Source organism: Cornus florida, unplaced genomic scaffold (assembly GCF_030987335.1).
Source record: "Cornus florida cultivar Cherokee Brave unplaced genomic scaffold, ASM3098733v1 CherokeeBrave_3.0.0_Hap2_Chr11, whole genome shotgun sequence".
NCBI lineage: Eukaryota > Viridiplantae > Streptophyta > Magnoliopsida > Cornales > Cornaceae > Cornus > Cornus florida.
In genome coordinates this window covers 83408732-83480820 of record NW_026775581.1, presented here as the reverse complement: position 1 = coordinate 83480820, position 72089 = coordinate 83408732, and the positions used below count along the sequence as shown (strand labels likewise).

Below are 72089 nucleotides of genomic sequence, written 5' to 3'. Positions count from 1 at the left end.
TTTCTTGTTTTCCGTTTTGTCCACTGATATGGGAATGGTATAGGAGGAATACTCGAGCTGAAGCATCAACAAACAATTTGGCCCTTTTAAAGCAGCCTATTCAACAACCTTGAGTGGTACTTCATTTTTTAACTATTAGTATACAGGTAATGCAGTTAGAGCTATGCACTCTGTTAATTTGGATAATTGAACAAATTTGTATACATGTGGTTATTATGAGTCCCTGCACTTCATGATGAGCTGCTGGGCTGAGAGGAAAGACCATTTAACAAACAGGTTGAAAGAGAATGATTCATTCTGTAGTCTTTAGTATTCTGTCCTTTTAACTTGTAAGGATTTTCAAAATAGAAGTGAAGAACTGAAGATAGGTAAATGATGATGGAGCTACACCGAAAATCTTGCACCATGACATTTAATTTAGTAGCTGAATTTAAGTGTTAATTGTTAGTTGATTATATATATATATATATATATATATTTATTTATTTGATTTTTAAGCATTCAGTGGTAAGGTCGGTCTTTTCTACTTATCACATTTTAGGCGCAGCTAGTTAAAGTTACTTAGGTTTTGAAATTAATCAAAGTTAATTAGATTGTAAAAGATTTTATTAAAACTTTGCAGTTGTAAATTTTCCAAACTGTATTGATTGCATTAGTACATGTAATATTTCTAATAAAGGTTTGCAATTGAAAATTTTCAAAACTGTATTGGTTGCATCAGTACCTGTGATGTTAGTTAGTATCAGTACATGAACCTCAGAGAGTCCATGCAGTACATGATTTTAACTTGCATTGATCGAACTGATTTAGACATGTTTATTGATTAAAAAAAATTTATTTACATGAAACTAAAAATTACATACAAAATTGAAAATATGCATAACTAGTCAAACTTATCACAAATAAACTCAATTTATGTTATGGTTTTCTATTAATTCTGGATTATTTTGCTATTTGACAGAATCTGCTGCTGCAACCTTAATCAAGTGAATCTGCTCAAACAAAGTTTGATTGGTGACATCATGGATGCACAGAAGCCTGCAGAAATGTCTAATGTGAATAACTATTGGTCAGAGGTTGATTTGTTTACTGATGCAGATTTTGTATCAGTAGCACCCCATGTCGAAGCCGGGGGAAGTTCTGAGACTCAGGTCAGATTTTTTTCTTTTTCTTTGTCTTTTGTTCTTAATTTGAATTCTTGAACTGCAGTTTTTTATGCATCCACAGCGTTGGTCTGCACATCGAGGTAGCCATCGCCCTACCCAGACCCTCCAAAAAAAGACATTTGGATCATTGATTAATGGCTGATTAGTTAATTAGAGGCGTAAAGATAAATAAAAGCTAAGTTGCTTGCTATATTATTATGTCATGCAATGATTACTAAATATATTATCAGAGATCTTTTATTTTATATCACAAGTAACTATTTCCACATGAATTGTCTTTTAGGGTGTGTGTGAGGGGGAAAGTGAAATTTTGGCTAATTATTAGTGTTCCCCTGATTCCATTTGGGCAAATTTCTATGTATCTGTCTTACTTTCCTAGAAAATGTACCCTTTATATATGAGTTGTGCTTTGCGGGGGTGGGGTGGGATAAATATTTTTGGTATTCTATTCGAAAGATATTAAAGGTTTTTAATCTGTCAAATGCTTCCTACTTGAACTCCATGCTTGGCTATTTCAAAATATAAATTTTGGAAGAATGCATTCTTGAAATACTTGAATGAATATTTTGATTGGTGACGTGAAATTTAAGGGCAGATTTTCAATCTGGCGCTAAAATTATCTGTTCCTGTTAACTTATTATACGTGACCATCTGTGCAGGCCAAGATTGATCTATTTGCCTCTCAACCTGCTTCTGCAGTGTCAGTAGACTTTTTTGCTGCTCTCGATAATTGCACAGCCAGAGAATGCCATCAAAATCTGACACTATGAACACCACCAATATTGTTTATCTGTTTACTGTTGTTTTGCTGAACAATTTTGATGGGTCTGATGTTTATGGCGCTTCTTCTCAAAGTGATTCATCATCTACATAACCCAGTCCTGATGGCAGCCATAACAACTTGAATGCAAATTCTTCAACTGAACCTAAGCCTCCACCCAAGAAGGATAATTTCACAGTGAAGTCCTGCAATGGGCAGATACTCTAAGTTGAGGCTGGTCAATCTTAATATATCTACTCGTAAGTAGTTATTCCTTAGTTAATAGCTACTATAATATACTTTCTGTAGACTTACTTGCACTACATATACCTTCTCGTCAATCAAATTGTTATGCTTGTCACATAATTACTTTATCAGCCTGTGATCCTTGATGCCTTTGCCAGCAAGACTGTCCTCAATTATTGAATTGTTGCTTATCGTATATAAATGTTCTACCATCAGCATGTATGATATTTTACATCTTTGAGGAGGTATCATTGCTTGAACCTCCAGAAGGACCCCAGCCTGACAAGAGTGTTATCTACTGATATAGAGACACTTGGAGCTATAGATTGTAAACCTTTTTAGGCTAATTTCACGTATCACATGCATTTATTATTCATTATGGATGACTGAAATTTGGTTTATCCACCAGTTGAAACCAAGGACTTGTGTCCACCCAATTGCTGGTATCATGATCTGAATTGTTTACAGCGTCTCTTTGTTTCTTAAAAAACCGAGTTTGATTAAGATGATCTGTATGATATTGCTGACTTATATTTAACTTATTTTGATTGCCTTATTTGAATCCTCTTGCAGCAAACTGATTGAAACCGAGGACTTTTGTCAACCCAATTGCTGGTAACCATCTGAATTGTTTATAGCATCTCTTTGATTCTTAAAAAACCGAGTTTGATTAAGATGATCTGTATGATATTGCTGACTCTCTTCTTTTCTTTTCATTTTTTTTTTTTTTTTTTTTTTTTTTTTCTCGCCTTATTTGAATACTCTTGCAGACTAGTCTTTAGCAGACGTTGGAGTTGTGGTTGAGTGATGGATCAGATGAAATGGAGAAGGGACCCCAGCTTCATTTTACATGGGGAGATCCATGGGTTCAGGTTCTGGTCTTGGCAGATCGGAGCTTGCATCATCAATAGCAATGGGTGTAGATGATGATATTCACAAATAAATTGGTGACCTCCAAAAATAATTTTGTTAATTTTCTCAATTCATAAACCAATTGTCTTCTATATTCTTATATGTCTTCTGTTAAAACTTGGTATATTGTAGATGTACTTCAGCCATGTCCATTTAATGAATGTTCAAATTTGTTAGAATCCACAGAACTTTGATCCAAGTATTTGTATGCTCCAAATTTCTGTTTTTTTTTTTTTCCCAATGTTTCTACTCGAAGGGGTAGATAGAAAGAGTTTTTGAGTTAATCCTCAAAGCCACCACGAGAGCTAAAGCTCAAAGCAGACAAAGGTAGAGCAGTTAGGAGACACAACTTTGTAGATGTTACTTTGTTCTTCTATGCTTTCATATTTCTGTTTTCCTTATACACTGTTTTTTGGTGTTGCCAAATTGTTCTATTATAACAACTACCATATAATCTGTGTCTGAAGAGTGAAGGATGAGAAACATAATAACTTAACTTCAAAATAAACGCACGCATTGGTTTGAAAATATATGAAAAAATTTACACGAGACTTTTAAGAACCTGTATGCAACTGAATATTTCAAAAGTAACTACTATTGTAGAGTACAATATAATATCATGATATATGATGAATTCTTAGAATCAGATAAATGACTACTTTGCACATTTAAATCAATACAAGTTCAACCCAAAACTAGAATGTCCTATTGGCATGCACCCAATCACTCTCACTCAGAAAATTATGTAAGGTAGGATGGACTTTGACAAGATAAAGAATGTTGTGGGGGGCAATTTTAAAAATTTATAGGTATTTAATATGTAAAAAAAAAAAAAAAAAAAAAAAAAACATATAATACCAAAAAGTAATAGATAAAAAATTTTGTTGGAGCGGCTGATCAAGTAGGTCCGTGTTTTCTCTCTCTTTTTGTGGACGTAATTTTAGAGGGTAGTTGAACCACGTAAGAATGAGGTTCAAACCCTCACATATCTATTTACATATTAGCAAAAGAATTAAAATGGCCTCAGGCCCTCAACAAGTTTCAAACCCTCACATATCTATTTACATATTAGCAACAGAATTTAAAATGAGCATAAGTAGTCACTATAACTATGTTAATAGAATCAATATATGTTATTCACATTTTATTATATTTTATCATTAATTTCATGAATCTATTTTGTAATTAATTTTATTTGGCATAAATTCCAATTTTTTTTATTATGAGACAGGACAGTAATTACACAAAAATTTCAATATTTGTTTCTTATTTCAGTGATGCAACACAAGAATTTCAAGTTAGTTCATTGAAAAGCGTACCTTAATATTTCTTTTTAGATTTTTTTTTTTTTTGGGAAGGTTATCTTTTTAGAACTTTTTGCTGCATGTCATAAAAACAAGTTTGCTTATTAAAGATGTGGAAATCACAAAGCATATGGTAACAATTATCATAGCTTTATTCTAACATATGGTGACAAATTCAAATATGCATGGGATTTTTTTGAACTTTACCTCAAATAATACTTAATATTATATTATATATAATTGATTAAATTGGATTATAAACTCTATCAGGCGGGGGCATTCTAGTAAAAGTAATGCGATAGTGCGTGCTGCGCAGTATGCATGGACGAATGTGGGGTTTTATGCTATTCAGAGTCGCATTAATGATTTATGCACCGAAATTACAATCATAAAGAAATGCATTGGTGTGACGGTCATTTGAAGTCGTACATACGCTCATATATTGAGATTCTGTCTAGTTCATCTAAATTACAGTGAGATAGAGAGGACACATACAATTCATACGAGGAGAGACAGAGAGGGTTATAAGGTAAGAAGAAGACTGGGAATGGAGAAACAGATGAGATTTGTCAATGGCATCGATAGTAATGAGTTGTGTGAAGAATTGATCGAAGAAATAGTTCTTTGGTTACAACCACTGTCTGTGGCCAAGTTCAAGTGCGTCTCAACTCTTTGGAATCGACGCCTTTCCAATCCCTCAATCATCGACCAATACAACTCCCGAAACCTTTCCCTACTAGGGTTTTTCTACAACAAATCTGACCGAATTTTCAAATTCGCACCAATCCCATTCAATTTCCCCTCCAAAACATTGGCCGACCCATCAAGCCGACCCGCATCTCCACCTATCGCCCCGCCGACCCAGGTGATGCCTACTGCGTTCTTAACTCATCCAATGGCCTACAATTCATCTACTACTCCAATTTCTTAGAAAGAAATGTACCCGCAGACCGTATCTACATCGCACACAATCCCATCACTGCGGATAGGCATTTGATCCTCGATTATGCACTTGGCTCCTCTGCCATTTTCAACGTCCCCAAACGTTTTCTGGTTTTTGGGTACTTTTCAATTTATATTCTTCACTGGTATCTATATGGGATATAAAGGAATTTGATGTCCCCGACGTTCTCAGTGACGATTATATGTTGTCTGGTCCATCTACATTCTTCAATGGTGCTCTGCAATGGTTGCTGGAGCCATCCAGTGTGGTGGGTTATCACATCCGTCGAGAATGCGCCGTGTTTTCACTGATGAATGAGCCCGGGGACAGGGTCTATGTCGGTGAGAATGGGATTTGTGGTTGTGTTGAGAAGATGAGGGATAGTGGGAATGATTTATGCACCGAAATTACAATCATAAAGAAATGCATCGGTGTAACGGTCATTCGAAGTCGTACATACGCTCATGTATTGAGGTTCTGTCCAGTTCATCTAAATTACAGCGAGATAGAGAGGACACATACAATTCATACGAGGAGAGACAGAGAGGGTTATAGGGTAAGAAGAAGATTGGGAATGGAGAAGCAGATGAGATTTGCCAATGGCATCGATAGTAATGAGTTGTGTGAAGAATTGATCAAAGAGATAGTTCTTTGGTTACAAACACCGTCCGTGGCCAAGTTCAAGTGCGTCTTAACTCACTGGAATCGACGCCTTTCCAATCCCTCATTCATCTACCAATACAACTCCCGAAACCTTTCCCTGTTAGGGTTTTTCTACAACAAATCTGACCGAATCTTCAAATTTGCACCAATCCCATTCAATTTCCCCTCCAAAAACCCTATTGGCCGACTCATCAAGCTAACTCGTATCTCCACTGGTCGCCCCGCCGACCCAGGCGATGCCTACTGCGTTCTTAACTCGTCCAATGGCCTATAGCTCATCTACTACTCTAATTTCTTAGAAAGAAATGTACCCGCAGACCGTACCTACATCGTACGCAATCCCATCACTACGGATAGGCATTTGATCCTCGATTATGCACCTGGCTCCTTCGCTACTTTCAACATCCCCAAACGTTTTCTGGTTTTTGGGTACTTTTCAATTTATATTCTTCGCTAGTATCTATATGGGACATAAATGAATTTGATGTCCCCGACGTTCTCGGGGATGATTATATGTCGTCTGGTCCATCTACATTCTTCAATAGTGTTTTGCATTGGTTGATAGAGCCATCCAGTGTGGTGGGTTATCACATCCGTTGAGAATGTGTAGTGTTTTCATTGATGAATTTGCCCGGGGACAAGGTCTATGCCAGTGAGAATGGGATTTGTGGTTGTGTTGAGAAGATGAAGGATGCTGGGAATGATTTATGCACTGAAATTGCAATCATAAAGAAATGCATCGGTGTGATGGTCATTTGAAGTCGTACATACGCTCATGTATTGAGGTTCCGTCCAGTTCATCTAAATTACAGCGAGATAGAGAGGACACGTACAATTCATACGAGGAGAGACAGAGAGGGTTATAGGGTAAAAAGAAGATTGGGAATGGAGAAGCAGATAAGATTTGCCAATGGCGTCGATAGTAATGAATTGTGTGAAGAACTGATCGAAGATATAATTCTTTGGTTACAACCACCATCCGTGGCCAAGTTCAAGTGCATCTCAACTCTCTGGAATCGACGCTTTTCTAATCCCTCATTCATCGACCAATACAACTCCCGAAACCTTTCCCTGCTAGGGTTTTTCTTCAACAAATCCGACCGAATCTTCAAATTCGCACCAATCCCATTCAATATCCCCTCCAAAAACCCCATCGGCTGACTCATCAAGCCGACCCACACCTCCACCAGTCGCCCCACCGACCCAGGCAACTCCTACTGCATTCTTAACTTGTCCAATGGCCTACAACTCATCTACTACTCCAATTTTTTAGAAAGAAACGTACCCGCAGACCGTACCTACATCGCATGCAATCCCATCACTGCAGATAGGCATTTGATCCTCGATTATTAGGGGTGGCAAAATTAGACACGACACGATAACACAATACGAACACGACACGATTTAGGCGGGTTTGGGTTTAGTATAAATGGGTTCAGGTCGGATAAGGGTCGACACGATTAGAACACAAAAAAGTTGGGTTGGGTTCGGATTCAACCCGCGTAACCCATTTTATTAAACGGGTCGTGTCAACACGGATACGACCCAACCCATTTATAACTCGTTTAAAATATAAAATAGTTGATTGTGAAATAAGAGAGGCTAAATTAGTAAATTTGTCCATATAAGTGTAAAATTAAAAATATAAGAATAAAACCACTAACCTTATCGCATACGGCATATTCACTATTTACATTTTCTTGTTTCTGCCGACAGAGAGCAAAAGGCAATTACGAAGTACAAACCCTAGCTTTAAGCCTTTGATCGTCTTCGATTCCTCATGTGATTTCTTCCTTCTATCGAGTTCTGACACAAAGTCACAACTAACAAAGGTACAGATCATTCGATTTCAGTTCCTATTTCATTTCTTATCTCTTATATTCATTATTCACTATTTCTATTTTCTTGTTTCTGCCGACAGAGAGCAAAAGGCGATTACGAACCTTAGCTTTGATGGTCTTCGATTCCTCATGTGGCAGTTTTATAAGCAGCATACTGAAATATAGTTTTTATCACTACGAGCTTGATATTCTGAGGTTCTTTTTAGCAAATATGGTTAGTGTTAGTGCTTTCTTTATTTGTGTGTTGTGTTGATTGGTTCATTGGTGTTTCTTCTGAGATTTGACAGAAGATAGTCAAAAGGAGAGTATCAAATCCTTGCTTAGGCTCAAAATCTAATGAATGTTTCAGATACTATCTCTATATTTTCAATTGATACCGGTTCTGATTTTAGTATATGAGATCTGGGATATTTAATTTGATTTCTTCCTTCTGTCGAGTTCTAACAAAGGTACAGATAAATTTCTTTGATCATCTTTAGCTTTCTTCCCAGAAAGACGAAGCTGGACCATACCATCTATAAGTCATATATATATGTCTGTGTGTATTTCTAATTTTCTATGTAAGCACACACATGTATGTATGTCAGTGTATTTCTTGTTCTTTCTTAATTTATTTTATGCTTGGATTAAATCATTTAGAAATATTGTATATTCTTTACTGAAGTATAAAGTTTCCTCATTCCACAAACATTTTTGAGTTAAATAATTTCTTAGACATTTACACACACTTATATTTTATTTTATGGGAAATTTTTTTTTGAAATACTTTTTGTTGAAACAAAATAAAATTTCTATGTTATAATTATTTTGTATTAAAGTCTAGAGATAATTACAGAAAAAAGAATTTGGGTGTATTAGAAATTAGAACAATAACTAATCTTTTCTTAAAATAAGAAATATATATTAAATTAACTTAGTATTTTATTTTTGTATTCTATTATCTTATCTTTTTACTTTTCTTTTATTTCGGTGCAAACTTGTAGATGGACGCTGCTACTGATATTCAAATAAACCTTGAAGACGTTGAAGAAAGTGGCGATGAAGTTGAAGAGCTACAAGGAGATGAGGAAGCTTTCAAACCAAAAAAAGCTGTAAAACGAAAAAGAAAATTCATCTCTGCTGTTTGGAAATATTTTAAGATGCTTCCTCTTGCTAAAGACAAGAAGCCAAGATGCAAGTGCAACAAATGCGGGACTGTTTATTTGTGTAGTTCCAAGTATGGAACTGGGAATATGAAGCGGCATATTGATTATTGTATCAGAAAGGACACATGTGATGTAGGTCAGCTTCTTTTATCTCAAGTGCATTTATCAAAATTTGATCCTGAAAAGTTTCGTGAAATATTGACTGCTGCTATTATAATGCATGAGCTACCTTTTCAATTTGTTGAGTATGAGGGCATTAGAGCAGTATGTCTATATTTATGTGAGGATTTTCAACCTATTAGTAGGAATACTGCCAAGGCTGATATCTTGAAAATGTATAAAACTGAAAAGGGTAGGCTTAGACACTTGTTAGGATCAGTGCAGGGTAGGATTTATTTGACATATGATTTATGGACTTCTTTAACAATTGATGGGTACTTATGCCTCACTGCACATTTTATTGATGATGATTGGCAATTACAGAAAAGAATCTTGAACTTTTGTTACATGCCATCACTATATAATAAGGTTACCATAAATGAAAAAAATTACACATTGTTAACCGAATGGGGGATTGAGAAAAAACTGTTTTCAATCACTTTGGACAATGCTTCTTCAAATACTTCATTTGTTGACATGTTGAAGTGTCAATTAAATTTAAATGATGCATTGTTGAGTGATGGTAATTATTTTCATATTTGGTGTTGTGCTCATATTTTGAATTTGATTGTGCAAAATGGTTCAAAAGAAATTGATGAATCTGTCATTAAGATTCGTGAAAGTGTTAAGTATGTTAAAGGTTCTCTGGAGAGAAAACAAAAATTTTTGGAATGCATTTCTCATGTGTCTTTGGATTCTAAAAAAGGTTTGAGGCAAGATGTTTCTACAAGATGGAACTCAACATTTATTATGCTTGAGTGTGCCATTTATTATCGTCATGCATTTTGTCACATGGCATTAAGTGACTCAAACTATAAGCATTGTCCATCTAAAGATGAGTGGAGCAAAGTGGAGAAGATTTGCAATTTCTTCGGAGTAATTTATAATGTCACCAAAGTCTTTTCTGGAACAAAATATGCTACAGCAAATTTGTACTTTCCTGCTGTGTTTCTAGTTCAACGAAAATTGCTAACTGAAAAGGAGAGTTTGGATGAGTTTTTGTCTAGCATGGCCACTAAAATGTATTCGAAATTCTCTAAATATTGGTCAGAATTTAGTATGATCCTTGCTATTGCTGTGATTTTAGACCCTCGTTTCAAGCTTTATTTTGTGGCTTTTAGTTACACTAAGATTTATGGTTATGATTCTAGAGAGATCAAAAGGGTCTGTGATAACTTGTTTAGTCTCTTTAATGAGTATTTGCGTGATTCTCCTTCTCCTATGAGCACAAAAGCCACTTCACAAACAGTTGAAAGTTGTTCATATGAAAGAGAAGAAGCACTTGGACAAAAGAGAGTAGAGATATCATGCAGGTAATTTGATATTTTATTTTTTCATTTACGTATTTTAACTAGTTTTACTTTATTCTTGTAAAATATTTATTTGAGTACTTGCTTTTACTTATTTATTTTTTATATAGGAATTTGATAGTTTTGAAAGTGATGAATTTGCTAGTGCTCAAAAGTCAGAATTAAATTGTATTTGGATGAGCCCAAGGTTGACAGGAAAGTAGACCTTGATGTGTTTGTATATTGGAAGGCCAACCAGTTCAGGTATCCAGTACTTTCTCATATGGCTCGAGATGTATTAAGCATTCCAGTGTCTACGGTTGCTTCCGAGGCTGCTTTTAGTGTTGGTGGTCGAATTCTTGATCAATTCCGTAGTTGTCTTAAACCCGAGAATGTGGAGGCTTTGGTTTGCACAAGAGATTGGTTATTTAATATAAAAGATAATCAATTCAAATTTCTATTAACTAAATTAAATTTACTTTCATTGGTATTTATATTAATTTTTCTTTTGGTGTTTTTAAATGAAGAGAGTATGTAACTTCAATTGGATGACCTTGTTGTGGAGTTTGATGATTGGACCATGAGTAATAAAGAGGGCGTTCCTTCAGCACAATGTTTAAACACTTGTACTGATATGGTTCAATAAGGTATTAATGATGTTATAACTTAATTTATTATATATATTTTAGCAAATAAATTATAATACTGATATAACTTGTGTTTTTTTTTTTTTTTTCAGCTCTCTATGTGGTGAAACTTTTTTGTTGGTGCTACTATTATTTTGGAAGTTATCTTTTGATCATGCCTTCTTCATTGAAGCCAGTGAATATCCTTTTTGATGGTTTTGCTTAACAAGGAACATATGCTTGGAGGTGACCCTTTTGTTAATAATCTGCATATGACAAAGAGCAATATGATTATACTGAATTACTCTCTTTTTTGGAGGTTGACATGACTGTATTTTACTGTTGCTGCTAGTATGACAGGTAAAACATTAAAAGCCCTATAAAAACACTTCTTTGTTGTTGTTACTCTGACGAATCTGCATAAAACCTTCTATCATGTCTGCTAAATGCTCTTTATTTATTGCCAATTATTGTCTCATGTTCTTGTTGCTCCTCACAGTCAGACTTTGCTATGTCTATACTGTAGAGATTAGCATAATTAAAATTTTTTCATTCTTATTTTTGCAGTATTCTGATCTGATAGAGCCCATTGAGAGAAGAATGCAAAATGTTGCAGATTATATAAAGGTAGTGAAACAAAGAAACAATGTTTTTTGTTCGGTTCAATTTGTGTCAAGTGTAATGCATTATTGAAAACTTTAAAGGAAACTGGTTTCTACACCAGATCTGCAGTGACTACAGTTGCATAGACTATCAATTGTAGTTGAGATGGTGGGTTTGAAGCGGTTCGTGTGTCCCCTAATATCCTTTTGACGTGTCTCAATTTTCAGCTCTTTTGTGATCTGCCATATGCCCAAACTTGAGGTGTCCATTTTTAGAAAGGAATATGGATAGAAATATATCCATATTTTATCATGCCAACTGCAAAATGAGCTGAAATCTGCTACAAGTTGAACCTATTATAGACCCTTACAGTCCTTCAATCATTGATGAGAATTTGGAAGTTATTGTTGTCAGGTCCTTTACTTTATTAAGAATTTTATTTTGTCTCCTTTCTTGTCTTTGTTTTTGTCTGCATGTATTAGAGCCTGGGGGTATCCATATGCGTGTTTGTAGAAATTGCAGACTCTCGAGTTTGATTATATGGTTAAGAACTTAGATTCATCATGGCAATTTGTTACTATTGAAGATTTTTCCTTCATGGTCCTGAATATCTGTGTGTTATCAGTGAAAATTAGCTAATTGAATTTGTTTGTCCATCAGCAAAGAGACATTACCCGGTGGACTATTTGTCAATAAGAAGAGAGCTGAGAAAAGCCTCTCACAACTAAAGGTTCGAGTTCTGGTTTTGTATATATTTGCCCAACTGCATGAAATTCTCAATGCGATTTGTGGAACTAAATTGCTTGTAATTTCTTGAGAATGTTGTAAAAAATAAAGTTGCAATATCGAGGATCCTATGCAGGTTAAAGTTGTAGATCTAGTCCCTGAAGAATCTACTGGAAATAAAATGAGCTCCATGATATTAAGAAGGCTTGAGGCTGAGAAGGTCAGGAAACTTTAGCTAGAATAAGAGGTATTCCTGCTTTGAGTCTATTGAACAATCAAAAGGGTTTTCTTTGTTGAAGTTTGTTTATCCATTTTGTTTAATTTTCATGAAAATGTAAATAATATATGGAAACAGAAAATTAGCGTTTCCACGTAATAAACTACTTTGGTTTCAATTTTACAACTTGTTAACTCTTTGTAAAAGGAATTTAATATAACACCATTATATTTATTGGGTCTGGTCAGCACCACATGACTACTCTTCTTGGAATATATTAGTCAATTGTGGGAATATATCTATATATAAGCCAATTTATCTTGGAAAATACTCTTTTAAGTCTTAGCTATGTCATCCAACATATATATGGTTTTTTTTTTTAATTGAAGTTTTTTTAGTTTTATCATTTTATATAGATTAGCGGTAAAAAGACTGGGAACTACATACTACAGTGGGGGTGAAAGCTTTTAACAAGCTTGGAGATGGAATGTCATGATCTTTGTTTGGTGACAGGCTTGGAGAATGAAATAGCCTTCTTCATTGAAGCCAGTGAATGGTATGTTTAATACTTTGCTCATGTGCTCATATGGTTTTTTTTTTTTTTTTTACTTGATTTTTATTAGTTTTATCTTTTTATATAGATTAGAAGTAAAAAGACTGGGAACTACATACTACAGTGGAGGTGAAAGCTTTTGACAAGCTTGGAGATGGAATGTCATGATCTTTGTTTGGTGACAGGCTCGGAGAATGAAATAGCTAGTGACAAGCTTCCAGTTCCAGAACATGACCACTTTTCTTTTTTCTCGAATGAATGGGACTTTGTGGATTTTAGTTATATATATATATATGTTGGATGATTTGTTGAAACAATTTGGGTTGAAAAGATATGTATCTGATATTATATTATTTTTATTTATTTTAATGTCTTAGATAAACATAAATGGGTTGAAATGCTAAAAAAGAAAAGAAAAAACCCTTCAACCTGATTTATTTGATAAATGGGTTAAATGGGTCGTGTCGTGTTGAACTCAACATGACACGACCCAATTATTACATGGGTCGTGTCGTGTTGAACCCAATATAACACGACCCAATTATTAAACGGGTTACATAGGTCGTGTCGTGTTACCCGTTTAATAATTGGGTCGTGTTCGTGTTTATCCAACTTGATACGAAAATTAAATGGGTCGTGTTCGTGTCGACCTATTTGTTATAATACCCATGTCTCGACACGACACGAACACGACCCATGAACACGAATTGCCACCCCCGACGATTATGCACCTGGCTCCTCTACCATTTTCAACATCTCCAAACGTTTTATGGTTTTTGGGTAGTTTTTAATTTATATTTTTTGCTAGTATCTATATGGGACATAAAGGAATTTGATGTCCCCAACGTTCTCGGGGATGATTATATGTCGTCTGGTTCATCTACATTCTCAAATGGTGCTCTACATTGGTTACTGAAGCCATCCAGTGTGGTGGGTTATCACATCCGTTGAGAATGCGCAGTGTTTTCTCTGATGAATGTGCCTGGGGACAGGATCTATGCCGGTGAGAATGGGATTTGTGGTTGTGTTGAGAAGATGAGGGATGGTGGGAATGATTTATGCACCGAAATTGCAATCATAAAGAAATGCATCGGTGTAACGGTCATTTGAAGTCATACATACGCTCATGTATTGAGGTTCTGTCCAGTTCATCTAAATTACAGCGAGATAGAGAGGACATATACAATTCATACGAGGAGAGACAAAGACGGTTATAGGGTAAGAAGAAGATTGGGAATGGAGAAGCAGATGAGATTTGCCAATGGTGTCGATAGTAATGAGTTGTGTGAAGAATTGATCGAAGAGATGGTTCTTTGGTTACAAGCACCGTCCGTGGCCAAGTTCAAATGCGTCTCAACTCTCTGGAATCGACGCCTTTCCAATCTCTTATTCATCGACCAATACAACTCCTGAAACGTTTCCTTGCACGGGTTTTTCTTCAACAAATCCAACCGAACCTTCAAATTCGCACCAATCCCATTCAATTTCCCCTCCAAAAACCCCATCGGCCGACTCATCAAGCCGACCCGTGTCTTCACCAGTCGCCCTGCAGACCCAGGCGACGACTACTGCATTCTTAACACGTCCAATGGCCTATAGCTCATCTACTACTCCAATTTCTTAAAAAGAAACGTACAAGCAGATCGTACTTACGTCGCACACAATCCCATAACTGTGGATAGGCATTTGATACTCGATTATGCACCTAACTCCTCCGCCATTTTCAATATTCCCAAACGTTTTCTGGTTTTTAGGTATTTTTCAATTTATATTCTTCACTGGTGTTTATATGGGACATAAAGGAATTGATGTCCCCGACGTTCTCGGGGACGATTATATGTTGTCTGGTCCATCTACATTCTTCAATGGTGCTATGCATTGGTTGCTGAACCCATCTGGTGTGATGGGTTATCACATCCGTCGAGAATGCGCAGTGTTTTCACTGATGAATGTGCTCGGGGACTAAGTCTATGCCTGTGAGAATGGGATTTGTGGTCGTGTTAAGAAGATGAGGGATAATGGGAATGATTTATGCACCGAAAGTAAAATCATAAAGAAATGCATCGGTGTGACGATTAATTGAAGTCGTACATACGCTCATGTATTGAGGTTTTGTCCAGTTGTGATGCCTCTCGGATCTGAGACACGGGTTGATCAGGCCCAAGCCCAAACTCGAGGGAAATATCAAGCAATTAATACTTTAAAGCGAACACAGAATACAAAAATGAATTTAAGAATAAAATTTAAGAGCTGAAAGAAACTGAAATATAAAATCCTTAAATAATTAAATACTTAAATCTGGTAATCCAAAACTCCATAATTTAAACAACTCGGGAATCTATCTCTAGTGGACCCTTAATAAAACTCCAAACTGGAATGAAAATAAAACTGAATATAAAATCCAAATCTATTATCTGGAAAGAAATCCTACGTCGCCGGTAGAGTGGAAGATCGTCTCTGCTCAGCACGGACAACTCAAGCCTGGAACTGACGTACACCTGAAAAATAGGAGTGGGTCAGGCCCACGAACAAGTTCTACCCTACTACAATCCAAGCAGAAACTCGATACGCATGTACATACTAAATAGTTCAACAATAACTAATACTCCATACATAAATATATCCACACTACTGGACTCTCGCTAGACTATGAAGAGGGTCTCAACCTGGATAGAAGACATCACACAATACGCACTTGAGTGGGCATGAATACCTAAACCTAAACAGGGTATACCTTAACCTTCACAGTCAGCTACACATCCAATTGCATATATGCACCCTAACCGTCGACACTGAGACTCAAGCTCATGACACGGTATCATAAAAATATATCTAAACTCCGTTCATAACCATCCACAAGGAATCCAGTAAGTCATTCGGTGTATTTAACCGTACCGACTTATATATATAAGGAGGATTGTATTTAATAACCCGTGCCCTTATTCCAAAATAGGTAGGACTTAGCAATTTGAGCTAATCCAAACCTAGTATGACACCGTCCCATACCGGTGCATACAATCTCATCCATCCAATAGTTGACAAAGTATTTACAATAACAATATCAACAATTCCATATTAAACATAATAAAGTAATTTATCAAACATGTTTAATTAAACTAACAGTTGATAAAATACTGTCCATAAAAGTGTCAATGCCAAGATTTCCAAACTAAGCATGTTAGAGCAGATTAACAACCATGCTTAATTAAACTAATACAGAACGTCATAACTTGATCACACAGGACTGTATCCGAATTAAACTCCATGTTCAGTTTCCATATAATTAACAGAGCCTAATTAAATACTGTCTCAGTCAATTCCATAACATGCAACATAAACATAAGTAAATTATCATACTTATAATTTTTCTGCTCAACAGATTAATGCACTGCATTTTAGAAACTTAATCATTAATTAATTCTTAAGAAAATATAGATTCCTACAACTAATTCTATTCTTTGAACATGAAATTAGCAGTGAACAACTCTCACAGAAATTCTAAAATAATTAAGAAAACTATCCAAAACCAAACAGTCTACCAAGCATATACAACTCTCATACAGTTTCAACAATTAAAACTCAGTGTCTAAATCTATGTTCTCTGTTCCTTTAGACTTAAATCTTCCTCTGGATAGTCTCTAAACATCCATTACAACATCTATTCTTCTCAGAATAATTTGGAAAATCAACCATTAAAACCTTCCCTACTGAAAACTGAACAGAGAAGAAGTAGAAAGTGAAAACTGGAAGAGGCAAAGATAGAACAGGCTCCAAAAACACTTGGAGCCGCCTCTAAGTGACTTGGAGCCGCCTCCAATCCCAAAAGGAGCTGGCTCTCTCCCTCCTCTTCTCCGTGTTCTCTTTTCCGGCTTCGTCTACACCTCCGGCACTTCACTGTGTAAGTTCCTAGAAACTGTACCTAGATCCCAGTATGTTTCAATCCTTGTTTAGGTCCTTACAACACCTACTAACATGACTTTAAACCAAAAACAATGCATAGCAGTTCCAAGTTTCGACTATTAACCAGTAATAAAAATTACAACACAAAGTATTAAAGCATGCAAACAGATTACGTTTGTAACTATTTAAGTATGCAAAGAACACGAAGCCTAAGGGAGAAAGTTAGGACAGAACTTGCCTTTAAGACTTTTGTTAAGAATCTCTACGTCGTCTTCTACGATCTCCGGCGGTTCCTACTGCAAACTTCCTCTGTTCCTCCTCTCTATTTCCACAGACGCGTTTTGAAGTTTTTAAAACCCTAGGTAGAGCCTTAGGTGAATATTTATAGACCACCCTTAAAACTAAATTCCTCTAAACCCTAAACGGCAACTCAGCCCATAAAGAAAACTAAATTAAAACCAGATTGTGAAAACCTAATACAAAACCTATACAACACAGTCCCGTTTAAAAACTAAACTAATTTACTTTAATTACCAATTAACCAAATAAACTAAATAAAACATTTAACAAATAATTAAATACACAATTAAACAAATAAAATTAAATCAAGTAAAATAGTTAAATAATTAAATGCAATAACCAAGTTAAATCAAATAAAACAATTAAATAATTACATGCAATAAACAAGTCAACCAAACAACTAATTACAATTAAACCAATTAAAGCATTAAATAAAACAATTAATTAATATCGAGACTATCCTTTTGAAACTTAGGGGTATTACACCAGTTCATCTAAATTACAGCAATATAGAGAAGACACACATAATTCATACGAGGAGAGAAAGAGAGGGTTATAGGGTAAGAAGAAGATTGGGAATGGAGAAATAGATGAGATTTGCCAATGGCATCGATAGTAATGAGTTGTGTGAAAAATTGATCGAAGAGATAGTTCTTTGGTTACAACCACCGTCCGTGGCCAAGTTCAAGTGCATCTCAACTCTCTGGAATCGACACCTTTCCAATCCCTCATTCATCGACCAATACAACTCCCGAAACGTTTCCTTGCACGGGTTTTTCTTCAACAAATCCGACCAAACCTTCAAATTCGCACCAATCCCATTCAATTTCCTCTCCAAAACCCCATCGGCCGACTCATCAAGCTGACCCACATCTCCACCGGTCGCCCCGCCTACCCAAGCGATGCCTACTGCGTTCTTAACTCGTCCAATGGCCTACAGCTCATCTACTACTCCAATTTCTTAAAAAGAAACGTACCCGTAAATCGTACCTACATCGCACGCAATCCCATCACTGTGGATAGGCATTTGATCCTCGATTATGCACCTATCTCCTCCGCCATTTTCAACGTCCCCAAACATTTTCTGGTTTTTGGGTACTTTTCAATTTATGTTCTTCGCAGGTGTCCATATGGGACATAAAGGAATTTGATGTCCCCGACGTTCTCGGGGACGATTTTATATTGTCTGGTTCATCTACATTCTTCAATTGTGCTCTACATTGGTTGCTGGAGCCATTCGGTGTGGTAAGCTATCACATCCGTCGAGATTGCGCAATGTTTTCACTGATGAATGTGCCCAGAGACAGGGTCTATGCTGGTTAGAATGGGATTTGTGGTTGTGTCGAAAAGATGAAAGATGGTAGGAATAATTTATGCACCGAAATTAAAGAAATACATCGATGTGACAATCATTTGAAGTCGTATATACGCTTATGTATTGAGGTTCTGTCCAGTTCATCTAAATTACAACGAGATAGAGAGGACACATACAATTCATACGAGGAGAGACAAAGAGGGTTATAGGGTAAGAAGAAGATTGGGAATATGTAACGACCCACTCCACCACATGGTATGATATTGTCCGTTTTGGGCCTGAGCCTGCATGGTTTTGCTCTTGGGTTTCACCCCAAAAGGTCTCATACCAATTGGAGATGACACACTTACATATAAACACTTCACCTTTCCTCTACCCAGGCGATGTGGAACTGTGCACCCGTAACTCGCCAGTGTGGTAGCCTGACAGTGTCTCTCGCACCCGCCCACGGCACACCCGCCCACAAGGTCATCACAATCCACCCCCCTTGGAGGCCCGACGTCCCCGTCGGCACACTTCCGGCTGGGTCAGACTCTAATACCATTTGTAACGACCCACTCCACCACATGGTATGATATTATCCGCTTTGGGCCTGAGCCCGCACAGTTTTGCTCTTGGGTTTCACCCCAAAAGGCCTCATACCAATTGGAGATGACACACTTACATATAAGCACTTCACTTTTCCTCTACCCAGGCGATGTGGGACTGTGCACCCGTAACTCGCCAGTGTGGTAGCCTGACAGTGTCTCTCGCACCCGTCCACGGCACACCTGCCCATAAGGTAATCACAATAAATATATTTATAATAGCATGGTTGATTTGCCAAAGTGTAATTATATTTCTATGTGTTTGATGATTAAAATATATCATCTATGGTTATTGTATGTATAAGTTGGATTAAGATTAGATATTCTTAAATTAGAATAGTTTAGTACTTACAGGTTAGTGTATTATTTTATACATATTAATAAAATAATACTGGTGGTGACATGGATGATTTGTCAAAGCCTAGATATTGGCTGTGTGATTTAAATACTTAAAATCATTATTGGTTTTGGAAATTAAATATAATATTCTTTTAATTATATTATATTGTTTAGATTATTAAATTGCTGTTCAGGATGGTATTAAGCTTAGAGGATTTTCTTTAAAAAGAAATTGTGGATTGGACTAGGTATGAGTATTAGTTAATCATTGATAATGGTTTTGGAGTTAATGCACCTAGTTATAGTTGTTGTTATTATGTGTGTGTGTGTGTGTATATATATATATATATATATTATGGTATGTTAAGATTAAATTTTTATTAGGTTTGATTTTGATCAGAGATGATCTATTTATTGGTTTTCAGAGGCCTGGTAAAGAGAACTTGCTCGTAGGGTTTAACCCACAATTTATTTTTCAGGTTATTAGAAATTCCAATCTCGAGGTTGAGGATCCGCAGTTGGGAGACTGTCATTCATCTATTTATCTTGTGTACTTTTAAGTAGTATTGGATTATTAGACAATATTTTAAGGGATCCTTGACTTATGGGATTCCTGAGTTGTAATTGTTGGAGAATTATTAATTAATGGAAATTATTATTTATTAGTTTTCTTTAGCGTATTATTTATTCTTTTATTTTATTTTGTAATCTGTTCTTGTTTGAAATACTTTAATTGTTTTGATATCCCCTGATTTTGTGCGCGGACTTGATCAACCCGTGTTTTGAAATTAGAGGGTATCACAGAATGGAAAAGCAGATGAGATTTGCCAACGGCGTCGATAGTAATGAGTTGTGTGAAGAATTGATCGAAGAGATAGTTCTTTGGTTACAACCACCGACCGTGGCCATGTTCAAGTGCGTTTCAACTCTCTGGAATCGACGCCTTTCCAATCCCTCATTCATCAACCAACACAAATCCCGAAACCTTTCCCTGCTAGGGTTTTTCTACAACAAATCCAACCGAATCTTCAAATTCGCACCAATCATATTCAATTTCCCCACCAAAAACCCCATCGGCCGATTCATCAAGCCGACTCGCATCTCTACCGGTCGCCCCGCCAACCCAAGCGATGCCTACTGTGTGATAGCCTCGGATTTTCGAATGCGGGTTGGCCAGGCCCACGCCCGAATACCCGAGGATATCAAAACAAATTGATAATAAACGAACACAGAGTACAAAAGAATAAAGAAGAATAAATAAAATGCTGACAAGAAACTAAAATGATAATCTAATAATAAACCTCAGAATATATTTCCATTAATTAATAAACTCTTCTGATACAACTGATCCTCCAAAATACAACTCGGGAATCCATACTGTGTGGACCCCTAGAAAATCCAAACTAAACAAATGTCAGCAATAACTGTCTAAATCAGGAAACTGAATCATAAAAGAACTCCTATGTAGCATCAGAAGAATGAAGTAGACTGATCCCCGCTCAGCACGAATAACATCTACTCCTGACGAACACCTGAAAAATAATGGTGGGTCAAGCCCACAAACAAGTTCTACTCTACTAGAGTCCAAGCAGAGATCCGATACACGTATTCATCCTAGTCAATCCAACAATAACTAGTAGTCCGTATATATATATATACACACACTAAAGAAACCTCACTAAACTATAGGGTTGTCTCAACTTGAATAGTAGGCAACATGCAAAACGCACATATAGTGGGCATGAGTACCTAGACCTACCAGGGTACACAACTACACTATATCTAGCTACACATCCTTGGCGATATACGCGCCCTAACCACTGATCCTGAGACTCAAGCTCATATTATGGCACCATACTTATATATATATAATCTAGTAACCATTCTATCTAGTATAAATTAATCCTCCATAAGTCATTCAACTTGTTCAGCTAACCTGACTTGAATATAAGTAGGACTTAACATTTTAGTTAATCCATTCCCTTATATAATAAATTAATCCTCCATAAGTCATTCAACTTGTTCAGCTGACCTGACTTGAATATAAGTAGGACTTAACATTTTAGTTAATTCATTCCCTTATATAAAATAGGTAGGACTTAACTGATAAGTTAATCCGTCCCTAGAATGCCACCGTCCCATACCGGTGCATTAAACCACACAATCCAATAATTGATGTAATGATTAAGGAAATACATCAAATAGTCCAGAAATAACTATGATAATATGATATCAAGTTATCACAAAATAGGAATGACTTATTATTTATTTAAGCTTCCTATATCATATGTCCTACACAAACTGAATCTTATACATGATGATATTTTATTATACCGTCAAATAAGCATTCTCCATATCCAATTCATCCTACACATTTAATTTTAATTGCTAAAATATTTTAAAAGATTAAATCCATTCGTTTGTTTAAAACATTCAAATAGCAAGCATCATTATGATTGAGTCTATTTAAATTTATTTAAACCCAAACCTAGTTTCTATTTAATGTTCAGGAATCCTAGGCATGTTTCTACGTTCCATCATTCCACAGATATGAAAAATACATAATTTAAACATGTAAAAATTTACACCGAAAATCAATCAAAATCATGCATTTATCAATTCATAACACAAGAACATATATGAACCAAATTCATAAAACCTATGTTCTAATCCAATTAAACATACATAATTATTTAATTTTATGTGTTTAATAAATCCTGGAATTTCCTAGGCATGTACAAAAACACGAATCAAAGGGAAAGAGATAGAAGAAGAACTTGCCTTAAACTTTCGGATCAAAAGTTAAACTTCTTCTTCCTTAATCTTCTCTCTACATTGTTTTTTTCATCCTTCCTTTATTTTCCTCCTTTACTCTTACTCTCTCTCTCTCTCTCTAGAATATATCACGTGAATATTTCTAATCCTCTTTTACAACCTATAGCTATATATTTATAGGCTAAATAAAATAACCGTAACCCTTTTCCCAATCCAAGTCAACTTAAAAAATAAATATTAAAATATTAAAAAGGTAAGTAAAATATGTTAAGTATATAATTTATGTATATCTTTATTAAATAAATAAATTATACACATCCCATTATTTATTAATGGATTATCCAATAATACTTAAGTTACCATAATATTATAAAGTAACTTAAAACATAACACGTATTAAATCTATGTATATTTTTATTATTTAAATATAAAACATATACATCAGATTGAATATTACTACCCAAATTACCATAAAAGTAATTAATAAATTACTTTCCCTTTTATATATATTAAAAAGGTAAGTAAAATATGTTACGTATATAATTTATGTATATTTTTATTAAATAAATAAATTATACACATTCCATTATTTATTAATGGATTATCCAATAATACTTAAGTTACAATAATATTATAAAGTAACTTAAAACGTAATACGTATCAAATTTATGTATATTTTTTATTATTTAAATATAAAACATATACATCAGATTAAATATTACTATCCAAGTTATCATAAAAGTAATTAATAAATTACTTTCCCTTTTATATATATTAAAAAGGTAAGTAAAATATGTTACGTATATAATTTATGTATATCTTTATTAAATAAATAAATTATACACATTTCATTATTTATTAATGGATTATCCAATAATACTTAAATTACTATAATATTATAAAATAACTTAAAATATAACACGTATCAAATCTATGTATATTTTTATTATTTAAATATAAAACATATATATCAGATTAAATATTACTACCCAAGTTATCATAAAAGTAATTAATATATTACTTTCCCTTTTATATATGTATATAATATATATCTATATATATACATGCACAACTATCTATGGGTAACAATCCATACACATCCAACCTCCTATCCAAGTAGTCCATGGGACCTAATTAGTTGGCCCATTACTACTAACCATAACCATAAAAGAAAAATAAAATAAAATAATAAAATAAAAGAAAACATTTAATTTACAATTAATCAAAATACCATTTAAGCACATAATTTAATTAAATAATTAACACATAGACAAATACAAATAATACATAGACACATAATCAAATAATCAAGTAATACCTAATTCAATTAAACACATAAGCAATTAGTTAAATAATCAATTAAATAATTAAAAATACAATTAAAATAAATAAATAAATACCGAGACTATCCTTTTAAAATTAGGGGTATTAAATACTGCGTTCTTAGCTCGTCCAATGGCCTACAGCTGATCTAATACTCTAATTTCTTAGAAAGAAACGTAGCCGCAGACCGTACCTACATCGCACGTAATCCTATCACTGTGGATAGGCATTTTATCTTCGATTATGCACCTGGTTCCTCTCCATTTTCAACGTCCCAAACGTTTTCTGGTTTTTGGGTACTTTTCAATTTATATTCTTCGCTGGTATTTATATGGGACATAAAAAAATTTGATGTTCTCGACGTTTTCGGGGACGATTATATGTTGTCTAGTCCATCTACATTCTTCAATGGTGCTCTGCATTGGTTGCTGGAGTCATCCGGTGTGGTGGGTTATCACATCCGTCGAGAAAACACAGTGTTTTCACTGATGAATGTGTCCGGGGACAGGGTCTATGTCGGTGAGAATGGGATTTCTGGTTGTGTTGAGAAGATGAGGGATGGTGGGAATGATTTATGCACCGAAATTACAATCATAAATAAATGCATCGGTGTGACCGTCATTTGAAGTCGTACATATGCTCATGTATTGAGGTTCTGTCCAGTTTATCTAAATTACAGCGAGATAGAGAGGACACATACAATTCAAACGAGGAAAGACAGAGAAGGTTATAGGGTAAGAAGAAGATTGGGAATGGAGAAGTAAATGAGATTTGCCAATGGCGTCGATAATAATTAGTTGTGTGAAGAATTGATCGAAGAGATAGTTCTTTGGTTACAACCACTGTCCGTGGCCAAGTTCAAGTACGTCTCAACTCACTAGAATCGACGGCTTTCCAATCCTTCATTCATCGACCAATATAACTTCCAAAACCTTTCCCGCTAGGGTTTTTCTACAACAAATCCGACCGAATCTTCAAATTCGCACCAATCCTATTCAATTTCCCCTCCCAAAACCCTATCAGCCGAATCATCAAGCCAACCCACATCTCCACCGTTCGCCCCGCCGACCTAGGCGATGCCTACTGCGTTCTTAACTCGTCCAATGACCTATAGCTCATCTACTACTCCAATTTCTTAGGAAAAAATGTACCTGCAAACCGTACCTATATCGTACGCAATCCCATTACTGCAGATAGGCATTTGATCCTCGATTATGCACCTGGCTCCTCCGCCTTTTTCAACATCCCCAAACATTTTTTGGTTTTTGGGTACCTTTCAATTTATATTCTTCACTAGTATCTATATGGGACATAAAGGTATTTGATGCCCTGACGTTTTCGGGGATGATTATATGTTGTTTAGTCCATCTACATTCTTTAATGGTGTTCTGCATTGGTTGCTTGAGCCATACGGTGTGGTGGGTTATCACATTCGTCGAGAATAAGCGGTGTTTTCACTGATGAATGTACCCGGGGACAAGGTCTATGCCAATAAGAATTGGATTTGTGGTTATGTTGAGAAGATGAGGGATGGTGGGAATGATTTATGCACTGAAATTATAATCATAAAGAAACGCATCGGTGTGACGGTCATTTGAAGTCGTATATACTCTCATGTATTGAGGTTCTGTCCAGTTCATCAAAATTACAGCGAGATAGAGAGGACACATATAATTCATACGAGGAGAGACAGAGAGGGTTATAGGGTAAAAAGAAGATTGGGAATAGAGAAGCAAATGAGATTTGCCAATAGCATCGATAGTAATGAGTTGTGTGAAGAATTGATCGAAGAGATATTTCTTTGGTTACAACCACCGTCCATAGCTAAGTTCAAGTGCGTCTCAACTCTTTGGAATCGGCGCATTTCCAATCCCTCATTCATCGACCAATACAACTCCCGAAACCTTTCCCTGCTAAGGTTTTTCTACAACAAATCCGACCGAATCTTCAAATCGAACCAATCCCATTCAATTTCCCCTCCAAAAACCCCAGGCGACTCACCAAGCCGACCCGCATCTCTACTGGTTGCCCCGCCGACCCAGGCGATGCCTTCTGCGTTCTTAACTCGTCCAATGGCCTACAACTCATTTACTACTCCAATTTCTTAGAAAGAAACATACCCGTAGACCGTACAACATCATACACAATCCCATCACTACGGATAGGCATTTGATCCTTGATTATACACCTGGCTCCTCCACCATTTTCAACGTCCCCAAACGTTTTTTGGTTTTTGGGTAATTTTCAATTTATATTCTTCGCTGGTATCTATATGGGACATAAAGGAATTTGATGTCCTCGACGTTCTCGGGGATGATTATATGTTGTCTGTTTCATCTAGATTCTTCAATAGTGCTCTGTATTGGTTACTGGAGCCATCCGGTATGGTAGGTTATCACATCCGTTGCGAATGCGCAGTGTTTTCACTGATGAATGTGCTCGGGGACAGGGTTTATACCTGTGAGAATGGGATTTATAGTTGTGTTGAGAAGATGAGGGGTGATGGGTATTACACCAGTGGTAAATGTAGTTGTAGATACCTGTGAGAATTGGATTTATGGTAGGAATGATTTATGCACTGAAATTACAATCATAAAGAAATGCATCGATGTGACGGTCATTTGAAGTCGTACATACGCTCATGTATTGAGGTTCTGTCCAATTCATCTAAATTACAGCGAGAGAGAGAGAGGACACATACAATTCATACGAGGAAAGACAGAGAGGGTAGTTTGGTGCTCAGCCACCACGATTCGGCTGCCAACGCCACTGTCTCTTGTGCCGACATCCTCGCCGGTGTCGGTGGTGGTGTTGTGCTTGTGTGTGTGTGTGTATATATACATATATGTCTCTGTGTATATATAGGAGTATATATATATATATATGTCTCAGTGTATGTGTATATAGGGGTATATATATGTCTGCCTGTATATATAATATAATTTGTAAATTTACAAATTTTTAAGGGGCCATATTGTCTTTTAACAATGATATTTTGGAAAAAAATAAATTAAAAAAATGAAGGTAGACCAAAGTCAAGGGTCAAACTAAGGTCAAATGGTAAGAATGTCTTTTTACATGTAAAAAGTGGTCTGTAAACTAATTTTTGGGGTGTGAGTGAAAAACGGAGCAAAATTTGTAACGTGAGTGATAGTTATTTTCGAAAGATGTTTTAAACTGATATTTGGCCAAACTACTAGGGATGTCAGTGAAATTATCCCAAAAATATAACCTACTTTCAAACAAAACTTACATTTTAAAAACAAAACTACCCTTTAAATCTTTTTTCATTATCTTTCTTGTATCTCCTCCCTCAATTCATATACGTGTCGCCACTAGTTATTTTTTTCCTTCCTTTTTTTTTTTTATTTCCCTTTTTTTTTTTCTTTTTTTTTTCTTTTTTTTTTTTTAAATTGTTGTTGCCATTAGAAACAGTGGAATGTTCAAAAAGTATAGAAATACCAAATCTAATCCAGATAGATCGATTCACATCGATACAGGTCGAAACCACATTGCGAATTCAGATCAGCCACAAAAACTATTCAGATCAGCAACAAAAACAACACGCCTAGAAATGGAGGCAAAGATTTCTTACAGTTTCGGCTTCCGAACTGAGAAGATCTCTATCCTTCCTCCTCCTCCTGAGCGAGACCACAACGTGAACCAACTTCCCTCTCCTCTCTCTCTCTATCCTCTTCAGGGCTAGCAGTGAATTTTGACGCCATTGCACCAAACTGAGCCTCCGCCTTAAATGGAAGAAGTAAAGGAGGATTGGATTGAAGTTAGGGTTTTCATATCCAACGGCTGAGATCGATTATGTATGGCTCATGGGACAGAATTAATGGGTCAAGATTTTAAGTAAATGACTGAGCGAATGGAACATGTGTGAACATGGGATAAAATTATACCAATGGCCTAAAATTTAAATTAAGAATTTAAAGTATTGTGTGGGCTTGTAAATAGTTGTGATTCTTCAGAACTTAACACACTCAAGCTTATAGACTAATTTATTAAATGACACTTCAAAATTTTGTTTAAGTTTGGCTTAGTTACTTACTCATGGCCTCGAACCGAACGGGATTAATTAATAACTCGGTTCACTTGCAATCTTAATTAGGTTTAATATTGTGAACTTTCAATAATATTATACTACTTTTGGTAGGAATAATGGAATGGGTGTAGGGATGAATAAATTAAACTAATAAAATAATATTTTTTTAATATTATTATTTAAAATATAAAGGAGAGATACGCCTTTTTTTTTTTTTTTTTACTGCAGTGATATTTAGTTCAGAGAACAAACAATTGAAGAAGAGAAATTTAACGTTTTTTACCTTAATACTTTTAGATTTGATAAAATTAAACTTGATTTGACCTTAACCAATTCTAGATTTTGCAAACAGAGTCAGTCTCATGAGTTAAATTGTAACAATTTATAAATGGAGAGAGATGAACATAATAAAGATGATGGAAGTCGGGCTTAGACGAGCAATCTGGGCCCATTAAGCCCTTGGGATATCTAGCCCATCTGAAGTTGGTGGATATTTTGAAGTGAAAGAGGTTTTTGATAACAAGTTCTTATCAGGAAGAGATTGAAAATGAAAATGAATTTCCTTCAATTTTAAAACAATCAAAGAAAATAATGAGAAGGTGACTAGTAATATGTCATTAATTAAAAATAAGTTTGACGAAAATCATACATATTTGTAAATTAAAATAAAATATTTATGTTGTTGATTACACATTTAAATGGAAGACTATTTTATTTTATTTTTTAAAAATAATCTCAAAAAGTGTGAAACATTGTAATCTAATTGAAGTTATTAATTCGTACTATAATAAAATAAGGAAAAAAGAAAATAAAAAAGTAAGGAGAAAAGAAATAAAAAAGAAAGTAACAAATACACACACACAATGGCATTAACCCATTAGGGCACTAGCAAACAAAACTCACTCACACGTCACCTTTCGTACACACGTTAGTATCAATAACCTCACAGATACCCACAAGACATTTCTCTCTATCTCTGCAGCATTGGATCCCATTCACCCCTCTAATTTATTTCTTCCTTTTTCTGCCAACTGAACATACTTTTACTTTTTCTCACGAACACGCTTATCAAACACAAAAAAACCCACGCACATATACCCACAAAGCATTTCTCTCTCTCTCTCTACAAGACAACACCTACACAGCATCGGATCCTTTTCACCCTCAATCTGACGAGACACGTTAATACGACACAATATACAGAAGTAACTCAATAAAATTTGGCACTTTAAGCAAAAAAATTATAAAAGTGAACTATTAATATGTTAATAATATTTATTTTAATTAATTTCTTTGACAATAGGACGACTTATATATTTAATTATTCGAATTAATATTCACTATTTTTTTCAATATTGTATAATTTTAAAAGGATTAAAAAAAAATAATTTTCAAAATTATTAGTTAATTTTTTTTAAGCTTAATAATTAGTTAAATACATATTCAATAGAAACTAGGGGTGCAAAAAAATTTGGTTAAAATGAAAATCCAAACTGGACCAATCCGGACTGGACAATTTGGTTTGGTTTACTAATGATTTATAGTTCGGTCACGGTTCTAAATTTGTGAAATCGTAAAAATACGATTTGGTCACGATTTGAGGTTTTTTAAGACCGAACCGAACCGCTATGTTATATATATTACTTATTTTGAAATGCCTTCATAATAATCTTTTCTCTTACCAACTGTTGAGGGTTTCAATTAAAAAACTACTCGTGTTCGAGCAAAAAGATTGACATTCTTTTCACAATTGATCGGAAAAATCAGAGAGGATAAAGAGAATAAATGAGATAGGGGTGAGAATGAGAGCTAGAAAATGAGAGATCCAACTGGGCTTGATGATTGGTCGCGTCAGGACACAGTTTTTATTTATAGAAGTAGGGCACGTGCTAGTCACGAGAGAGTCATCGCGCCTATTAACTAGGTCACATGTCATATAAATACTTAATTACTCGATAGCTCGAGACAATATTTTTATTGGACATAGCCGTGGACAAGTCCCACAAGAGATGGGTCGATACTCTCACTTGTAGGTGCCCCCATGCGCTTATAGTTAGGCCTGCACGCTGGTGGTGCACACACATGAACCAAGCTTGTGCATACGAGTGTTGTGCGTGATACACACGCGGAAGCACTCACGCATAGATTATAGGGCGCGGGTATAGGCCATGCCTGTAAGATTTCCTAATCTACAAGTAGTGCTTCCCTAATCTACAAGTACCTTTTTTTTCCAAACTTACCCATTACACCAACATAAGCCTACAATCAGGGCCGGCACTGGGCCTAGGAGGACAAGGTGGTCGCCTAGGGCCCTAGATTTGGCCCAGGACTGGCCTGTTATAACATGGGCCAAATTTTTTTTAAAAAAATTGCAAAACGTTAGGCCCAGAACCAACCCTGTCATGCAGCCCAAAGCAAAGATACACCACTTTAATTTATACTCAAATTAAAGCTGCATATTCATATATTTTGACAATCTAATTCATGGGATCACTAGTAGTTGCTAGCTTGTTTGGACACAAAAAAAAAGGAAGTTCATAACATTCTAGATTTGTTTTTCTGTGATAGCTATAATTTTTAGAGTTGAAACGTATATATGATCTATAATATTTCGTAAATATGAAAAGCAAGGCCATGAGAAATGCCACCCAATTATTATTTGCACTTGATTATAACTAGAAATGCCACCCAATTATTATTTGCACTTGATTATAACTAGAAATGCCACCCAATTAATTTGATCAACTTACATTTATGATAGTCTATGCAAATGCACAGCAATGTCTACATCTATTTTAAGGGATGGTTGTGGAGTGGCCATATATATATATATATCATGTTCTCAATTTACTAGATGGTCCCTTCTTAGACCCACCTTATGGGCTTACTACAACTTCTATACCTAAGCCCATCTAAGTTAGGCATGACTCTGCTTGGGCCTCAATATTGAACTTGGGCTCAAGTTAGGTTGGATTGAATACTACTTCTGACGTAGAAGCCTCTTTAGTCTGTCTCCAGTCTCCAACTCAAACGGAATGAAAGCGAGGGTACAAAAACAATAAAATAGAAGTCACACAAGGTTGTAGGAATTGGAGCCCAATGGAGCACGAGAACAACATTCGTTTAAAAGAAATGTGTAACTTAGGTCACTATCTCGACCGGGCCAGTTCAAAAAATTGTATTACTAGGGCCTCTCAAAATTTTGAACCTCAGGCCTCCGAAAATATTGGGTCTCTCAGGGCCGACCCTACCTACAATAAAGTCAAACTTGAAATAAAATCATTCAATAAATATATAATTCACTGTAACAAATATATTTTACATATAAACCGTTAACAAATATCTTTTACATATAGACAGTTACCAAGTAATAGTCAAACACATCAACCTAATAATCAATCATGTGTGAAGCAATGAAGCATATCAACGTAGTAATCAATCCTGGGGAGGCTGAAGAACAAGTGAATTACAGAACAATGCACAAACAATATTTCCTTCAAACATTGCCATTGCCATTTCCCATTTATTATTTCGTAGAACAGGTTGTGAAAACATCTATGGACCATTTGGAATGTCAGAAGGCCAAACAACGGGTGTGACACAATTTCCGATACAATTTCGTTAAGTCCGATTTAATTATTGGAGATTCATTCCTGAATTGAATCAGCTCAATGATCAATATTTATAATGACACAACTTGTTTATTTTGTCAAATTTTATCATTCATAGCCCCATTTTTGTATTTTTTCAATGTTCTCGTAGGATTTCTTTACTATTATACTTGTACTTGCAAATTTTACACGCAACAACAAAATTCCAGTTTTCTTTTCAATTTGTGATTCATAACTACATTAACATGGTGTCATGAAAAAAAAAAAAAAAAAAAAAAAAAATGAACAAAAAAAAAAAAAATGATTTGTTAAGACTATGTAATAATTTTTTATATTTCAAGACTGTCGTTTTAAACTTGCGATGGGATTCAAGGGAGAACAACATTGACGCTATGCTATATTAAATGATTCACAACACATGTATATGTAATTACGCATATGCGTTTGTATTGAGAATCGTCCGATATAGTATAACACGTGTTATATTTTCATATATCATGTGTGCATATGCGTTCAAGATTTTCACATATTTATAATGCATAAATAAATAGTTAGATATAAATATTTCGATCGGTAATTATAAAACTCGAAGAGATCAAGGCAAACACCGAGATCCTTTCTGCGAAACGAATAACATGCTAAACTGCAATAGTCAAAGCGTGGAAACCGATATCTCTCTCTTGGCCTTTTGCACACATAAATATTATACGTGTTATTTCATTAGCGTACATAATTGATGAGGATATGCACTTTTATAAAGGTAGAGAGAGGACCAGTTTTCCTTTTTAGTAACCTTAATTCCACTTTCCATCAAAGTAAAGAATGAATAGAAAAACACTTCTCCAATAATTAATTATCAAAAAAGTAATTTATAAGTTGACCAAATAATTTAATATTAATCCGATATCGATTTTATTTAACCATCAAATAATAGAAGTAAATCACGTGTCCAAATTATGTAGGCCACAAATATAAGAAAATATCTTACAGTCTCCCACTTGGCCTATATAATAACTTCTGTAGTGGTTTAGTAAAGTAGTCATTAGTGTGCACTATAAATCAGATTGACTCGTTAAGTTGGTCATCATAAATACCATAGTAAATAAACTACCAATGCGAGTCATGACGGTTATATGTTCTTAAATGACACAGTCCCTTTTATGTACCACAACATTAGTAACCTATTTAACATGGTCTCTAAATGAGAAGTATCAATAATGATCTAACAATAATATTTTTTTCAAGACTATTCCTACTACCATTTATTAAAGCAATACGTACATGTACATTAATTAATAGGAAATATCAGAAACACATTTAATCAGTGCAAAATGTCAAATATATATAAGTACTGTTAAGCAATCCACAATTAAAAAATAATCATCATTAACTACATTCAAGACCCATTCTTTTAACATGTTCCATAAATGTCTTAGGTGGTAATACATTCGTTAATGGATTGTAATCATAAGTTGTGTACTTATATATTCAATAGACATTCGTTGTTTCTAAATATCTTCTTTAATGATAAAGTATTTCAACTTTATAATACCTATCATTTTTCATACAAGAAGATCAACAATTGCAACATAAATTTTCAGCAATCTGAAAATGGTACCAATAACTCCAAATCCTGAAATAAATTCTGCAATAATAAATTGTAACCTCAAAACATACTACAAATTAAAAATTCATAATAGATAGAGTAATAAAAAATTACTTTTTACTTTTTTATAATATTGTTCATCAAGCCAAAAGAAACAAATAACCAATTAAAAAATGTCTTCCTAAGTGTGAGCATATAATCTTTTATCCCCTACCAACTTGTATATACATCAAACTCCACAATATATGCATAAGGAATAGTTTTCGTTTTTTTACTTTCTAGCTAACTCATTCTTTGGGATTGCATTAGGCTGAATTTATCCCTTTTTATGTATGGAACAATACTGGTTAAATAATGTTCCATACCAAATCTATTTAGAGCTCTTTCAATATATGTTTTCTGAGACAATCCTAAAAATTCACATGGTCTATTCCTATAACGTAGAATGCCTCTTTCACATCTTTCATTTCAAAGTTCTTAGAGATAACTTTTAGTTTTATATAATAAACTTAAATCATTATTAGCAAATAAAATATCATCAATATATACAATCAGAAATATAAACTTACTCCCACTAATATTCTAGTATATACACTGATCAACATTGTTTTTCTTAAAACCAAAAGAAATAATGGCATCATTGAACTTAAAATATCATTGTCAGGAAACTTGTTTGAGTTCATATATTGACATCTTAAGTTTATAGACCATATATTCTTTACCCTCTAATATGAAGCCTTCAGGTTGTTCCATATTGACTTCTTCTTCTAAACTCCCATTCATAAAAATTATATTCACGTCCATTTAATGTAACTCTAAATTATAATAAGTTACTAATGCCATGATAATTTAAGAGAATCATTCTTAAATACTATAGAGAAGTTTTCTTTATAATCTCTTCATTCATGACACTAATCCATTTAGTAAAATCAATCATTATTGTCAATAGCTTGTGAATATGTAACCAAATCCTTATATATCTCACTATCAAAATCAGATTCTTGCAGATATATCACATAGTCATCCAGAATAGCAGGTCTTCTTTCTCTTTGAGATCTTCTTAATGTTATTCCTCTGTGGTTCTTCTACAATCTATTCATTGGTGACAATCTCATCATGGAGTTGTTGATCATTCAATTGTTCTTCGTTATTATACGGTTCAACAATTGAATAAACAATTATTTCCTTATAAGTTATGGGCAAATGAATTTGTACTCGAACTTCTTGAATGATATCACATTCTTATTTTTATCACTCCCACTGAATTCACCATTCTCAATGAATTTGACATTACCGGTTTCAATAATTATCGTACTATGTTTAGGATAGTAAAACTTGTACCCTTTAGATTACTTAACATCCACAACATTATGGATAATAGGAATTACTTAGCATACTCCTAACCAATTCCATAAGAGTATAATTACGCCTTACAGTTATACGCTTCTACTGTGGCATGTATAGCAAAGTGTATTGAGCACAAATGCCATATATCTCAAGGAGTTTAGCAAACGGTTAGAATATTAACCCGTTTCATCATACTTTCCATAATATTCACCACTTCTATATGACCTTATAATTTTCACTTTTCTATCTAGTTATTTTTCAACCTCATTTATGTATACTTCAAGAGTACCCAATGCTTGAGATTTTTCATGCAACAAATAGATATATTCATAGCGTGAAAAATTAACTATAAAGGTAATAAAATATTTTTCTCCACCAAAAGATGGAATATCAGAAGGTTTACAAATGTCTGTATAAATAATTTCAAGAAGCCCTATACTTATTGTGGCTCATTTCTTTGTGTGTTTAGTTTGTTTACTTTTAATACAATCTACACACACACCAAAATCAGTAAAGTTTTGATTCAGAAGAATCACGTCGTTTACTAATTTTCCTAACCTTTCACTGAATATTGTCCAGTCTTTTATGCTACAAGATAAATGAATTTTTATTAATTGAGCTACACTTAATTATAACATTATAATTCAAGGTCAAAAGGGTTTTAATAAATAAACTATCAAGTTTGAACTTACAAAAATCATCAACAATAATACCATAACTCACAAATTAGAATTTCTTGAATAAACATCATTATCAAACTTAAAGGAAAAATCATTAACATAAAATTTTGAAATAAAATCAAATTGAGAGAAATTGAAGAAATATAAATAGTTTAAAACAATTTAAATAAAATCCATTATCTAAGACTAAACAAAAAGTCTCAATGGTTTTAAAATGGTTTCAACAAAACTTTTTCCCAATTCTCATAAATAAGAAATTCACATTTGAATTTGTGGTTTAGGATATAAGAAATTCTTACATCTATTAAAAATATAAACATTAGTACTTAAGTCAACCTATTATGTATTAGAAAGGAATATCAATAAGTGATTCGAAATATACAAAAGTTAAAAGACTTTTTTTTTTTTTGAATCATTCTTTATGTTTCATGTAATATTTCTAAAAGTGTTCAATACATAAATGACACTTTTACGTTATTACATTCCTTTTTTTTAGTAGATTGACCTAAATCTTTTAATTTCGGATGTTGTTCACTTAATGTCTTTTCAGGTTTTTTTCCAAATTTCTTTCTAACCTTTTGAGTCATTAGATGAACATAATGATTACCTTACTGCTTAAACCTTGTCCCTTCCTAAATTAACATAATGGTCAATTCATTCACTTTCCACTTGTTTTAATAGTGTTAATTTGAAATGACCCATACTGAGTAGATAAGAAATTGAGAATAAATTGAATAAGAAAATTCTCATTCACAATCATTCCTAAGGTTCTTAATTTTGTAGCAACATTAGTCATTTCATAATTATGTTCATACATGGTACGAGAACCAACAAAAAATGCATAGTAATGATATCAATCAATAATTTTCGTTTTAGATATTTATCTACAATACGAAAATATTCTTTTAGTCAAATATTTCTTAGCACTATCACTATGGGGAACAATTATTCGCATAACCATAATGCTTAATCTGTTCGATCTCTCATAAATTTTGAACTTAACTTATTTATTCCATTATGAGAATTTAGTCCTATTGAGAAGCAGAACAGATGTAGCATGCAAATTAAGGGATGTAATTAAACAAACACAATAAGAAAAAATGTTCACAACAATAATACTTTAAGTTAATAACACGTATAGATAACTGAAAATATAAATACAATGTATAACTATAGTACCCCTTTGGGTGACAACTATAAAATATTAATAATGACGCTTACAAATATTTATATGTATACCTTCATTGGTGATGCATTATTTAATTAAACAAATAAGTTACATTTGGATATCATATATTTACCTAATTAAAAAAATACACACAACCCTTTAATTTGTATTTAATCATTTGAAAATCAATTCCCTTTGGAGAATTATTTCTCATGGTCAAATAAACTCAATATTCATGAATATTACAAAAAAATTATAAGCATCATAATTCATGAAATATTGCAATTATGTTTACTACTAAAATTAATATTCATCAACCATTATGATCAGACCACTTTGGTAGCTACCAACCTTTACATAATATGAATATTAAATTAGCTAATAACAAATTTATGATTAATTATATCTATTATAAAAATTAATATTGATTAATTCATCATTAATTATGTTTATTATTGTAATTAATATTCATCAATCATCATAGTTAGACCACTTTGGTAGCTATCAACCTTCACATAATATGAATATAAAATTATCTAGTGACATATTCATCATTAAGTTACCCATTTAACATTAAACACACATACTTATGCTGATCGATCCAAGTTTAGATATATAGATTCGATCACAGAAATTTAATAGTCCAAAAATTCAATAAAAATATCTTTTTATTTTATATACATAATAAAATATATTATTTTTATTTTCAGATTTTAAGATCATAATTGAATCAATTTAAAATTGATTCTCCATCATGTATGTATGAATGGGTACAAAATAATTATTTATTATTTGCATGTCCATTAAAGTTAAATTAAATTTATAAACTAACACATTATTCTAGAAATTTAAATTTTTAACAAAATAAATAAATATACGTTTTTTGTGTAATCAATAATTTATTGAATTTTCAAATAATTAATAAAATATAATCTGTGTAATCATCAAACTGTAATTGATATAGAGATTGGCTTCATTAAAAAAGTAACAAACAAAATAAACACTTTTCAATTCATATCATGTACGGAAATTGAGGCACTAATCAAAACTAAATTCATGTACAATAATTTACATAAAAGATGTAAAAGCATATCAGTCAATCAATGGTGGACAAAGCTTTATTAAAGGAATCAACTACATCAGCATATTCGGATACATACATATGTATCATATAATAATTTAATTTTACTTTTATTTATGCGACTTTAAAGGAAAATAATGAGTTCCTAAACATCAGCTCTGAGACCCCATGTAAACTATAATAATTCATGTGAAGCATTAATCACAAATTTACATTAATCCCATGTCTTAGAACTTTATGATTTTCACATATCTATAATGCATAAATAAATAGTTAGATATAAATACCTCGATCGGTAATTATAAAACTCGAACAGATCAAGGCAGAGATCTTTTATGCGGAACGAACAACATACTAAACTGCAATAGTCAAAGTGTATACATGTTATTTCATTAGCATACATAATGGATGGGGATACGTATTTTTATAAAGGTAGAGAGATGACCAATTTTCCTTTTTAGTAACCTTAATTTTACTTTCCATCAAAGTAAGGAATAAATAGGAAAACACTTCTCCAACAATTAATTACCAAAAAGGTAATTTATAAGTTGACCAAATAATATAATATTAATTCGATATCTATTTTATTTAACCATCAAATAATAGAAGTAAATCACGAGTCCAAATCATGTGGGCCACAAATATAAAAAAATATCTTACACTATATTGCAAAGAATTCGAACTCTTTAAATTTACATTTTCATGACTTAATCACTGCCAAAACTGATAAGAGGGTGCTTTTGTTATTAACGTAATTGTAGTTGTGAATCAAAAGAAATGAACAAGTTGTATTTTTACCCAACTAAGGGGAGGTTAGTGCAACTTTAGGAAAAGAAAGGAAAATTAAAAAATAATAATAATAAAATAAATAGCTAGAATGTCCTATTTCTACTTTCAATTGATATTTTATTATGAAATACATAGGCATATATGCATATTTATGAAGCTTATTATTGTCAATCCACATCTATATACAAATATATTTAAGAAAAAGTGTATATGATAAATATAAATAATAAATTATTTAAGGTACTTTATATTGAAAAAATTGTAGAAAGAAGAAATATATATTTATTTATTTGTCATTTCGAATGATTATACACATTTAAGTCCTATTTTATTTAAGTAAAAAATACATAAGAACTTATTAGGTTATACACTTAAAATTACAAAAATGTATAAAAAGGAAGTTCCATTCATATTTAAATCATCAATTTTCATTTTTTCATCTTAAAAGAACAAAAACCATCCAATTCTCTCTCTCCTTCCAGCAAACAACGAGAGCCATCTACTCAAAGGGCATTGCAATTTGGGTAGATTTCTCTCTCCAATCGCAAATTTAATACAGAATTTAAATTTTTTTTTTTTTGTTTTAATCTATTACTTTTCGTTGTTATTGCAGATACAATGGATTTCATGAAGGTCCTCGATCAAACAGTCCGCGAAATGTGAGCTTCTCTTATTTGTTTTAGGAATTCTTTGGACTAAATTCATTTTTGTTGGTCACGTTTCAACCATATACGTATATAAATTTATATGTATATATATTGGGATTGCAGTAAAAGGGAGGTGAATTTGAAAGTTCTGAAGGTTCCCGAAATCGAACAGAAGGTAATTTTTTTTTTGAAAATTTGAGTTTTATACGATAGTATTTGAGAATATAATCATATTTACATATGTATGTTATTCACTTGGTTCTTTGTATGCACATGTTGCGTATTGGTCATTATACGAGAAAGCATCACAATTTTGGCTTACATGCAAATTGAAAAGAAATTGTATTTTCAATGATCATGTAAAGCGGCGAATGGGTTTTGGTTTGGATTTACGCGTAAAGTAGATAATGCCAACTCATTAGATTCCACTAATTTGAGATTGATAATTTTATTCTATTTTTAAATTACACATTGATCATTTCCACAATTGATGGGTATCCAAGGAAAATTGTTTCAATATACGAATGATTTTGATCAATAATTGTGAAGATATATAAATTTGTACTAGTAATGCACAATGGAACTGTTTTTTTTTTTTGGTTTTCTAGAATGAAACATTCTGTACTAATGGATTAATAATTGAAAGAAATGACAAATGACCGCAAAAAAAAAAAAAAAAAAAAAAAATCATTTATGGCATTTAGATGACGGGACTAGTATATTGAATATTTATCTGATATGATGATTTTGCCCATTAAGTAGAACATGTAACTTTCAACTTGTTGACTATTTTATAATGTCTGTGATCAGTATCTCCAGAGTATTTGTCAAGAGCTGAATAATTTTTGGGCAGGTAACAAGAAATAATCTTATGTTATACATTTAAGCATTAGTTCCTTTAGCAAGTATATCATATATTCTCATTAGGTAAACTTGAGAATAGGTTGGCCAAGTTGAAAATTGGCAGCCAATATCCATTTCTGTATCCGTCTCCATGGAGTTATCCAAAATCATGATGGTCAAGACTGTATATATCTTGACCCCCTTCTCGACAGTCGATTTGATATTTCCGTAAAAAAAAGCTTTAACTGTGTAAGGACAAGGGAGAATTAGTTACCATCTATTATTATTATTTTTTATCTAAAAATACAAGCCAGAATCAAGGTCTTCCTGGATGTCTTGTCTGTACCAGTTAGTTGAACACAGGGAAGTTGTTTTCACCATAGTTCTAAACATATTCATTTGCTCTCATACCTCTTTGTATCTGCAGTCATATTCTATTGTTCTTTGTTCCTTTTTAAGGAAAATATTATTCGGGATTTTTATCAATTAAGATTCAGTACTCCGTAGTCCATACAAAGAAGTTCATTACTGCAACCTTTGGGATAAGGATTGGTAATGGTTTAGGGACAGGTGACCCGGAGTTGGGTTGAATCAGGATCCATGTTTGTAGGGTTCTTGAAACAGCTTAGTTATCCTGCGGGTTTTCTATGAATAACACTGAACTTCTGAGGTTTTGCGCTACGGTCACAACCCTGTCCAACTAATTACATATATTGGTCATAATTGATACTTGACTTATAGCAGCTGAAGCATCAGGGGTTGCAGTGACCAAAACTATGTGTTCCATAAAGTATCAGTTTTTATAATTCATGGTGTGGTACAAGCTTTATACTTTGCCATCCACAATTGCAAGTCTGTTCTGAAATCAAATCTTAAAGTTGAATATTATGTGGACTTTGGCTTAGATTTTTCTGTTTCCTTTATAGTTAATTTTTATTTTTATTTTTGGCACCATAGTTTTATCTGGATACTTATTCTATGTTTAAATATTATATGCACATCTCTCTTTTTGCACATAGCTTTCGTTTTGTATTGGCAGTCTGGGTGGATCATTCCAGACTTATTCCTTCTACTTAAATATGGAAGCGAAAGTAGTAAAATTAAGACATAGGATGTGATGGGTTTTTGCCCCTTAGTTGCTGTGCTTAGGGCTTTGGGCATGAGATGATGATCAAAACTTGTGTTTTGTGGATTGTATGAACAACTGGGCACTGATAAACTATTTTGAAACCTTTGAGTTGTGATATTGCTGTTTTCATAGCCTTTTAACATTAGTACAGGTACTGGATGCAACGGATGATGAACCTTGGGGTCCTCATGGTTCTGCTTTGGCAGAGATAGCACAGGCCACAAAAAAATTGTATGTTCTAATTTTTGGATTTACTCCATTGATGTGACAATCTTAGTCCTCTCATTAGTATATGGGTATAATTTGGTTCAAATTAAAATTATTTGTTTCTTTCTCACATAGCTGATCTATTGAGATATCTTCCAGCACTGAATGCCAGATGGTGATGAATGTTCTCTGGACAAGATTGAGTGAAACTGACCGGAACTGGCGTTATGTCTACAAGGTAAAACTGTCGTTATTCCCACATTATTAATCCTTTATGGTCTGATAGTTCATAAAGAACTACTTATCAAAAAAAAAAGATAAAAGAAGAAGATAAAAGATAAAAATAAGAAGATATTTCATAAAGAACCTTCCATCTCTTCCTAATTTTTTCTAGTCTGTGTTGTCTTTTGGCTTTGTGTTTCTTAAAATTTTGAAATGATTTGTGCCAGGCATTGACTGTTATAGAATATTTGGTGGCAAATGGATCTGATCGTGCAGTTGATGACATAATAGAACATACATTCCAGATTGCGGTATGTGTTTTAGACTTTTAATGGATTTTCCCATCCAGTTATCCACAACGATCATATGAGATTAAATGATTCTCTAACATTTCCGCCCTCTTCTTCTTCTTCCCCCCCTCCCCCCTCTTTCTTTGTTTTTGGGTTTTCGTGAAGTCACTTTCAAATTTTGAATATGTTGAGCCAAGTGGGAAGGATATGGGAATCAATGTGAGGAAGAAGGCAGAAACCATTGTGGCTCTTTTAAATGATAAAGATAAGATACAAGAAGTAAGAAATAAAGCTGCTGCAAACCGTGACAAGTAAGTATATGCTTCAAGAACTCAGACTATGTATGCTTTAATTATGTGCTTCAGGAAATCAGGCCATACTTGTTTACTTCAACACTGTAGAATTTTGTTGTGGGATTCATTCAGGTAGTGATATTTGTACATGCCAGGTATTTTGGACTTTCATCATCTGGAGTAGCATATAAGTCAGGTTCAGCCTCATTTGGTAGCAGCAGTTTACAGGGTAGTGATCGATATGGTGGTACAAGAGATGGCAATACTTTCAAGGGTAGTAATAGAGACAAGGGTCAATTCGGTGAAGATAGGTTTGACCAGAATACTTATGCTAAGTCACGTCGAGGTGTTACAAGTGAGAACCAGCAGAACTCGAAGAGAGGGTCTACCCGCTATGAAAGGTTTGTGATAGTACTGTCTTTGCTCACTTCAATCTGCACGATTCATATTACTAATTTTTAAAATACCAAAGTGAGTTCATAATTTCATTTAGTCAGGGAAGGAATATATGTTGTATCTTGTAGCCAGAAGCTTCATATCTGTTGTGAATGATGTGTTGTATCTTCTTCTTGTTTCTATAAAAAATGTCATTTCTAAATAGGATTTGTGTCTTTGCTTGTGCTTGAAATCTTGCACCTCTGCCATTTTCTGATCTTCTAAAGGGCCAATGACTATGGAAAGAACAAGCATGTTATATTTGGGTAATATATTTTGACTTGGATAAGCGGATGATATTAGTTGATGTGGAGAAATGGGAACATATTAATTTTGTTTTTATGGTTGTTACATTTGTCCACACTCTCTGCCTTGGCTTGCCAAGATCTTTAACTTCATGGAGGTGTAAATTTGTTCTTATCAGTGTGGATATGTTTTTTGAATTTGTATGCTGTTCAGCCAGTCTAGGCGACCTTTGGTTGATGATATTTAGCAATATTACTAATGGTTGATTGATTATCTGTAGCAGAGACAGTTGCTGAAGTGCCTTTGTGTATCTTTAATTATTGCATGTTGCTTTGCTTCTGTTACTTTTTCCATTTTTCTTTGTGCTAATCTTGAGAATGAATGTTCTACAGCAAAGTTAAAGATACTTCGGCATCTGGTGAATCAAAGCCAGCAACAAAGAGTAACAACTCTGATAAGTATGTATCATTTGCTTCACAAAGCTTAAGCGCTCCAAATAAGTATGAGGATGATTTTGATGATTTTGATCCTCGGGGAACCTCCAGTTCCAGTAAGTTTTCTTCATGCAACTCAAAAGAATCACTGTGTTGTTCATAGCTGCAATATTTGTTTGGCAAATGTTGTGCCTACAATCAGTAAAACTAATGCCTGTTCAAGCATGTTTGTTTATAACTTCTTTAACAAGAAAAAGTAACTGTACATCTGACTCGTGTAAATCAGATGCTGTTGAAAAATTGTCTTGGACACACTGAAGAAGTCAATGATCCTACTCAAACTAGAATGAGAGAAGGATTGGGAGGGAGTTGAATAGGTCTGTTGAAAAAAACTTTGACTACCTTAATGGAAATTTAATTAGCAACCAATCACGACAATTTAGACAAAGATAGTGCAGAATTCAAAATAACGACAGTCTAGAAACCAATCACCATGAAGGAAAAGGTTACAACTATATATCTCAAATTCTTACCCTAAAAATACCCAAATTACCTTTTGATCCATACTCATGCTAGATACTCTACCCGATTTCTGGTGTTGTCGATCAATGAATCCACTTCTCATGCGATCTGCTAGTTCTCCTATGAAGCTCTTGAACAGATTTGATCAACACTCCAATAACTTACCATTTTACTCACCTTCTATATGCAATGATGGTGAACACAACAGATTGCCCTAGCTTGCATATATGCTTAGATAGCTTAAGACGTGTTATATGACCCTAAGGCTGCTTATATTGATTTTATGAACAAAGAAATTAGAGTTTTTAGTGTTTAAATCTAAATTGGAAACTACCATCTGCAAGGATCAATCAATCCATCAACAGGGTATTGATTGAACTCGAACAAAAGTGATCGATCAAAAGCTTAGATTGTTTGAACATTATATTCCACAAAAATTGGTTTTTTCAATTTAAAAAATCAGCTTTATCCATTCAGATAAATATAAAATACAATTTGAATATTGTTAAAGTTACTATACTTGAGTAACATGTTTTTCCTAATTGGTCTGATTGATTGTTGCCACATTTGTGTTTGACTTTCTTTGAAGTCTTTCTTTTATGATTATGTTCTTGTAGAGCAAGAATACTCATAAAGCAAGTCTTTGCTATTCTTTGTTTACAAGTCTTTTCCAATTCACCTACAAATAGAGGTGGGTCGTTGTAAACAAAACTAAGAGAGATTATAACGAAAGTGATGTAGCCCTTAGGGCTTTGTGTGCCGTGGTTGTAAGCCCTAGTGGCCGAACCACGTATATTTTTGTCTTGTTTTACCTTTATTTCTCTCTTCAATCTTCTATATATTTCAACAAACCTGATAGCAAAGAAAGGATCAAATTAGTGCACCTTGAGCTTTTAACAACTATGGATGTGCGGTAAGACTAGAAAGGATAAAATTAAACATGATCGCATTCGAAAGATGGTTGGAGGAGCACAAATTGGAGATAAAATGAGAGAATCGGTCAAAATGGTTTGGACTTGTGCAAAAAACCTTTAAGTACACCAGTTAGGAAAAGTGACATAGTCCAAATTGAGGGTAATACTAGGGGAAGAGGAACAATTAAGTTAACGTGGGTAGAGTTAGTAAGGAAGGATATGATAGCATGTGGATTGACTGAGGTTATGGCCTGAAATAGAGTGGAATGGAAACATAGAATTCATGTAGCCGACTCCAAGTAGGGAAAAAGGCTTGATTGTTGTTGAATCCTTGAAAATGCTGAAATTCATCCACTCTTCTTACAATAATGTCAAATTTGAAGAAAATAAAATTGCACAAGTAGAAAACCTTAGCCTATGACTACATATGAAGTCTTCTCAATCAAGAGTAAGTGCATATGAATATCTCTCTGAATGTTTAGTCAACTCTATGCTGATTGCATTACCAATGAATGGGTATCCACTAAAATATGATACAAAAGAAAAGGGAAAAAAAAAAAAATTCCAAAAAGAAAAGGAAAAAGAGAGAGAAAAAAGTGAGTGGTAGCAAATTGTATCAAGAGCTCCTGTAAGTCAAATTTATAAATCTCGTTTTGCAGTTTTTGTTTTCTGCAGTGATTCCTTGAAAATGCTAATTTTTATCAACTGTGTTTACAATATTGTCAAATTTGAAGGAAATAAAATTGCATAAGTAAATTATTTGCCTAGTGTTAAGTGTTAACTTAAGCTCAATAATTCATTGTCTATCAAAAAAAATTTCTTTAATTGGTGGCGTCGGGCCTCTTTGAGCACCCCATAATCCACCACCTTTACTAGAATTGTGAAATTTCAGATAGAATTATGAACTACAACTTAATGAACAATCTTCTGTAAAACAAGCATTATACTTGCTCTTATGGAAATTTATGAGTGTTACGAAGGGCCTAAGAAAGGTCGAATTGTTAGTGTCGGACATGTCAAAAAGCGTGTCCGAATATTTTTTATTTTGGGCACATGATGGACATGCCGCGGACACCTGCATCTGATTAAAGGAGGATTTTTTAAACAATTTTGAAAAAAATATTGGTTAAAATATGAAATATGTGGAAGTCTTTTGAAAAATTTCAAGAATATGAAAGTCAAAACATAAAAAATAAAAGGTTCTAATGTAATTTATCTAGCAACTGTATTTACTTGATCTGTTTATAGTTATTACTTGTTTGAAATTGCAAAAGATCAAAAAGAGAAAGTGGTAAGAATCTTGCTCTCTTTCGGCAGCCAAGCTCTGAACTTTCTACAATGGTCATCAAAACTCGATTGCTGGCAAAAGTTCTTCTTCTCCTTCAGTAAATCCTCTTTCTTTATCTTCTTTTTGTCCTCTTTTTCCTATCACAAATCCCTTTCTTCCTCTACACGTTCTTTCTTTTATCATCAACAAACAGCTACTTTATTTATTTTTTTCCCGCAACACCTTAGTTTCCTTATTTATTTATTTTTCTTCCTTTAATTGATTTTTTTTAATCTTGATAGAATTCTCTCTCTCTCTCTCTCTATTTCTTTCTTCTTTCTTCTCTCTCTCTCTCTCTCTCTCTCTCTCTCTTTTTTTTCCAATAAAGCCCCAACTTTAGAAAGGGTTTAGAAATTCTACTCCAACCAATTCTCTCTCTCTCTCTTGGGTATAAGGGCACAATTGTACATTTTAGTGGATTATGTTGATTTTTTGAATAGCACGAGCCTTGAGGGAATAGGTATTTTTGCCTGTAATGCGATCCCTTTTGAGTGCTTTTAATGAAATATTACTAAGAAGGAAAAAAAAAATCTCTATCTCCCTCCCTCTCCACTCTCTCTCTCTCTCTCTCTCTCTTATTTTTTATTTTATTTCATTCTTTATACAACTGTAATATATTATTTAACTATGGATTTAGATTACAACAAATTTTATAAATGGAGTTTAGAAATTATACTTCAGCCCGTTCTCTCTTCTTAAATGAGAGAATCATCCATTTAGTTTGTTAGTTATTGTTATATGGAATTTTTTATTCTTAATTTGATGAAAAGTAATACCGTTCTGCTAATATAATCACATATATATTAAATATATATACACTATTCACCGTGTCCCTCGCATTTCCATGTCTTAATTTTTTAGATTTTCCATGTCCCCATGTCGTACCCGTGTCACGTCCGTTTTCGTGCTTCTTAGCCAGGGGTTGTAGCCTAGTTTTACCTCCTCACCTTCCAAAGTAAAAGGTCGAGCTTTCAAATCCCGATATGAGTAAAGTAGGTGTGTGAGTTTCAAACACTTGGGCAAATTATTTATTTATTTATTGAGTGTTTTCTCTTATATTAAAACAATATAAGCTTAGTGTAAAGAAAAAAAATGTGTCCTTAAGCTTAGCGTTACTAAATGATCAAGTATTGAAGAAACTAGTAATTTTATTGCATTTCCATAATAGAAAGCTCATAGGCAAGTTCTTTTACACATTTGGGGAGAATAAGTCATGCAAGCGTATGAAGTAGTGTCATCGGTCGGTAAACAATATCCACGATTGCAACCACTGCCAGGGAGAAGTGGTCTACATATAATATGTTTTGATGTTACTTGTGGCATAGTAAATCATGCCAGGAACAAATAGAGCGACTTTGGAGTTTTGAATTCTCAGATTAGTAAGGTTTGTCTCTTTTCCGGATGTTGCGGTGTATTTGAAACTTCCCTTTCTTTCTCTTCTTTTTGGTGGAAAGACTGAGGAGTGACAGAGCAGTGTGTAAGCCCATCCCCGCCCATGAATCACAGATAGTGTCCCATTTTTGAACGTTTCCCTTGTTTGTTAGCAAGCACTTTGTCACGATCAGAAAACCGTAGGCTATGCCAAAATAAAAATACAAATCCGCAGTCCCATCTTATTCCCAAATCAATCCAAAATTCCAGCAAATACAAAATTCCCTGCTATTTCCAAACAACAAATTCATGATACAAAACCTTAAAAACATACACAAGTCTCTAAAGGTCCATAATGATCCACATACAACAGCACTTCAAGTGCTCAAATTATATTAAATTTCTCAAAAATTAGATCATACAAACACTTAATCAAACAGTTGGTGAACAAGACTAGATGGCCTCCAATTATATAATTTCAGCAACTACAACTTCTCTCCAAATGGTCATCGAAACCTGCAAAAATGGTAGGGTGAGACTAGAGTCCCAGTAGGAATAACTTTAATAGGTGTTCCTACCGGACTTAATACTCAAGAAGGCATGGTTTACACAACAACAGAATTATATATATATGGAAGCACGTTTCCAGCAAACCGAACAAGAAAGTGAGAACAAGTATGAATTGACAATTTGGAACAAGAGCAGGTCATGCTACCCAAAGGAACCAAGAATCCAACATATGACGACAAGGAAAACAAGTCTGATTCTAGGGAAAATCATGTACAACATTTGACAAGAATAATTCCAACATAAAGCATGAATTAGGGAACAAAATCACATATAGTAACGCAAATTAGAGAAACCCTACCTTTAGACAACATGAAGGTGAAATGTGGGGATGATCCTAAGCTTGGTTCCTTCCTTTCCTTTTCTTCTCCTCCATCTTCTTGCTCCTTAAAGAAAATCAGCAATGGATCCTCCTTTCTCTCTCTCTCAGCTGAACCCCCCCTCTTCTCATCTCTCAATTCAGCTCTTTCTCTCGCTCTGTCTGTTTGTGTGAGGATGCAAAAATGATATTATACAGGCCAATTGATAAAAATATAGGGTAATGGGTACACAAGCGTATGGCTTTAATGAAGAAACGTGTCCTACCCTATGCATGTCCAAGACAAATGGATTCCATTAAATCTATTTCTCCAAATTTCCAACGTGCCAAACTCCACTTAATAATTATACAAGTGTCCCCTAAATAAAATCCCATCACTTATATACTCATACTTGAACCCCATATCTTCAAATAAATAATCAAGCACACCCAATTTAAATAACAAGTGTCTCCAAAATAATTCTACAATCATCAAAACACCAATTAATATAAACAAAGTCTCCAATTATAGCTAAAAAAAAGTATCAGGACAATAAAAATTAAAGCCTAATTAAAATTCCGAGTATTACACATTTCTCCCACGAAAGGGTCAAAAGACCAACCTTCCTTATTATTGATGTTGATATTGAGCTATGCCCTTCTGAATTTATGTTATGTTTTTCTATTTAATATGGATTATCATGCCTATCTGACAGAAACTGCTGCTGCAAGCTCTAATCAAGTGAATCTGTTCGAACAAAGTTTGATTGGTGACCTCATGGATGCACCGGCTTCTGTTCCCGCAGAAATGTCTACTATGAAAAACAATTCTTCAGAGGTTGATTTGTTTGCTGATGCAGCTTTTGTATCAGCAGCACCCCATGTAGAAGCCGGGGGAAATTCTGAGACTCAGGTCAGCTTCTCTCTTTTTTTTTTTTTTTGAATTCTTGAACTACAGTTTTTTAGGCGTCCACAGCGGAGCTGCACAACGAGCTAGCCATCCCCTACACAGAACCCTCCAATTAGTGGTCTGGTTTCAGTAGGATTGAGATCTAATGATGCTGTCGCCCTAAAAAGACAAAAAGGATCATTGGTTAATGGCTGATGAGTTATTTGGAGGTGTAAAGATATTGTGTAGTCAGCATTTTGAAGATCTTTGAAATTAAAGCAAAAGTTGCTTGCTATATTATTACATAATGCAATGATTACTATATATATTTATCAGAGATCTTTTATTGTATGTCACTAGTAACTACTTCGACATGAATTTTCTTTCAGGGGACTCTGTGTGAGAGAGAGAGAGAAATTTTGGCTAATTATTAGTGTTCCCCTCCCATTTGGGCTATTTATTTGAATCTGTCTTACTTTTCTAGAAGATGTACCCTTTATATATGAGTCATGTGCACTAGCGTATGCATAGTTTTTTTTTTTTTGTCTGGGGGGGTTGAAGGGATAAATATTTTTGGTATTTATTTATGTTTTTTGAAAGATATTAAAGGTATTAAAATCTGTCAAATGCTTCTTACTTGAACTCCATGCTTGGTTATTTCAAAATATAAATTATGGAAGAATGTCTTCTTGAAACACTGGAATGAATATTTTGGTTGGTTATGTTAAATTTAAGGGCAGTCGGTCATTCCTTAAATGAATTCAAGCTTTATTGATTTTCAATCTGACGCTTAAATTAAGTCGTCGTATGTGACCATCTGTGCAGGCCAAGATTGATCTATTTGCCTCTCAACCTGCTTCATCTTCTGCAGTTTCTTCATCAGTAGATTTTTTTGCTGCTCCTGATCCAATTTCTCAGCCAGTGAATAAGTCTACGAAATCTGATGCTATGGACACCAATACTGTTGATCCATTTGCTGCTGTTTCGCTCAACAATTTTGATGGATCTGATGTTTTTGGTGTATTTTCTTCTCATAGTGATTCATCATCTACAGAACCCACACAAAATCCTGATGGCGGTCATAACAACTTGAATGCAAATTCTTCAGCTGAACCTAAGCCTCCACCCAAGAAGGATACATTCCAAGTGAAATCTGGCATATGGGCAGATACTCTAAGCCGGGGGCTGATCGATCTTAATATATCTGCTCGTAAGTTGTTAACCCTTACTTAATAGTTACTATAATTTACTTTCTGTAGGCTTACTTGCACTTGATTTACCTTCTCATCAATCAAATTATTTTGCTTCACATGAGTCTCTGATTAGACTAAAAATACATCTTTGAGATTTTTAAGCATGAAAAATGTTGTCCTCTAATTGTAATCACTTGTGAATTAAACATGTTGGAATTTTTGTTACGACTTACGAAGTGGGGAACAATTGATGATGGTTGAGCCTTCTTATATTTTGAAATCCACGTATTCTGTTTTACCCTTTTGCATAACATTTGATAAAGTAGGTTGTTTTGCTGCTTTTTGAGGTCTAAATTCAAATTCTCAAGATATTAATGCACCCTAATATTTAAAAATATAGTACCTGTTAGTAGTGATCACATACTGATCCATCCCACTGGCGTTATCACTTTGATTAAATTCCAGATCTTGTGTTATGTCGCTTGAGTGTGTGTAAAAGCCATTCTAAGTTTGTTATCTATCCTTCTGCTTTGTTCTCTTATGCATTTTGTTGAACACAGTGTGACGTATCTCTTTTTTTATATGTGGTTTATCTCAACACTAGCGGTAGAACTCCTGTTGTGGAGTGTGCATTTTAGTCTCTCTAGAAGGAAATGGTGTCTCTTCTATCTTTAGTCTATCTGGACGGAAATAAACCTGGTCCTTAAAGGATGCTTGCTATGTAAAGTGGTAAACGTTGTGTTTAGTTTTCACTTAATTTTAAAGAGCCAGCCGTTTGTCTTTTGTACAATATGACCTGTGGATTAAAGCAGTTGGTCATACTGGTGAACTTGTCACATAATTACTTCACCAGCTTGTGACCCAGGATGCCTTTGTCCTCATATATTGAATTGTTGCTCATCTTACATAAATACTCTACCATCAGCATGTTTGACATTTTACATTTTAGAGAAGGTATAATTACTTGAACCCTCACAAGGAGCCCAACATGACATGGGTGTGATCTAGAGACACTCGGAGCTTTAGATTTTCATTACAGTGCATGTAATATGCATTATACACTGTTAAACCTTTTTTAGGCTAATTTTACATATCATAAGCATTTATTATTCATTATGGATGACTGAAATGGTATGTTACATAGTATAATTCAGTTCAACCGGTTTCTCCACTGGTTGAAACCAATGATTTGTGTCAACCCAATTGCTGGTAACCATGATATAAATTGTTTACAACGTCTTTGTTTCGTAAAACACGACTTTGATTAAGATAGTAGATCTGTACGATATTGCTGACTTATTTATCTTTTTTTTATTGCCTTATTTGAATTCTCTTGCAGCAAAGAAGGTGTCTTTAGCCGACGTCGGAGTTGTGGGTGGGTTAAGTGATGGATCAGATGAAAGGGAGAAGGGACCCCCAACTTCATTTTACATGGGGAGAGCCATGGGTTCAGGATCTGGCCTTGGCAGATCGTTTTCATCATCAGCAGCAGAAATGGGTGGAGATGATATATTCCCAAACTTAAACAACCAACAAAATCAAGTCGGTGACTTCCAAAAATAATTTCGTCAATTTTCTCAATTCCTAACCAAATCTCTTTATTTTCTTGTGTATTTGACAAAAAAATTGAAGTCTTTGACCATCTTGGCGTGTTTATATATACGTCAAAATAGTATGACATGATAATATGGTAGTTAGTGGGAATTATTGTGACACATTGGTGGTACTGGTGTATCAGTTTATTGTAAATGGAATGTTCAATAATAACAAAGGCGCACATACTTTGGCCAAAAAGAAACTCAATGTTTCAAATTTGTTAGAACCCTCTTTCAAACTTTGATCGTTATTATTTGTACGCTCCACATTCTGTATTTTTTTTCTGATGCTATGATCGAAGGCCTTTACGAGGTGTTGTATGGCTTACATAGGGTTCTGGAAGGGAATGATGGGAAAGATGCAAAGACAGATTTAACTTTGTAGTTGTTACTTTGTTATACTTCTATGCTTTCATATTTCTGTTTCGAAAAAGTAGGGGTGATAAATTTTTCCTCATCAAAGTGGAGGTGTTTGAAACCAGCCTTATCATATTGCCTCTTTTTTGGTGGAAAATTAGTTTTGCCAAATTGTTCTATTTAACCAACTACCATAAATTTTTTCAAAGGTTGAGATACAATCACACACGTTGGTTTGAAAATATTTGAAATTTTTTCCACGAGGGTTTTTTTAGTACATAAATTCTATTTTCTTAGACATATTCTGTAAGATTAATTCTACATTTGGTGTGAGGAATAGAATGAAATGTCCATTTGTTTGTTTAGTATGCAATTTAAAGTGGGAATGGTCATTCCATTGGAATGAGAAATGAAAATTTATTCCACAACTAAATATATGGAATGGCTATTTCATTCCCAAGTAAATTTAAAAAAAAATTAAATTCCAAAAAAACCCCTCATGCATCAAGTTCAAAAACCACCACAACCACCTCCACCGCCACCAACTTTTACCATGGCCCACCTCTTTCCACCACCCCAACCCCCACCGCCTTCCTTTGCCGCAACCACCGCTACCGCCTTTCACCACCACCACCTTCTACTACCACCGCTGTCATCGTCTGTCACCACTGCCACCACCTTCCACCACCACCACTATCATCACATTCCACCACCGCCACCACATTCCACCACCACTACCTTTCATGATAGCCATTGCCTTCCACCACCACTGCCACTGCCTTTCACCACCACTACCACATTTCACTACCGGCACCACCTTACACCACCACCACCACCGGCACCACCGCCGCCTTCCACCATTGCCACCACCTACACCACTACCATTTTCCACATCTACACCATCCACTACCATCACTACCACCATTTATTTTTAAAAAATTATTAGAAAACGTCATTTTGTTAATTTAATTTATTTGTTACTAAGAGATTTTGGATATTTCAATTTGAAATTTATTCCATTCGAAATTTTAAATTAGTCCAACCAAACACTAGAACGATGATTATTATTTCATTTTACACATTTCATATTTAAAACCAAATAATAGAATGAGAATTTTCACTTGCATTCCAATCTCATTCTCATTTCATTCTTACTTACATTTCACTTTATTCATGCACACCAAACAAAACATAAATGTTGAAAACTCTTTCACTTAGAAACTTTTTTGTTTATTCCATTTAAATGGTGTGTTTTTATAATCAAATAAATGACTACTTGCCACATTTAAATCAATACAAGTTTAATTCAAAACTGCTGATGACAAGAGGATGTAATCTTGACATGCACGCACACAATTATGTGAAAGTGAATTCTTCTATGTCTTGCCTCTATTCAGTGGAAGGAGTTTAAGATGGGGATGAATTTTAATGTTTCTTCCCAAACGGATCCCAATAAGGGCTTGTTGGGACTAATAAAATTGTCATCTGAACCAAAACTTTTACCGCATTACAGATGCCTATACTCTTTATATGATTAAATTATATAGTTATATTTTGATTGATTTTAAGATAAATTGCTAAAAACCCCCTTAAACTTTCACACATTTACAAATTCCTCGGGAAAATAAAAACCCTCTCCCAAAGTTTAAAAATTTAACAAAATTCCCCACTGTTAAGTGGAATATTAAATACCCTCAAATATGATTTTTTTTTTTAAAAAAATTATTATTACTTCAAATGGGAAAAAGAAAAAAGAAAAAAAAAAAGAAAAAGGACAAAGTATAATGGTCATTGTCTATAATATGCAACACTTGCTTTAACGGCCATCAAAGGGTACTTACAAGTTTTTATGAAAGTTCAAGTTTGTTTATACTAGTAATTTATAAACGAAAGTTCAATCAAGTTTTTATGTAAGTTCAAGTTTGTTTATACTAGTAATTTATAAACGAAAGTTCAATCGAGTGTTTTCTATACAGTTCACCCCGTTTTTCATATTATTGGAAATTTATCTTTTGAGCATTGATTCATGTCTTTTTCATGTTTCTCATCCTACCCTGATTAGATTTTCTTTGTGCCCTGTTTATGGCATTCACTGAGCTAATTGGATCCCTGGTTTTGCCTGAGCTTTAAACTGGTGCATACGAATTGGACCAATTTTGAACCAGTGCTAACCGGCATCAATTAGGTGATTATCTTCCTCTCTTTTTCCCCCTTCAAAATTCACAAGTATTTTTAATCATTTTACATCATAGAAAATCATCACATACTCGAACACCAATTTAGTTCTCAGAAGCCTAGGACAAAACCCTAGCAAAATAAAAATGACATTAAAAAAATTAAAACAGTATCTCCTCAGCTAACCGATATTTATGTGTATATGGACATGTGAGGAACCAAGGATATTAAACAGCAAACTCATTTTTTTTAGAATATAAATTTTTTTATTGTAGAGTACAGGATGAACAAAGGCGATACAGAATATAGTTCTTAATACATTTCTAGCATTCTCCCTCTTAACATGGCCTCTGCTTTCCTCACCTGCTTCACTGGTCCAATGATGAATACCTGCACGAATAGCACAAGGTATGAGAAACTTTCACGGTCAACCGTATTTCATTTATTATTATTATTATTATTATTATTATTATTATTATTATTTATTGTAAGATAAATACAACATCATCAAATTGTTTTGCTGAAGAAGAGCCGAAACCTGTATCCTCAACCAACAAGGTATTTACTTGGGCTACAAGAACTTTAGTGATAACCACATATTTCAATCTACAAATTTTCCATAGTATGGATTCAGATTACTGTTTCTGGACAACCAAAAATATTCATTCTTTTAGAATTATTTGATCCAACTTGAATCGAATTCTGCAGAAATTTCCAAAACATTCGTTAAAACTTAAAAGATTTACTGTAATAATGCAATAAAATGAAATGGCAAACCCTTCCTAAATTTCCTTGGACTTGCATTTCATTGCCAAATTTTCTAAATTTATGGCCAATTTTTTCCAGCCCAAATAAGATCATATGAAGCATTGGACAAGAAGTCATTCATCAAATTGCTATGGCATATTTTATACCTTAACTAAGCAACTTTATGCAAAGAAACTGAATTTTAATACGAGGTAAATTCAAATTACAGAATTGTGCTAGCTTCTGTAGGATTGACAAACTAACCTTGTCAGGTGGACCCTTGGCACCTCCAATGAGTATTTCAGCACTGCAAATATATACATAATAAGTACAAGATAAAATGGACACAACTGCTACTTCTCAACAGAAATCAACTTACACAGGCACATTATAAATATGCATATAAATGTATTGAGGGAAAGAACAAGAGAAATACTTGCAAGACTCTTTGATTGACAAGATGGAAGCTCCTCTTCTTCCAATAACACGTCCCATTTTCCCTGGGGGAACATCAAGAACGGACAGGATCTCTTCCTCCAGAGCATTCCCCTCTATAGTAAGGGTATCTGCAATGACAGGTAATCAATTAAAGGAAAAAACACTAGATACTTGCATTCCAACCAAAAGATTTAATTGCCTGCACATTACTGCAGTGCCAAACACACCAGTACCAATTAAATTTTTTCTAATTCCCATTGCTTCTTAGATACAATTGTTAATAGGGGCCACTTGCCAAACTTGCACATGATAAACATTTTTCTCATTGGAGATACGAAAAGGGGGAAAAGGGAAGAAGAAAAGGAGAGAGAAAAGGACAATCAGATATGTACACTGGTTAATCAGTCAATAGCAAATAGAAAATTGATTTTATGAATCTTCACAATATGGTTTCCACGTCTCAACGTTGCAGAAGTACATTCCCTGAATAGTTGAGTCGTCGTAACTTAAACTATGCACCATAACTATAGGACATTAAATTGCTAGATGGTAGAAGATAGGAACACATAAGGCTTTATAACCTCTCTCCAGTTCTTGAAAGAATGTTTCCCGTATCTGTAGCGGAATTACTTGTTATGGATACATATAATGTATATCAGTACAACTATGTATCTATCATTTCAGTCATATTAACACCATAGATATAGTACTACAAGCTACAATCCTCGCAATGCATATATAATTTATGATAGATTTCTAATCAGACGTTAATATAGAAGGTTTAAGAGTATACTCTGTTTCAAATCAACCAATTCTTGCTATTTATATATTAGACCCTGAAGCAAAAAGGTTTCAGTGAATAGGCATGACCATCCATTTCATCAACTAAGTAAAAACTCACTTTTCCGTAGTCTTAGGGAAATTAGAAACCTACTTATTTTAAGAATGTGATTAAATCTAACCTGAGTGTTCTATATACATTGTTTAAACACTGTGGACAGTATAAAATTAAAAAAGAAAAAAGGAAAAAAAAAAGAAAGGAAAGAAAGAAAACAAGCTCATAAACAAATCCCAAATTATAACAAATTTGTTTAGTTTATGTGTTTAATTAAAGAACTAATAACTGTACAGCTTGCCCAATCAAAGAGGGGAAAAACCTGGAACTGGAGGGAGAGATGGCCAATCAGCATGATCGTTATCATTAATGCAGAAACATCGACAATACAGCGCACCACGAACTGCAAGATACCATAATGATTGCTGATTCAATTTCTCCATCATCTTGTGATATATATAGAGAAGAAAGCGGACATCATCTGCAGCTGCACGGACCATCAGTTCAGATAATGGTCTGTATGTCCAAAAGTTAGGGTCCTGGAAATGTCAATGAAGAAAACATCACAATAGTTAGAAGATACTTCCAGTATGTACGGTGTAGCAAAAATAAATGGCAATCATGTTATTTAAACTTCTAGGATGCTTTTTGAATAGCATACTGACACAACATATCAACTTCGTAGGCAAGAAAAAGGTTTAATCTCAAGCTGAATGTTTGAGCTGATATTAGAAGTTGGGGATACAATAACTTCAGAAAGATCTATTTTTACTCTCTTGGTACTAGGTCAAATGAATCATATAAGATGTCTGGTACCGGTTGTTCTGATAAGTTGTTTAAACTGCACAACACATATGATTTAGGCATACAATTTCAAAAAGGATGTTTCTAAAACCTCATGTCTGCCTTATTATTAAATATCAAGAGACCAACATTCCATTGAAATATCACAAAAGATTGATACATCTAACTAGACGTTTTGACCGAACACCTTAGCCTTCACAAGTTTCTTGATGACCAAATGGAGCTCTGCAAATTCTGTATGACGCCTAATTACATTAGGCTGGTGAAAATAAAACAACTTCAATCTTTTAGTAAATAGCTTAAAATATGAAATCACTCCTTCTAATGCTGGATGCCAATGACAATGAAATACCAATAACATTATGGAGTATCTTTCCCCTCTAAGGAGAATAACTTTACCAACTAGAGAGATGGAGTAGTAGTGGTCGCAAGGCACATGCATTCTAATCTTCCTAACTAACAGACATGAAAAAGAGGAGAAGAAGTGAAAAAAAGGGGGTTTAAGGGGGGGGGGGGGGGGGGGGGGGGGGGGTGCGGTTGGCTGGGGCTTGTGTGTTATGTGGTCATACAAATTGCACATTAGCCACGGATAAGGACGGAGACCTCTTGCTTCTCCAGATAAGATATACCTATATTCAAATCCTGAAAGTGAAAATCCAAGCAATTTGATGGATGGAATTTGATGTGGACGTCAAAATTAAGACAGGGTTATATACCCACTAGAGAGACGGAGTGGTGGTGAAGCAAGGCACGCACATTCTAATCTTCCTAACTAACGGACATTTGTTAGATGGTCATACAGAATAACTTTACAGACTAGAGAGACAGAGTGGTGGTGGGGGCTAAGCATGCACATTCTAATCTTCCTAACTAACAGTCCTACAGAAATTAGCAGCTATACAGAATAAATTTACCCACTAAAGAGATGTAGTAGTGCTGAGGACAAGGCATCAGCAGTTTCAGAATAAATAGGATTGAATAAAACCAACCTGCCTCAAAAGAACACGGACTTCTTCCTTCTCCAGATAAGATATACCTACATTCAAATGCTGAAGGTGTAAATCCAAGCAATATGATGGATGGAATTCAATGTGAAAGTCAGAATATATGAGTTCAATTCGCATGTCCAATAAGGAAGCATTAATACAACATCCTTGGCATTGGTCGAGAAAAACATACTACTTTATAACAACAATGATAGATTTTCTGTACAGTCCAAACTGAGAGAAGGATATTTAACTTAGAACAGAGAAGAAACATGAAAAAATATCAGAACATCTATTAAGAAACAATTGCCAACTGACATTTAATACCAAAAAGAAAAGTAGAACACTATTTCATATATATATATATATACACATTGGAGTTTTACTTAAGAACACAGCTGCAGCTTGGAGTTCTATTTCTATGCCTTCAGTGACACGATTTGGTAAAGGGAAGTAAATCATATGAGTCTCTTCTTTTTCAGAAAAAAATAAATCTCTTAAGAGGCAAATTAAACTACAACCTCAAAAAAGAGGCACAAGGAAAGAAGTGCTATAACAGAGAATGAAGTAAAGTCCTTAATGAATGATAAAAAATACCATGAACGTGAAAAGTGTACAGTGCAAATTCATCTAAAGTAAATATAATATTTTCATTTATAGTTGTTATTATCTCTATTGAGGTCCATGATACTTGAACTAGATTGAACAAAAGTAAGATACATGCACTGTTTGTTTGTTATTTAATATAGCGTTGCATGATGATAAAAGATTGGTTTAAGGGAACCCAAGGTGTGTACTCTTCACCATAATGACAAATTTTTGAAGGATGTAATAAATGTTATAACAATATCTTCTTCTCCATTAAGTCAAAACTCTTATGGAGAAAAGAAATTCATCCAATGTAGTGGACCATCTTCGGGATGGTAATCAATGGGTGATGAATATTACAGATTCATCACAGAGAGAGAGAGAGAGAGAGAGAGTATGACTGAATTGTCAGAGTGCATCTATCCTGTAATTGCAGACAGGTACAACCCTTATTACAAGCTCCTTTACTAGACAATCCTAGTCGATGTTTGTTGTGCTCTATAAAATATTTTCTATAATATTCAAGAAACGTTCATTTGGATTCGAAATGTTAGGTATTAAGTCATGTGTTGGCAAATTCCTACAACAAACTTTGGTTGTAATGTGTGTCGGTTGTTTTGAATTGCTGTGTTCCACAACCGAAAGATGGTGATGGAGATGAAGATCATCAGAGAACATGCCAAAAATCTCTCAAGCTGAATCACATATCTAAGCAAAGGTAAGTTGAGACAATAGAAACAATTTATGACCTAAGTATGATCTTTAGAGAGGCTTAAAATATAGTTTTAATTATTAATTATTTTTAAAATTAGTATTTTGATCCAAAGGTTTCACAAAGAATTCGAATTAGAACAGTATTTTTTTTTGCAAAACAGAAGGACTCAACCGTAGAACCAATTGATTGATCAAAACTTGGCCAGAGGATCTCAGCCAAAAGCTTGAGCAATAGAAGCACAACCGGTAACTCGGTCCACTTGTGCAGAACCATCTTATTGTAAACTCCCTCAAAAAAGCCTTTTAAAGGATTTTGCTTCCTATTTTACATAAATCTCTTATATTGGCAATAAATATGGGGCTATAATCAGTTTAGGATATCTTTATATGTATCTCTACACATCTTTTGCAGTGAGAGATTATATATTTTTTAAAAGGAAACTTGGAAAATTTGATCTAGGGTTTACCATCGAAGCATTCAATATATCTAATTGATAAATTTAAAGCAAGGAGCACAACAAAGTTAAACAAGAGTGACACATTCGAGCAGAGTTAAAAGATCAAGGTTTGAACAACCATGGCAAGCGGATCGCTCGAGGAGTGAATATGTTTTCTGACAACATCAAGAGCTCAAGTGGAGAGTATGCCGTAAGTTTGAGTCAAGAAGTAACTAGTGGATTCTAGGGTGAAAATCTGGTTAATCTGGTTGTGAACTTCTTTCTCGTATTGGATTGCTCATGGATGGACAATGTCCTGTAGTTTTCCCTTTCCAGGATTTTTCCCGTAAAATATCTTATGCCTCTAATCTACTTTATTCATTGTTTTATGTGTTTTTATGATTGCAATTGAAACACAAATTTAACTAATTAACTGAATTTTAAAAAAGGATTAACAGTCATTTTAATTAGTTGCAAACTATTTTCTGAAAAAAAAAAAACAAAGAAGTGGCAAATTGATATCCATATGACCTACCAAAAGCCTTGTAGCCTAGTGGTATCTCCTTTACCTCCCAATGTGTTTGGTAAGGGTTCAAGTCCCCATGGGGGCAAATGGGTGCACGAGTTTCTTGCCAATGAAAATAAGAAAGATATCCATAAGACCTATTCACACCCTCCCTCTAGGTCTAAGAACCTTTCGTATTAGGGTATATCAGAGCTTTGGGTAACAGTCCCCTAATCCCACACAAACTTTTCCATGCATGATTCTTGGGCCTATGCCGGGGTTAGAAAATAAGGAACCTCCAGGCAATAATGATTGCTAACATGATTACAACCTGTTGTTAACAAGATACTAAAGAAAGGCGATCCTGACTCCTGTGTAAAGTCCCCGCACCTTAATTTTACATTATTTCTACAGCATGGAGAGGTATGTGCCAATAAAACAGAAAACCATATAACCTTCAACATTAAGTGCAACTCTAAAACTCTGAAGTATTTCAAAAGGAGCAGCACAGCATCCATGAATATATCCTTCCATAAAACAGAACAAGTACAGTCAGAATAATTTCCCAGGCTTTTAGAATTTCCATTCTACTTTATTTTGTAATTCAAATGAAAAGGAACAAAAGATGAAGTAGCCCAAAAAAGCACACGCACACACTCTCCCCCATACATACAGCCACCTAAACACTCATGCACTGTTTACATGCAATGACAATATCACCACCATTGAGAAACAAAAGCATTCAAGAAAAAGTCCATTATAAGTTATTTAGCAAGAATTCCGGATGTTCATCTCAAACAATTAAACTAAAGGCAGCAGGGATCTAAGACCTAATACAGAAAAAATTAAATCAATAAATAAAAAATGATACCGCAACAGATTAAATACCACAATAGCGTGGATCTGCAAGGAGGCCAACAAATGATATATAGTCATCTGGCAATCTTTTCCGTCCTTCTTGTTCCTCCATCAGAGAATAAGCAATCTGCATCCAAAATTATTGTCAATATGAATCTGCCAAACGTGGAGGTTATGTTGCATATATCAGTTGCAATTCAACCACTTCAAATTTTTGAACTTCCATCACGTAAAGGTAGGCAGGCAGCCTCAAACATATAGTAGTGTCACTACAAAAATACATGCTCGAATCAACAGCAAGCATGGAGATTAATAAATTAGCATTTGATGGGTCAACCCTTGTTTAGAGGAGTCAACAGATAGGATTAAGTCTACCTTATCTTACCATGCCTCTGAAATGTACCTGATCAAAAAAGGATATATCACAAGAGAAAAGAAAATCTACTATCTTTTACTAAAATTCACTAGCCCAATATTGACAGGCCCTCAAGCACAAGGGGGATGAGCCCCTCAAATAACCACGCTGTATTCATTGAGGATTTATAGGGTATCGCGTATGGTTTAGCTAAAGCAACAGGTCACTATCTGCTGCAAAAAGGATTTCTGGCAATCCCAACTGTCACCATAGTTCAAGTCCAGAAGAAGTAGCACACAGCAGGTCTGAATCACCAGGATAATGGCGAGCTTTGTCAAACCAAAGAAGGATATATTCAAGAGTAAAACCATGATCACGCCACATTGCTTTTCTACAAATGTGCAGCAGTTATGGTTGAAGCCAAAAGGGAGCTAGGCTCAGTCAATCCAATAAGTCCATAAATTTAGCTGAGTTAACTGTTGATATTGCTAAATCTAACAAGTAAATGATAAATATGTATACAGGATGATAAAGATCGTGATATCCATTTGATCTTTTTTATTGGATGCCTTGAATACAAAACACAATCCCCCTGCCCTGACTAGGAAAATAGAAGGAAAGAAAAGAAATTCTCTTATATTGTTAACAATATGCCACACAATGACTATGAAATAGGAATAAATAAATAAAAACAGGACACTAATGCCATCCATAAATTTTGGTTCAAGTAATTAAGACATTCACCTGAGTATCCACAACATTGTGCAACTTGATGCCGAATTGAAAATACAATGCCTACAGAAAAAGAATAGATTGAAGGTCATCAAATATGAAATATGCATTTAAACATGCCAATACAGAAGCAAATAAAATTAATTAGAGACCTCACTATCTCTTTTGCAATCGTGAATAACTTTAGTGATGTAACTAGACTCAAGTGCAGGCTTACAGGCTTTCATGAGCAACTCACCACCCTGAATAGCATCAACCAAATATATAGCATCTGGAAAGGCAAGCTGCGTCGGAAAAAAACTTCATATTAATTACAAAGTTGATGTTTATGATACAAGTTCATTAATAGTATGACAACACGAATCTTAGTGAAATTCATAGAATACAACATTTAGAAGACTGATAGCTGAGGAGCAAAATATGATCATATTAAGTTGAATTCAGAAAAGCATCCAGTTCTGGGATTAAAGAAGTTCTGCATTGAGACAAGACAATGGGACACAATATTCCACTAAAGTATCAGTGCTAAATAAATTACGAAGAACCATGAATGACAACAAGCATTAGAAAAGGTAGCTTCTCTGAAAGTGCTGATAAAAAATGCTTCAGAATTGGACATGAAAACTAATAGAAGTATATTTTGTCGATCAAAAATAGATTTTTATTGTTAGCTTAGCTAGAAATTTAAAAATTAATTACCTCTTGATCATGATCAAAGATGAATTTCAAGCTTCAGCCATGGGCAAAAGCGGAATCCTCTATACCATGGGTGTAAAGTAAATCAACAATTCTATACACTCACCAAAACTACAATTCATGATTCATACATTTTAAATTTCATGATTTAATTTGGAAAATCATAATTGATTTGCTTATAGAGTGTTTTGAAAAGTACCTTTTCTGAAACTTTTGTAAGTATAAAACGGCAGAGTGCTTCTATCGATCAGGTATCTACCGAAGGCTACTAGAGTCATGTCAACCGATTGAGCTGTTCGAGAAAGCAATTTCCTTTTCAGTTTTAGAGACTTAAAACCCTATTATCTCTGCAACACTGATTTGTTTATAAAACTATCATAGGGCATATCCCATACACTAAAGATGTGTTTTTGAGAGCTTTTGAATAAATTTTGAGTGCATTTGTATTTTTCTTTTATCATTATCAACTGTATTAGATTGGTGACTGTTATATAAATGTGTTGACATCATAATCAATGTAAATCTGATTTGGAAGAGTTCAACACCAACAATCATTCAATCAAACTGAGATTGGAGTATACTACTGGCCATTGGAGATCAAATCACTGGTTAGAGAAGCAGATCGCGTGAGAAACGGATTTGTTGACGAGCAGACTATGTGCCTGGAGACTAGAGTGGAGAGTTTGGAGGTTCAGTCTGTGTCAAAGGTAACTAGTAACTAGTAACTAGTAACTAGGGATTCTACAGATTAGGAACTTTTAACATAGTGTAAATCTCTTTCTCATAGTGGATCTAGTTTGCTTGGACTAGTCCCATAGTTTTTTCCGATTGGGTTTTCCACATAAGAGTCTTGATATCCTTATTCATGCTTTTAATTGTTTAATTAATTTATTACTGTTTGATTGGTATGTTGATTAGCATGATGGATTTAATGAGATTTCATATATAGTTTCAATTTGAATTCAAAATTATGGTAATTTAGCTAAGAATTCAAAAAATTGTTCAAAATAGTTAAAGCTGCAAACAAGACTTATTCAACCCCACTCCCCCACCCTCACACCCCCCCCCCCCCACACACATGCACACACAAAATTAAAAAAAGAAAAAAATCTAGCTTAGTTCTAGATCACAGACCTTGCACTAATTCCAACCCTTGCCTCATCAGTATATAAAAAGAAAAGCCTTGGTATTCTTTGAAGATAGGAAAGAAAAGAAACACATCTTTTAATCTAAATATTCACCACTAATAACAATATATGTGTGTGCTTAGTATATATATTTGGCTTAGTATACGTATAACCCCTATGTATGTGACGTCCTACATCGTCTGGAAGAGAAGTTTCTGCCTTAACCATGTAGACGCGTTTTGTGAAAAACTGTGAGCACCGAGAGGAGAGTGTGCAACGCAAACAATATCTACACGGTGTGAGGCGGGTTGTGACAAATGGTGTATCAGAACCAATCCCTAGCTAGAAATGGGGTCGTGCACAAGCCCATGCGGGACAAGGCCAGCGTCCATGCTGGGCCCAAGAGGGGATGATTGTGATGTCCCACATCGCCGAGGGGAGAACTTCTCGACATATATATGTTTGGACATCCCTCCCATAACCGTATAAATGTGTTTTGAGCAAAACCGTGAGCACTGAAAGGATAGCGCGCAAAGCGGAGAATAACTACTTGGTTTTGGGTGGGTTGTGACAAATGGTATTAGAGACGATCCCCAGATGAAAATGGGGACGTGTATAAGCCTATACGGGTCAGGCCAACAAGGATGTTCGGTCCAAAGAGGGGGTGATTGTGACGTCCCATATCGCCTTGGGAGAAGTTTTTGGCATTCATATGTGTGGACACCCCTTAACCACTTTTTGAGGAAAAATGTGTGTACTGAGAAGAGCGTGTGCAAAGTGAACAATATTTACACGGTGTGACGATGTCAGTTACATATGGACTCATACATCTTAAAAAGGAGCCTACCTCCTTCATGAGTGAGTGACATAGTGCAGCAATTATGTCAAAAACATGCAAGGCATCTTCTTTGTTAAGGCAATCATTACCATTATAATTTTTTCCTTTTGCCAATTTGTTTGTATGTTTACACCGGTAATTTCTCATTTAGATAATCTGATATTAAAATGATAGAAAATGAGTTATAAAATCATTGGCTGAAAGTTTAAAAATAAAACAGTTAGTTAAGAGTAAGAGACGATAACAAGTTATAAGACACATTGTGAATATATTTTGCCATCTCAAGCCCATACAAGCCAACAACGAAAGGTATAACCCCAAGTTTTTTTTTTAATTTCAAATTATTATCAAGTGTCTTTCAAATTTTTCTTTAAGAGGGGGCATGACAGGCAAAGGGCAGGAGGATAATGTATTGCATGGAAAAAGAAATTACACTACGCACCAACTTGATCGTTCATATTGACTTAATATACGTCACAACCATCATGGGTATATGTAAGCATGCACAATCCCATTCACCTGATAGTATATTTTTGCACCAGTTCTGAACTTGATGTCATACAATTTTAAATTACTTTGAATTTAATCCTATAGTTATTTGAGACCATCTTGGATTTACATAGGTATTCAAAGAAAATTAAGTTTGCAACCACAAATATGTGTCTAATCTTTCTTGCTGAAGAACATGATATTTCTTTTAAGTTTAAATGAGGCAAGTAAGAAATAGAAATGTCTTCTCAAAGGTGTTAATGTAAAATTCTTGTAAATATTTTTGGCTGGTACAGGATATTTTTATGCAGTTTTGTGTCTTTACCACAACATCATTGTACAAATAGATTGTGATGTTTATATTATTGAAAATGAAATGTCTACATTTCTAGATCAACTTCTGTCATTCAATCAGACACCATATATGCCATACGAAATGCTTCTTTATAGTTATTTATCATTATTCACAATAAATAGGCACACAGTTAGGATATAGGAAGATAGTTCAACCCTTGTATCATGGATGAAATTGAAGAAGCAATCTCCAAAATGAAGGGGGGAATCTTTTAAGACATACGGTACCATTCCATCATCTGATCAAACATCATAAAATAAGTGTAATTTACCTGCATGATACAAAGATTTCCATAGCGACAAAGGTCAACCCCCTCACAATCAAAACCAATCACCAGTTGCCTCTCCGGAGAGGGCTCCAAGAATTCGATTGGGAGTTGACTTGCATGAGTGACAATATGGATAGGAACCAGGGACATGTGAGCTTCATGATCCAGGGGTTTCCCGCCTACGAATAAATTTTTTTATTAGATAACACAATTCACAAAAATAGCACCAAAAGCAAGCGTAAAAAAAAGAACTAATGAGCACAAAAATGTAACTTATGAAAAATTGGGTCAAATATGAAAGACTCCATTTATTAAAAATTACCTTTGCAGAAAGGATGCCACACACACACACACACAAACACATATATATATTATAAAAACATATACAAACAAGCAGTCGAAGTGAAATGTGTGCTCTAGAAATAAAGGATCTCTTCTTTTTCTTATTAGATAATAAAAAATAGAACCCTATGTATTAGTAAATTAACGTGGTCCACATCACATGTATTGAGGCCGTTATACACTTATGACGCACGATTCTAAGCGCCAAAAGCATTGATTAGTTACATCCAATGTTGCTACCATTTACATTGCAAGAGAAAAAACTAACAGTGATGAATAATTCAGAATCAAGAAAAGTAAATGTAATGAAGAAACAGAATCAATTAAAAGAAAACAAACCACAAATTATTTAAATTCCAGAGTACTGCATTAGGTAAATTTACTTGCCCAATATCCTCTCTATTCACTTGTCCTCACCAACTATATGAAACTAAAAAGGATAGTCAGGTATTAACTAGTACACACTGACACGTAAAGAAAAGTAAGAGTGACTAGAAAAGAGAGATGTGATGGTGATGTAATCAGTAGGATTGGGGCAGGGTCGACAAAATGAAGAGAAACTAATTCTATACTATGTGACAAACAAATATATATTCATTATTAAAAATAAAAAAAATCTACAGGACAGTTACTAGGCCAGCTGTAAAGCCTATAATATATGGAGCAGGATGTTGGGCGTTAAAAAAGTAACAAGAACAACTCATTCGTGTAATTGAAATGATAATGCTAAGATGGATGATAGGAATAACTAGAAGAGAGAGGATTAACAAAAACTAGGAGTAGCGCCTAATTGTGATAAAATAAGAGAAAATAAACTCAGGTGGTATAACATAGACCCAAAGATGCACCGGTTAAAAGAGAGGGAGTTGTTTTCTTAGAAGGTAAAAGATCAAGAGCCTGACCTAAACTCGCATGGTGATGAAGTAGTTAAAAATGAATTTAGAAAATTAAATATAAGACGAAATATGGCTTATAATTGAAAAGAATGGAAGAAGAGAATTCATGTTGCCGACCTCATTCATATGGGATGAACGCAAGGATGATGAGTACAATGACAAGTAAATAATGTTCCTATATGCTTAAAGGGGATGTCTGGATGCCCCAGTGGAAACTAAAACAATCCATTGTGCTTCCACACATCCTTTATGTGCAGAGTAGGTAGTTTAACACGCTGATATGAAGAAATCACTAAATAATCACCACAATATAACAGAAATGGGAGTTTCTTTAATACATTCTTATAGTTCAAAGAACCTCAAGAAAAATTATAGTAGGAATTAAAAATTTAACCTCATCTCACCTTTCAAATAGCATGCCTATACTACACAAATATGCTAAAACAAACATGTCAGCACAGTGAGTCGTGTTGGAAATTCCTACTCTAAAGAAGGATTGTAATCTGTGTTAAATGTCGAGTTGTTTATCTACAAAAGTGCATACTCTCATGTATCAGAGCCTTAGATAATGATCTAAGATCCCAAAAAACATAAAACATATTCTCCCTAATTGATAATCCTTCCTCTAATGGTTAAATAATCTAATATGAATAAATAAATAAACCAAATATAGCATTGCAATTCTGATGAAATAAGTGAAGTGCATAAATTTAGACCATCGTGAAAGTTATAGATGATATGACCAATTCCAATCGCACTTGGGAGGGGCAATTTAATAGTATCCAGACCGTATCAACTACACCCAGATAACAATCTAATATCCCAAAAAACACATTCTCCCTAATTGATGATCGTTCCTCTAATTGTTAAATCATATAAGATGAAGAAAAATAAAAACCAGAAATAGCATTGCAATTCTCATTAAATAAGTGAAGTGTATATATATTTGGACCATCCTTTAGAGAGGGGAGAAAACACGCGCGCACCATAAAAATCACCAACTAATAAGTATGTAAACAAACAAAACAATTCTAAAGTTTCATATGAACAAGTCACTTCTGAAAACAAACTGAAGTGTAAAAACTTCAAGAGAGAGAGAAGAAGAAAAAAAAGTTGGGGAGGAAGGAGAATCATAAATGGCGATACCCACATGATATATCTGCCAAAAAGAAGTACAGACATTGAAGTGGCGAACAAGAGCCAACAAATCAGCGACTTTATTTACACACAGTAAGAAGAAACCCATGTTCAAAATCAACCACAAAAACCAAAATACGCATTTGATCTAAAATTCAAGACATAAAGCTAAAGGTAATTATAAACCCAGAAAACAATCATTCGAAGTATATAGACATGCGTAAATTTTTGGTACAGTTATGATCAGATGGAAGCTAAATTAGAAGAAATAATTACCTGGGTCTGCAGGCAGAGGAACGGAAGTCTGATGAGAGGAAGCCATGTGATCGGACCATCCAAGCAGATCAAACTTTTTCTCTGAAATTCATGGCCTATATATACATACATACATATACACATACATACATGTTATACAATACACATATAACATCAGAATTAAATTACAAAATTATCCCTACATCATCAATATAATACAGCAAACTCCCTAAGCCGTTTGTTTGAGTTAAATACTTATAAATTGATGGATTATAGGAGTGTTTTAAAAGTATACATACATACACACATACATACATATTATATAGTAGTATACAATATACATATAACATGTAGGATTAAATTACAAAATTATCCCTACATCATCAATGTAATACAGCAAACTCCCTAAGCTGTTTGTTTGAGTTAAATACTTATAAATTGATGGATTATAGGAGTGTTTTAAAAGTTTCCAAATAAATAAATAAATAAATATTAAAAGTGCTCATTTGATCCACAAATATGATCCGATCCATTTAATAATTAATTATAATCCTAAACCTAATCTTGCATTTTGTATGTATATATATTATTATTAATGGTACTATAACGTATTACTGTAATTGATATTAATAGCATATAATATATATAGTAAGTTCGCAGGGATGTCAACAGAAAATTTATTATGCACTTTATATTAATAATAGAGCATAATTTTTCATCATAAACTTTTTCTAAAATTGGGTTATTTGTTCTAAATGGATTGGTTTGACTTGAGAAGCATGTATTTTAGGGAAGTGCCAAAAAAAAACCCTAAGGTATGCTGCTGATAGGGCATATCACACTCTCCACGTACAAAACACATCTCTAAAATTTTAATTAGGTGCAAATAGATTTATTTGACAAATTTAAAACTAAATTACCTTTATAAAATATATAAAAATAAATAATTTTGTAAATGATACTATTTGAGGATACCGACTCGTGAAAAAAAAAAAAAAAAAGTTTTAATCTGATGCAAATAGGTCCCTTTGACAAATTTAAACCATAAGTTGACTAAATTACCCTTACTGAACCATTTTATAAAATATATGAAAATAAATAATTTTATAAAACGACCGAAAATGACACTATTGGAGGACACCAACAATTGACAAGTAAAGATAAAAATAAATAAAAAAACAAAAAATAAAGTGCAAACTAAATAAAATAATTTTTTTTCAAACTCCAAAAATCAGTGCACATTGATATTGGAATTTTTTTTTTTTTTTTTTTTTTTTAACAGTGTTGGTACGAGAAAAAATAAAATAAAGAAAAAAAAAATGTAATAGAAAAGAGTAAACTAGAATATCAAAAAATTCAAATCATTGTTTTACAAATTCTTAAAGTTTTAAAAAAAAATGTTTAGAGATATATATAGAGACAAAAGTTTAAAATATATATATATATATAAGGTAATGTGCACATAACACTCCTATACTATGAGATTAGTAACATACATACTCCCTTTAGCATTTTTAGAAGAGTAAAAGGGTAAAACGGGTATTACAATACTAATTTATGTTAGATGGGGTATTTTTGCACAATGCGAAAAAATTATGAGTGTTTTTTGCACACTTTTTAAAATATGGGGTAAAAGTGCTACGCGGAGTATACTTTAGAGGTGTTTTATAAACTTGTCCCTTTATTTTATTAGATGGGTTACAACAGATTTATTTTCATTGGCCATTGTCTCACAAATATTTTATAATAAGGGTAAAGTGCAAAAAAAATCCCTGAACTATGTTTGAAATTGAAAATAAACCCCCTAAACTTTATTTTGTGCATAATACCTCCTAAAGTATTACATTTTGTTGCAAAATTCCCCAAAGGGTTAACCAAAAAAAAATTAAAAAAAAAAAACCCGCATAATATGCTAAATGTGCAATTACCCCCTATTGTTCAAAAAACTCTCTTATTGTTTTCAATTTGTGCAAATAAGTACAAATCATAATTTTGGTGGTACAACTACTAAATTAACCTTACTTTATCATTAGCAAAAAAATAAAACCAAAAAAAGACAGGACAAAAATATCAAAAGTTATAACATAATGGTATAAGGATTAGGAAAATGATAGACATCATGAAGTGATTTTCATGATTTTATCACTAATGAGACGTGCCATAATTAGCTTTCCTTTTTGAATCCAGAGACCCTCACTCATATTTCCTTTTGGGAGCTAATTTCCTTTTTCTTGAATCATTCTTAGATTTTCTTTTGGAAGTTGCGGGCCACAACTATACGGCCTAGTTCTAATACTTGAGCACAGTGTGTGTATGTATATATATGTATACATTGAAGCTATGTATAATTAATCATTGAGAGAATAATATATAAATAATTCTTATGTGTTGGTATGAAATTATAACTCCAAAATTTAGGATTATATTTGTATCTCTTGATGGGATTCAATGTTGACCTCTGTGATGACTATGGTAGAGGAATAATATGAATCTATATACTTTTGGAAAGAAAATATTGAGAGAGTAACTAGTCTAAAAAAGAAGAAAGAGTAACTTTGGTGGAGAAATAAGAAATCGTATTTACCATTTGTGATATAAACTTGAATTTTTTCCATGAAGTCTAGCACTGCTCGAAGGATTATTAATCAGTGTCCCAATATTTAAAACAAAATTGGAATGTGGGTGCCTAGTTACCATTTACCAAATTCAACCATTGTCCTTCCAATACATTCAAGAAATATATATATATATATAAATCTATATTTGCTAAAAAGAAAAAAAAAAATTATAGACCTATGTCACTAACTACGCGTCAATCTCACTTATCAATAGTAATTTTTAATGATTTTTTAAGAAATTGTGCTTGAAATGTTAATGGTAAACCAACTACGAAAAACAAAAAAACAAAAAGTTAATGGTAAACTCAAAAAGTTTGGCTCGCGTGATGTTAAAGCCTTGTGCTTGTTTATTATAAAGAATGGGATATGATAAAAATATCGATATTAATAAAATAAAATAAAATAAATAATTTTTTTTAAAAAATGTGTTGCTTGAGTTTGTGTCGAGATCAAAATTTAATTTTGATAGAAATCCTAATTTCATCTAACAACAATTTTTGTTATTCGTCCTTAAATCTCTCCTCTTTCTCTAGTTTTACATAGACTGGATGAAAATCTTTTTTGTCTATTAAAGTGAATCAAGTTGGATCAAATGAAAAAGCTTCGATCTTGAGGATTTTGTTCCCAATCTTGAAGCCATATCAAACCCACAAGGTATGATTTGTGCCAAAAATTGGTATTGTGAGTGGCGTTAGAGTTTCGTTTGAAGAGAGAAAGTGTAGCAACTTCCGCAATTGATTGACACCCAAAAACAATTTAACTATAAATTAGAATTTGCATTTCAAATCATTGATTATTTGCTCTGAAATTTGACTATAAATTAGACATTGATGTATTCAACCTTGAGGATTTTGTTCCCAATCTTGAAGCCGGATCAAACCCACAAGGTATGATCTGTACCAAAAATTGGTCTTCTTCTGAGTGACGTTAGGGTTTCGGTTTAGAGAGAGAAAGTGTAGCAACTTTCCCAATTGATTGACATTGACACCCAAAAATAATTTTACTATAAATTAGACTATAAATTAGAATTTGCAGTTATGAAATTTGGCATGAAATTTTACTATAAATTAGACATTGTATGTATTTGATA

The 72089-nt window shown here is 33.9% G+C and overlaps 2 protein-coding genes and 2 long non-coding RNA genes across 5 annotated transcripts in view; 3 read left to right on the top strand and 1 right to left on the bottom strand.

The window, feature by feature from the left end:
- Positions 1-437, top strand: part of LOC132286897 (uncharacterized) — a 5322-nt gene extending 4885 nt beyond the window's left edge. Inside the window, exon 3 of the long non-coding RNA XR_009472886.1 lies at positions 44-437. This is a non-coding gene — a long non-coding RNA (uncharacterized LOC132286897). The remainder of the gene's footprint in view (positions 1-43) is intronic.
- A 489-nt stretch (positions 438-926) lies between these two features.
- On the top strand, positions 927-3267 carry LOC132284832 (uncharacterized). Of its 2 annotated transcripts, XR_009472373.1 has the most exons (4): positions 927-1151; positions 1826-2186; positions 2746-2787; positions 2943-3267. It is a non-coding gene; the product is annotated as an uncharacterized LOC132284832 (long non-coding RNA). The 2 variants fall into 2 exon arrangements; XR_009472374.1 differs by lacking the exons at positions 927-1151; positions 1826-2186 and adding an exon at positions 2195-2615.
- Positions 3268-38441: 35174 nt separating this feature from the next.
- LOC132283585 (clathrin interactor EPSIN 1-like) lies at positions 38442-51775 on the top strand. The gene is made up of 12 exons (XM_059785566.1): positions 38442-38549; positions 38639-38684; positions 38796-38847; positions 40796-40875; positions 41011-41089; positions 41301-41384; positions 41529-41674; positions 41812-42057; positions 42730-42887; positions 48487-48683; positions 49485-49869; positions 51192-51775. The coding sequence occupies exons 2-12, from the start codon at positions 38644-38646 to the stop codon at positions 51413-51415; spliced, it is 1692 nt and encodes a 563-aa protein (XP_059641549.1). The 5' UTR covers positions 38442-38549; positions 38639-38643; the 3' UTR covers positions 51416-51775.
- Positions 51776-54112: 2337 nt separating this feature from the next.
- On the bottom strand, positions 54113-68542 carry LOC132283267 (uncharacterized). Its single transcript, XM_059785200.1, has 10 exons — positions 68403-68542; positions 65755-65930; positions 62131-62262; positions 61991-62041; positions 60922-61018; positions 57793-57839; positions 56322-56538; positions 55163-55292; positions 54991-55033; positions 54113-54369 (listed from the first exon to the last, which is right to left on the bottom strand). The coding sequence occupies exons 1-10, from the start codon at positions 68446-68448 to the stop codon at positions 54292-54294; spliced, it is 1017 nt and encodes a 338-aa protein (XP_059641183.1). The 5' UTR covers positions 68449-68542; the 3' UTR covers positions 54113-54291.
- Between the last annotated feature and the right edge of the window lie 3547 nt (positions 68543-72089).

Coding starts and splice junctions, on each gene's coding strand:
- LOC132283585 (XM_059785566.1), top strand. CDS start 38,644: ATGGATTTCATGAAGGTCCTCGATCAAACAGTCCGCGAAAT. Junction 38,685..38,795: donor GATCAAACAGTCCGCGAAAT/GTGAGCTTCTCT, acceptor TTGGGATTGCAG/TAAAAGGGAGGTGAATTTGA. Junction 48,684..49,484: donor GGGGAAATTCTGAGACTCAG/GTCAGCTTCTCT, acceptor CCATCTGTGCAG/GCCAAGATTGATCTATTTGC.
- LOC132283267 (XM_059785200.1), bottom strand. CDS start 68,448: ATGGCTTCCTCTCATCAGACTTCCGTTCCTCTGCCTGCAGACCCAG. Junction 62,263..65,754: donor GAAATCTTTGTATCATGCAG/GTAAATTACACT, acceptor TTTCCGACGCAG/CTTGCCTTTCCAGATGCTAT. Junction 61,019..61,990: donor ACAATGTTGTGGATACTCAG/GTGAATGTCTTA, acceptor TTTTGGATGCAG/ATTGCTTATTCTCTGATGGA.